Here is a 72,089-nt window from a genome sequence, read left to right as displayed (position 1 = left end):
TGCTGTGTCTATTAAATTGGTTATAATAACCAATTTAATAGAGACCGGCATTGGTGGCCCAACTTCCCATTCAATAAATCAATAAAAGACAACTCTCTCCCTCAACCCACTCTGGAATCTTCTGCAGTCTAATCAGTATGTTTCCCGGGTGTAAATGTCTTCATTGACTTGTAACTGCATCTCTAACTAATGGGAATCAAAGGATAATTGCAAGAGCCCTATCTTTCTTTTATATGAAAACAGTTCACTAAATAAAAACATAGTACTTGTATTCGATCTTTCACTCTTTCTCTCTTTTATACTGGCTTTATATGGTATAATTTTTTTTTACTATTATAAGGTGCGCATAGACAGAATTTTCTGCCTAGCACCTTGAACCCACACTCAAAGACATTCATATGCACACACATTGGGGTACATTTTCAAAAACAGCGCGCGCGCGTACTTTTGTTCGCACACCATGCGCGAACAAAAGTACACTGGATTTTATAAGATACGCGCGTAGCCGCGCGTATCTTATAAAATTCGGGGTCGGCGCTCGCAAGGGGGTGCACATTTGTGCAACCTGCACGCGCCGAGCCCGGCGCGCGCTGCCTGTTCCCTCCGCCTCCCCTCACCTTCCCCTCCCTTCCCCTCCCTAACCCACCCCCCCCCCCGGCCCTATCTAAACCCCCCCTAGCATTATTGGTAGATTTACGCCTGCCAGAGGCAGGCGTAAATCTGCGCGCGCCAGCGGGCAGCTGGCGCACCATCACTCAACCTGGGGGCTGGTCCGGAGGCCTCGACCACGTCCCCGGGCCGGCGTCACGCCCCGACATGCCTCCTGCCCCACCTCGAAATTCACGCCGCCCACCCGACACGCCCCCTTTGCAAAGCCCCGGGACTTATGCGCGTCCCGGGGCTTGCGTGCGCCGCCGAACCTATGCAAAATAGGCCAAAACAGATACTGGGAGGGCCCAGATTGCAAAGGATACCCATCCTGAAGAGCTGACCTGTTTTGGGGAAGAAGTATGACATGCTGAAGAGACACTGGTTTAATTTTTTTTATTGAGTTACTGTTGGAGCACTATTCAGAAGTGTGCCTTATTTGGACTTTGATTTGTCTGCCATCAGTTAGTTAAGATTTTTATTTTGAACAAGACTGCTGATGTGGATGTGATCTTTTTGGAGTGCTTGACTGGTGAGCAGGAAGAATCCCTGAGCAAACAAAACCCTAAAAGGTGAATTTTAAAAGCCCAGTGCGCGCATTAATTAGGGGATGAACGAATTAGTTGGGCTCGCGCGAGCTGAGAAGATTTTAAAAGCTGGAGAGATACAGTGCACATATCTAGAAAGTTTTCAAAAAAAGGCAGGATGTGGGTGTGGTCTGGGTGGGGCATGGGCATTTCCGGGCTTGAACCAGAGATGTGCATGTAAATACTTACGCAATCCGGCATGTGCCGAGGCACCCTGCAGCATAACTTTACTTCCGCTATGGATGCCATGTAAGTTAGAATATAAAGTAAAATAGGCAGATCTGTGGGGTTTTAAAGGTCAGTGCTAACTGGGGCGAGTAAAAGCTATCAAATCAGGGGGTAGGAGGATCTGTCTCTTAACTGGGCGAATTAGGGCAGAACTGGTAAAACTGGGAATAGTGTCTGCATGCGTCTCTTTTAAACGTCTCTTGTTCCAGAGTTGCTGTTCCAGTTCCTGCATTCCTGTACCTGTACCCATCTCCAGTTCATGCTTCTGCTCCAGATTCCCTCGCTCCAGTTCCTGCTTGTTCTCCATCCTCCCTCGGATGGACTATGGCTCTCAACCCAGACTGCTTCCTGACCATGCTCTCTGCTGCCTGCCTCTGACCTCTGGACCGGATCTGACCACACACTCTGCCGCCTACCTTTGACCTCTGGACTGGATCTGAATTCGCCTTCGGCCCTGGCCTCGGGCTTCTCTCTTGGCTGCCTCCGAGCTCTCTTGCCACGTTCCTGGGATCATCTACGCAGGGGTCCACCTATGACCAGCTGGCCCCAGCAGCCAAGGGCTCAACCTACGGGGAATGTGGGCTGGTAGTGGCAAAGCTCCAGCAGGCCTCTGCTTCCCATCTGGCCTCACCACCAGACGGTGCGGACATATGGGGGTTCCCCCACAGGTGGCGCCAACTCCACCTCAGGCCGAGGGTCCAGGATCACAACAAACAGGAGCAGTAAGTATTAGAGATGTGGTTCATTTTTCGCCCTATTTAGGAAATTTAACGAAATTTCCTAATTCGTTTCTGTTTCGGAGTATCCGAACACGACATAAACGCCGTTATTTTGGAGCCCCCGAAACCGGAAACAAAATTTTCCCCGCAATTCGGGGGAAAATTCGTTTTCGGGTTTGCCTGGGGAGAGGGGGCACAAATTTTTTTTTTTATTAAAACCCACCCCAAACATTTAAATTCACTATAATACACCACCCCCCCGATCCCTCCCCAAGACTTACGAAGATCCCTGGTGGTCCAGCGGGGTCCCGGGGTCCATTTTCCCTCCGTGCCCTCCGTGCCCGGTGTGCTGTGCTGCAAGCCGTGCGCCTCAAAATGGTGCCGAATAGCCCGAACTACCATGTCACAGGGGCTTTCGGCGCTATTGGTCAGCCCCTGTCACATGGCCATCGGCGCCATCTTGTGCTCCTATCATGTGACAGGAGCTGACCAATGGCGCCGAAAGCCTCTGTGACATAGTATGGGCAAAGGCTATCGGCGCCATTTTGGTTACTGGCAGCCGAAAACGAAATCGCTTTCGGACCCTTGCTGGACCCCCAGGGATTATTGGCAAGCCTTGGGGGGGTCAGGAGGGGGCTCCTGACCCCCCCAAGGCTTGCCAATAATCCCTGGGGGTCCAGCAAGGGTCCGAAAGCGATTTCGTTTTCGGCTGCCAGTAACCAAAATGGCGCCGATAGCCTTTGCCCATACTATGTCACAGAGGCTTTCGGCGCCATTGGTCAGCTCCTGTCACATGATAGGAGCACAAGATGGCGCCGATGGCCATGTGACAGGGGCTGACCAATAGCGCCGAAAGCCCCTGTGACATGGTAGTTCGGGCTATTCGGCACCATTTTGAGGCGCACGGCTTGCAGCACAGCACACCGGGCACGGAGGGCACGGAGGGAAAATGGACCCCGGGACCCCGCTGGACCACCAGGGATCTTCGTAAGTCTTGGGGAGGGATCGGGATGGGGGGGGGGGGGTTGTTATATATGTACGAAAATGCTTAAAAATGTTTTTAAATGCTTGGGGTGGTTTTTTTTTTTCGCTTCGTTACCGATTCGTTTTTCGGTCCGGTTTTGGGTTTCTCGTTTCGTTTTCGGGCAAACGAACCGAAAACGAAACGAGAAGACCCGAATTATACCACGAAGTATTCGAACCGAAAAACGACCCGGTAGAAAAAAACGAAGCACATCTCTAGTAAGTATGCACTTTCTCACAGGCCCCATGCTGATTGTCTGTTTTCAATTGCTACCACCACCTGAAGATACTTGCACTCATGCCCAGAGGAAGATACTGCCTCTTAATTTGGCCTAGGAGAGGTTGAACCCCCTTCAGTTTGGGACTAGTTGTAGCAGGCTCACAATGGATCCAGTAGCATTGGAGTCCTGCAAAATTACCCTGCTTGCCCCCAATAACACTGGCCTTAACTGAAAGATAAGTCCTTTTTCTTTCCTTGAGAGGTGTGCATTAATAAAAATGGTGGTGCCAAAAATCTTATACCCAGGTACAAGTGTTGCTGTTTTGGATCTTAGCAAAAAATCTTATATCCCTAAAAAAGGCCACTTTAAAATATTTATAGAGATGCAAGAAATCTAGAATTGATTTTGCAAAACTCTTCCTCCCAAATAGTAAGGGGCAAATTGCCTGTCTAGATATTGATCTTCCTTTTACTACTGGCTGGTATACCTCTAGCATGACTCCAGTGAGGAAATTTAATGCATCTTCCTCATAACCTACTCATCTTCTTCTTGGTGTTGGAGCTTGCGTCAGCCTCGAGCTCGGGACGCTCAAGGCTTGGCAATCCTGTTGCGCTGACGATGGGATGAAGCGCAACCGAGGGCTCTCCAGCATGGAACAAGGAGAATGTGTGCCCTTGCGGTGAAGACAGTCCAAGTCTGGGAATCAGGAACCTTGACTCCTCCGCCAACCTGCACACCCATGAGACCACCAATGCAATGGTGGTCTCTGAATGGTCCTCTGACTGTTCCAAGTCAGACAGAGGTCACAGTAGAAGGAGGTCATAAGCATTGGAGCTTGGAGTGAAGACTGGAACTTGGAGTGAAGACTGGAGATTGGGACAAAGACAGGAAACAATAGGGATGAGCAAGACCCTCAGGCACCCTAGACAGCACGTGGAGCTGGTCGCGGATCACACTGTCCCCTTCACGCCCTACACATCCGGATGGCTGGTTGTGGACCACGAGGAGATGAGGACAGGCTCAGGAAGTCTCATAGCGCAGGTTAGTAGAAACTCTGCGGATCCTCCGGAGTTAGGACTTGGGAAACGAGATAAAACTTTGGAGCATGGAAACTCAGATTAAAAGCAGGGAATCTCCAGAGGCATGGGTCCCACTGGACCTGGAGCATTAGGACCAGGAACATGACGGAACATGGGACATCAGGACATTAAGGAACATCAGGACACCAAAGAACATCAGGACATCACGGAACTTGGAAACATCATGAGACATCAAGGAACATTAGGACATCACAGAACTTGGAAACATCACGGAAACTCAGGAACATCAAGGAGACCACAGAGATACGAAGATATAGGATACACAGAAGTCCATGGATGAAATCAGGATGCCAGGAAGGAACTGGAAAGAAGGAGTCCTTGGGAAGACTAGCCCAGGAGGACTAGCTCCTTGCCGAAGCAAGGACTGACTGATGGAGAAGCCCTTTTATAGGGCTGAAGACAAGCAACTCCCTGGGAGGAGTTCAGATGGGCGTGGGCCATCCAGTGCTCCTACCATGTGACAGGGGCCGGCCAATGGCACAGATAACCTGTCACATGCTAAGGGCAAAGGGCCATCGGCGCCATTTCGATTAGTGGCAGCTGACGGCCTGAGAGCGGGAGATCACTCCCGGGACCCCCGCTGGACCACCAGGTACTTTAAAAAAGTTTGGGGAGGATCGGGAGGGTGGGGGATTAGAAAGAATTAAATTTAAAGGGTTGGGGTGGGTTTGGGGATTATTTTTAAGTGCCCTTTCTTCCCGCCCCCCCCCAAAACAATAAGAGAACCCCATGAAAAATTTTATGGGGTTTTCCTATCGGGTTCGGGGGACCCCCGAATTCTGACAAGTTTGAAAATATCTTCCTATATTTTCAATCGTCAGAAAAACGATTCACATCCCTACTGCATATAGCCTTAGAATGAGTCTTATAAATGATCATTATGATAGACTTAAATGTAATTCTTTTATGGATTGTTTTGCTCTTACCAGGATGAGAGTGGAATCCTATTTCCAAACCGTGAACAGTCTCTTCAGCAATGGTGTGGTGAACAATCATGCCCTTTTGTAATACAAGTTTTTCTCTGGTGACTCTCGCATTATTCTTTCTCTTGTTATACTTGAGTTCCTGACTGTCTAGACCTGATGGAAGATCTGTTGCTTTTTAGCATCAACTGGAGAACTCTTCTTAAGGTCAAGTCAAGGATCAGGACATCCACTTCCATATGGTGAATGTTCTTCCTTACAGGACTTTCCTGTCCTTTTTATATTGGGATCATCACTTGCCACTGCCCACTTTAGGTTCTGTAACTATAGATTCCTAAATTAGTCAGTTATGTTAGACCATGGGTGGCTGATTCCAGTCCTCAAGAGCCACAGACAAACCTGGTTTTTAGGATATCTACAAAGAATATGTATAACCCTATCCCAGGAGGCAGGATGCACTCTGATGGGGCCATAGACTTATTTATTGTCTCTTCAGGGCTGGAACCCTGGCTGTCTGTTCCTTCAGTCTTTTTCCCCAGGGTGTGGATTCTTTTTGTGTGTGTGAGGGGGGGGGAGGGGGAGAGTTAACTTTCAGGGCCTCAAATGCTAAGGGTGATTTTCTTTCCATGATCCTTGGGAGAGGGGGTAAGAATCCTTGCTGTGTGCTGTAGGTGTCAAAATAAACACTCCCGAGTCCCTTGTTTAGTGTCCCTAAATAAAGTCTTTACTGTTTAAACACTGGTGAAATATGGCACAACAAATTAATCTTCAGCACCACAGAATTCCTTTTGCCTTGATGTATTTCTTCCCTCTATCTGTGCAGGAGTATTTTGTACCAAACAGGGAAGCATCCATCCTCTAGGGCCTGGAAAAGTGAAGCTCCCAGGTGGGCAGGGCCTCCTTTAGCTGGGTAGAAAACCACTTCCAACTTTGGTAAAAAAAATTATAGCAATGTTCCTTGCACAGAGAGTCAGTTTTCTCTCTCCCCAGATGGTGAAGATGACAGATGGATGTGCTCAGTGACTGTTAATTTCTTTAATTCATAGTTAAGAGATCCTGAGATCTTCTGAAACTCTTGATACTCTCAATTTCTTTCAGATTCTTAATGGGAGGGTTGCCTTGGAAGCAGGCAGCTCTCCCTGCTCCAAACAGGTAAGATGGGGCAGCCAAAGCTTTCCTCCTGGATCTCAAAACTTAAGTTCTTTTTTCCCTTAACCGAATGTAACACTGGAGTTCCTCCTTGTGTTGGGTTACCACCTCCAGCTTCCTCATTGAAAGTATGGATGGACAGTTCTTCCCTAACCTACGCAGGCCCAGAAACTGGGATCCCCATTCAACGAGTGCAGGGTTTCCACAAGGCTCCTACCACTAAAAATTGTAGCCCTGAAAAACAACCCAGAGGGAAAGTTCTGACTAGCCAGGGAGTGGACTGGATAAGGAAAACCATCCCAACCCTGTTCAGTATCCTCAGGCATGGTTGGGATGGGCCAGAAGACAACTCAGAAAAATCTCTTCTCTACCTTCTAACCGCTAGCAAACCACGAATCTGCCTCTCGAGTCTTTGGAGAGGGCCTGCTTAAAAACACCGTCAAAGGCGACGGCTATTCCATACCCATGAAGTGTGTGTGTGTGTGTGGGGGGTGGGGGGGGGGCTGCATTTGTGGAACCTTCCTGTTCAATAACCTATACTCTTACTAACTAAAAAGTAAATTTGAAAAGCCTGGTGCATGCATTAATTAGGGAATGCGTGAATAAAGTGGGCTCGCACGTGCCGAGTGGATTTTAAAAGCAGCAAGATTCGTTCATATCTCCCACAGCGCACACATCTAAAATGTTTTTTAAAAAGGGGAGAGGTATGGGCATGGTCTGAGTGGGGCATGGGCATTTCAGGGCAATCTGGTATGCATTGAGGCCCCCTGTCGCGTAACTTTACTTTTGCTATGGATAAGGTTTATGTTAAAAATAAAGAAAAATAGGCAGATCTGGAGGGTTTTAAGGATCGCTGCTAACTAAGGGGAATAAATGTAATCAAACCAGTGGGGGCTGGAGGACCTATCTCTTAAATGGGCAAACTGGGGACAAGCTGGTAAAATTGGAAATGGCCTCTTTTAAAATTCCTTGATTTACATGGTAGAAGCAGGATTTGTGCGCCTATGCATATACCCACTTCAAATTTGTCGTATATGTGCATGCAGCCAGGCTATTTTATAATATGTGTGCTTATAAGCATGCAAGTTATAAAACAGCCATGTTCCTGGGTGCAGGCCGATGAAAGCACGCCCTTGTGCGTGCACATGCCGGTTTGAAAGTTACCGTCCCTGGGTTCACCCAGACTTTAATGGTAACAGAACTGGGTATCTGTTACATATGCATGAGATATATTTGCATACAGTGGAAGCCAGGCATGCAAATCTATCTCAGGCAAGTTTATTGTGGATTTCATGAAAACCATACTTGTTTGTAGCTGTTGAGAACCAGAATTGGCCATCCCTGTCTTAGACACTCAGCAGATCTTTGACGATTAACTCTACTGTAAATACAACAAACAGCAGCTCAGATATACTGCAAACCTTAAATTAACGTCAGATATATAGCAATTAAAATAAAGAATCCATAACCCCTCTCTTCTCCCAATTAATTATATAATGCCACTACTGACTCCATGAAAGTTACTTTAGCTTACTTTGTCATTGTATTTACCATCACATTTTGCTTTGGTATCTTGTTAAGTTCCTCAATAATTCCATATTGTATCTTCTCTCATATTATCTTGTTCCTATGTTATCTCTTCCTTCACGTTACCCGCACTATGTTCCTTGTATTGCGTTAAGTTTCTTGTAAACCGATATGGTGTACCTACAAATACTGTATATAAAAGCTTTTAAATGAATAAATAAATAAATAAATAAAGGGTTCAATTACATAGACCTTTCAGCTGTTAAGATTATGAGTTACTTACATGCTTAGTGGTTGAATTAAAAAAGTAAGCTCATGATAGATTCCATGTATTGCAGTTAAGGTAAAAACAGTTACAATCTGTTGTGTGACAAGTAATATGAAGTGTTTAGGAGGCAATAATGAATAATGAAACAGCCTGCAGGGCTTGCAGGCCTACATGTACATTTTACCATGGGACTGCAAGCTCATTTTCAAAGGGAAACTTCCTGAGGAGTTTAACTTTGAAAATTTGGACAGCTGCAAAAAAAAAAAAAAGAAAAATAAAATAGGCTGTTTGTACAAAGTATCAGTAGGTCTGCAGTGTTTTCATGGGATTCGATTATTGCTCTTTAAGGGGGTAATTTTCTGACTGCCCACATTCCAGATATTTTATACCAAAGGGAAAGTATGAGTGTACTATTTCTTTGAAAATTATCCCAAGAAAACTACTCCAAATATTTACACCTGATAAGGTGTGCTCTTAGCGGTAGATTTTAAAAGGTGCGCTGCACGTCCATGTGCACGCGCTAACCGGCGCCCGCACATGGATGCACCAGTTTTATAACATGCACGCGCCGGTGCACACAGGTTATAAAATACGTGGACCATTTTATAATCCGTGCATGTATGTGCAGGCGGCCTGCCCAAGGGGGTGGTAAAATTTTGCAAATTTGCACGGCGAAGAGATCGGGGCTCTCCCAGTTCCCTCCCAGTCTGCGGACTGGGAGGGAACTTTCCTATCCCCGACCCTAACCTCCCTTCTCCTTCTCCTCTCCTCCCCATCCTCTAAATCTCCTTTTTTTTTAACCTTTTTTTCTTCAAGTTACTTCAGAGCCTGACCTGAAGTAACCTGCACGCGCTGGCAGCCAATCGGTGAGCGAGGCTCCAGGACAGCGATGAATGGCAAAATAGCGCCGGCCGTATGGCCATATTGCCGTATTGCAAAATGGCGCTGGCCGTATGGCCGGCGCCATTTTGCAATACGGCAATACGATTCGAGTGCAGGAGGTCGCTTCCGGACCCCCGCTGGACTTTTGGCAAGTCTTGTGGGGGTCAGGAGGCCCCCCCAAGCTGGCCAAAAGTCCCTGGGGGTCCAGCGGGGGTCCGGGAGCGATCTCCTGCGCTCATGACGTCGGTGGACAGGAACCAAAATGGCGCCGGCGCTACCTTTGCCCTGTCATATGACAGGGCAAAGGTAGCACCGGCGCCATTTCTATTAACGCACCCATGGCCCGAGAGTGGAAGATCACACCGGGACCCCCCCACTGGACCCCAGGTAATTTAAGACATTTTGGGGGGGTTCGGGAGGGTGGGGGATTTATTTTAAAGGGTCGGGGTGGGTTTTAGGGTTGTTTTAGTGTGCCGGTTTTCCCGCCCTCCCCCTTCCCCCGATTTACGATTTTTGACTATAAACCGGGGGAATTCCTATTGTATATCGCCTCTAACGATTTTTGACGATTTAAAATATATCGGACGATATTTTAAATCGTCAAAAAACGATTCACATCCCTAGTAATCAACATCTATGAAGGTGATTTCATTCATGAGATTTATCTGGGTTCCAAATCAAGCCTCTATAGTGAGGATTTCTTTGTGTGCATGTTTGTGTTCTACGTGCTACTTGTCTTCTCTTTTCCCTTCCTTTTTCCAATTTCAGAGGCTTCAGCTGTCAGGAAAGCAACTGTTTGGCGGGAAACGGACAACGAGGATCTTACATATTGCAATGAAGCTAATAATTATTACATGATCCTGAGCAGAGGTACAGAATAAAAATCCATGTTCAGGGATGGATTTAGTTATGTTTACTGCCTCTAGGCATTTTTGGCATTTCACCCCACCTCCTGTAAGAATCTGTTACAGGGTAGCAGAGGACTATTCTATGCAGAATGAGATTCAACAGAGCTGGAAAGCATCAAATCTTAAATGTTTTTCATCCTAGGCACAGGCATAATGGGGCCAATGCAATAGCGCACTGTATAACCCACAGTTGGACGTGGGTAGAATAGGTGCTAATCAATCCCCTAATGCAATAAGGGGCGGATTTTAAAAGGTCCACGCGCATAAATCCTTCCGGATTTACGCGCGCAGGGCCCTCGCGCGCCTATTTTGAATAGGCCGCCGGCGCGCGTAAAGCCCCGGGACGTGCGTAAGTCCCGGGGCTTTCGAAAAGGGGAGGGAGGGGGTGTGTCCGGGGCGTGCCGCGGCGTTTTGGGGGCGGGCCTGGGGGCATGGCGTCGGCCCGGGGGCGTGGTCGAGGCCTCCGGACCAGCCCCCGGGACCGGAGGACGGAGCAGGGCTGCCGGCCGATGCGCGCAAAGTTACGCCTGCTGAAAGCAGGCGTAACTTTGCCGACAAAGGTGGGGGGGGATTTAGATAGGGCTGGGGGGGTGGGTTAGGTAGGGGATGGGAGGGCAAAGAAATGTTCCCTCCGAGGCCACTCTGAACGCGTGTAAGTCCCAGGGCTTTACTAAAGGGGCGGGGCATGGGTGGGGTGGTCCGAGGGTGGGGCGAGGGCAGGGTCAGAGGCTCCAGGCACAGCGGCCATTTGCTGCTGTGCCAGGGATCACGCGCCGGCTGAAGTAAGTTTTGGAATAAAAAGAAAAAAAAGTAAGAGGTAGGGGGGAAAGGATGGGGAGGTAAAGGAAGGGAAGGTGGATTGGGGGGTAGGGAACAGGGGAAGGCAGCGCGGCTCGGTGCGCGCAAGGTGCATAATTGTGCACCCCCTTGCGTGCACCGACCCCCAATTTTATAACTTGCATGCAAATGTCCAAAACTGGAACTCTACAGCAGCAGGTCACCACTAGCTATCAGCCATGAATTGTTGGATGGGGTGGGCAGTGTCTTCCTTACCCTGGCCACCCTAGAAAAGGGACTTTCCCATAATCCCTTCCTGGGCCAAGAACCAGGGGGTCTCAAAAGAAAATCCAAAAATCATCAAAATCCCCAAAACAGAACTCTGGTGGTATACTCAAAGGGGTTAAGTCTCCCACCTATCCTGGATCGCAGACCATGAGACCTGGTCCCCTGGATCAGGCAAAAACACAATAAAATGCACATACTTTCACACAACTCATCTAGTGATGATCCCAAGGGGTTGTCACATGTGTAATTAGGAAAGGACTATAATAAAAATTAAAAGTTATAACTCATAAGATTAGCTTGGTTAAATAATCAAATTTGCAAGCAATTAGAAGCATATCTTCTCATTTTTGTGTTCAGTCTGGCCAATGAGATCAAGGGTTATTTAAAATCAACATAACTCTTAGTGGTATGCATGCCTCTCCAAACATTAATGAAATATTGCTTTTTGACAAGAGACTTCAGTTCAGCAGCAGACTACATATATGACTCAGGATGATTCGTGTCTATAATAAAACCTGAGTTAGAATCTCTACCCACAAGGATAAGGATCTTTGAATTGCAGTTAAAAAACCAGAATTCATATTCTTAAGAAACAATTTGAATCTTATCAACATTTGGAACTTATGGGCCGGATTTTTAAACATACGCACGCGGGGTACATTTGTGATCGCTCCCCGGCACGCACAAATGTAGGCCCAATTTTATAACATGCGCGGCCTCGGAGGGAACTTTCCTTTGGCCCTCCCACACCTTCCTCTTCCTTCCCCTATCTAACCCGCCCCCCAGCCCTACCTAAATCCCTCCCCACCTTTATTTTGTAAATTACGCCTGCCTCTGGCAAGTGTAACTTGCGCGTGCCGGCTGGCTGCCGGTGCGCGATCCAGAGGCACAGCTGCTGTGCCGGAGGCCTCGGTCCCACCCCTGTCACAAAGCACCGGGATATACGCACGTCCCGGGGCTTTTCGTGCGTAGCCGGGCCTATGCAAAATAGGCTCAGCGTGCGCAAGAGCGGTTACGCGCGTAAATCCTGAGGATTTATGTGCGTAACCCTTTTAAAATCTGCCCCGAAGTATTTAGTAAAAAATTAAGATGGTATTTTCAATTATGGTTTCTGCTTTCACTTGTTATCCATGTACACATTCCTGTAGGTTTACCAAATGGGCTCATTTACTTTAAGAAAATAAGATAGCAAGCCTTGTACCAATATTGGATTAGGCTTAGATTGAACTATGCAATTGTAAAGGAGATACCAATTGCTCTACCACCGTATGCAACAAAATATGAATACTAACCTCAGAGGGACACAGGACAGTTCATCAGAAAAGAGCAGTGACCACCCCCATGGAAAAGGGGGAGGTCAGCGATCTGAAATGCAAAGACGACACTATCTGCCTGCTGCATGACTAGGCATGAATGTTTTGCATATTCATCAGCTGACTGTTGTAAGAGCAAACATGTTAAAAGGAACACTTGATGATGAAGAGGCATCAACCCTATTCTTCCTTGTGTCGGGGAGGTAGAGGAGCGGAAGTGTCTGGGGATGCTAGCGACAGGAAATCCTGCCTGATATCTGGCCACCTGCCATGAAGCCAGAGATATCTCCAGAGCTGGAAGACACCTTCTCAGCGCAGCCAATACCAGGACCAAGGAAACAAGCTCTTTTCCTCAAGATGATCCCTGAGATCTCCAGCCAGAGATTGCTCTAGAGGTAAATAGAAGTATGGAACTAGCCAATTAGCCTCCTTTATTAATACTGTACAAGGCTACGTTTTATGGCACATTTCAATCCACTAATGAAGAAAATCTGTATTTAGTATAAACCAATGCTATGTAGCAAGGACTTTAGAGACATATAGGGCCAGATATTGTAATCTACGCACGGGCGTAGATTTGTGCGCGCAACCCGGCGCACACCAATCTATGCCCGATTTTATAACATGCACGCGCAACTGCGTGCATGTTATAAAATCTGGGGTCGGCGCATGCAAGGGGGTGCACACTTGTGCACATTGTGCGTGCCGAGCCCTAGGGGAGCTCTGATGGCTTTGCCCGTTCCCTCTGAGGCCGTTCTGATTTCGGAGCGGCCTCAGAGGGAACTTTCCTTCCGCCCCTCCACCTTCCCCTCCCTTCCCCTATCTAACCTGCCCCCCAGCCCTATATAAATCCCCCCCTACCTTTGTTGTATTATTTACGCCTGCCTCCGGGCAGGCGTAGATTGCGCACGCTGGCCGAGTGCCGGCACGTGATCCCTGGGCCCAGCGGCAGTGGCGAGGCCTCTGACCTCGCTTCCGCCCTGACTCCGCCCATTTTTTCAAGCCCCGGGACATTCACGCATTCCGGGGCTTGCGCATGTCGCCAAGCCTATGGAAAATAGGCTCGGCGCGCGCAGGAGGGGTTTTAAAGGGTTACGCATGTAATATACCCTTTTAAAATCCGCCCCATACTGTTTATTTTCTTCTAAATGATAATCCTGTAAAGACTGAAAAATAAAAGTCTAATTCGGTTGATAAAACACGTCATCTTTTCTGAACTATTTGGATTGTGGCCCCAATATGTGTGAGGGTGTGGGAAACAAGGTGCACAGCAGCAGACTGGTTCCCCGAACAACTAATATCGCATACACAATCTCACACTTGTTCAGTTTGATTCTCTTTGGTTAATGTATGGCTACCATGAAAAAGCAACACCAAAGCTTGTGCGCTCTAAAAATCTCCAACAGAGCCACTATGTCACTAGCTTCAGAAAAGTTATTTACTTTTAAGGTTCATTAATAATAAGCTGCTCTGGAAAACTGGCAGGAAACAGAGTAATGCAATTACGGCTTTGGAATCCATTTTAGTTCTTAAAATTAAATTGGTAATATTTAATTGCTTTCTCTAATTTGTCAACATGCTTTATTTTTTTTTTCAAATGGTGACATTTTCATTCAAAGCAGAATCATCAGGTTCCACAAGGGCTGTCTGAGTTAAGCTAATATAATTATTTCAATCACACACAACCCGAAAACTCAACACGAATGCTGTATAACAGTAACTTTTTTCTTTTCTGTGTGAAATATGGACTGAAGCCATTAAAAGTATAAGTTTATCTATCTTCTTCGTATTCATTTTTGATACATTTTCTAACTCATCAAGGGTGAGCCCCACAGTGTGATGATTTTATTTTTTTGGGGGGATGGGATGGGACCCCTGTCATCACACATTCCCTTTTTTTTTGTGTGTGTGTGTGTGGGGGGGTCTTATGGAACCCAAATTTTAAATCCAGACCTGCACTGAAGATCTGCTTTGGGGACCTTTAGGGGCTGATGCAATAAAAAGCACGGAAAGCGGGCGCTGAAAAGTCAGTGCCTGCTTTCTTAACGCATGCATGGCACCCGCAAGGGGGGCGCCATGCTATACTCAAATTAGGAGGTTGTGCTAGCAAGGAGGCGCTAGGGTTGCTTGCGCGATCTTAGCGCTTCCTTGCTAACGCGACCCCGCCGTGGCTGCCGGTTACGAGAACCGACGCCAGTAAGCTCGGCATCGGTTTTCATAACCGGCCGACTGCCAGTAATGAAAACCAACGCCGATAAACTGGAAGACGGCCGGTTATGAAAACCGATGCCGAGTTTACTGGCGTCAGTCTTCATAACTTGGCGGTCTGCTGAGGTATTTTTTTTAAAATAAGAAAAAAAAAGAAGTACAGAAAAGCAGTTTTTTCTGCTTTTCTGTACTTCTTTTACATGCGCTTAGCTATTAACGCCTGCTCCAGGCAGGCGTTAATAGCTGAGAGCTAAATGTGCATCTGAGACGCACACTTTTTTTTTTGAATGTGGAGTGAATGAGTAATAGCCTCATTCACATACATTTGCATGTGATGAGCGCTATTGCATTCACTCCGCGTCGGACACACGTTAAATAGGCGCTAATCCTCCTATTGCATTAGGGGGTGGATTAGCGCCTATTTAACCCGCGTCTGAGTGCGGGTTATACAGTGTGCTCAGCTGAGCGCACTGTATTGCATTGGCCTCTTAGAATAATAAGAAGACATTTCAGAGGGGTGGGAGGCTTTGGGAGATGTGTCTTGCTAGTGTTGGGTGAGGAATGCTGATGTGCTATGAGGTTGTTGATGTGACAGGGTGTGTGTTGATGTGCCACAGGGGGGTTCTAATGGTATGTGTGGGTTGTTACTATTTTGTTGGGGGGATGGAGAAGCAAAATTCCCATTGCTAACTCTCCCTTTCACTTTGCACTGAGGATATCGCAAGGCATCATGCATGCCCAAAATGTTACATGAGGAGATAGGAAAGTAGATAAAGGTAAGAAGAAAAAGATGTCACTAGGATTTCTAAAAAAATAGTTGAAACGATAAGGAAGAAAATGTTAGGGTTCAGGGGCGGATTGAGGGAAAATAGTGGCCCGGGGGATTTTTCTCCATACTGGCCCATGGGTACCCAATTACATATACAATATAATTTACATATATAATTTACATATATATGTACACACCCCTATATTTCGGCATGGTCCTCCCGTATCAACACAGTACTATTTGCCAAAACTCAAAGAATAACAACCCCACCTATGAAAAAAATACCACAAATATTATACCAGAATCTAAAATATCAATACACCTCCTATCAGGAAAACAGAACAGGCCAAGCTACTACAGATCCCTACAGAGAAACCACATGCTAAAAGAATGCTTCATCTCAGTCTTTGCATGCAGAACACAAACTCTCACCAAATATAGAATAAAGCCACATAAAGTATAAATAGAAATGTGCAGACAAAAACTAAACTGTAAAACATATCACGCCAGACTCTATACAGTGCAACAATGGAAAAACAAAAATGTTACCATTCCTCATGAAACAATCAATAAAATCAAGATATATAAATCATGAATCATAATTATAAAATCATACTAATAAAATAATTTCAAAACAGCTGATGAATAGAATATCCAATAATTAAAGACTCAAGCAAATTTTGAAACCTTTACCAAACACCAATAAAATATTTCAAACAGCAGACACATCACATACTACCCAATAATTAAAGTTGTAGTCAATCAAGAAAAATGAACTTAAAAAGCCACCTTTACTTACCCTCTCCAGCAGTTCTCCTATTCCTTTCCCTTGCAGACCACACCAGAAGCAGCAGTAGCAGCTGAAGCTGTCCTCACGGTCCTCTTCCTTAGGGACCACAACCAGTCTCTTCTCTCTCTCTCTCATACACACACACCAGTCATACCCTCAAGACCAGTTTCTGTCACTCACACACCAATCATCTCCCCAACCAGTCTCTCTCTCTCTCTCTCTCTCTCTCTCTCTCTCTCACACACACACACAAACACACACACACATACCAGTCATCTCCCTGATCAGTCTCACACATATACATGTCACCTCTCTGGCCAGTCTCTCTCAATCACACAATGCTCTCTCTCCCTCTTACACACAGGATTTCAATCACACACATGCTCTATTTCACTTACACACACACACAAGCTCTCAATCACACATATGTTCTATCTCACTTACAAACAGGCTCAATCACACACATGCCCTCTCTCATAGCCACAAGGCAGCCAAAAACATGCTCCATCTCTCTTGCACACACACATTGATACACACAAGCACCCTCCCTGACTCACATATACACCACACATACATACAGAAGCACCCTTCCTGTCTCACATACACATTACACTCTCACAGAAGCACCTTGCTTTCAGACTTGCAGCATTTTTCACTTTTACTAAAAGTGAAAGTGACGATCCCAACTATTAAATAAGAAAACTACATTCCTATCAGAAGACGAAATGACACCCTTCCTTCAGGTTCTGTCCTCCCAAGGGACAGCCACCCACACCGTACAGCTTCTCTTGCTTTACGCTTTCAGGCAATAAAGCAAGTGTCTTTCTTCAAACTATCAGTCATATGATTATTCATGTGGGAGATATGGAACCGAAAGACATCCTTAGTCAACTTCCCTTTTAAATGGGAAGATTCCAGTCTTAGTCATTTAAAAATATACATTTTCTAAAGGCTTAAAAAAAAATAGCAAAACTGTTTCAGATTGGAACTATTCTAGTCTTCATGCTTAAATTATGCTTCAAAAAAAAAAAAAAAAACAACTCCACCTGGCATCAGTATCTTAAATTTGTGATTTTGCTGAGATGAACATTTTAAATATTTTAATTTTTTTTTGCTTTACTATTTGTCTCTACCCACTTTGCTAAATTTTATTTTCCAGAAGAGGGATGCTTAAAATTCAGTAATTTCATCTTTCATCCAACTTTTCAAAAGTTGCGCTACCAGCACAAAAGTTGAGGTATATGTATTATCACAGTGGTTCTCAACCCTGTCCTGGGGACCCCCCAGCCAGTCGGGTTTTCAGGATATCCACAATGAATATGCATGAGAGAAAATTTGCATAACATGCAAACATGCATAACAAATAGCAAATTTTCTCTCATGCATATTCATTGTGGATATCCTGAAAACCCGACTGGCTGGGGGGGGGGGGGGGGGTCCCCAGGACAGGGTTGAGAACCACTGTATTATCACATTTCTTTTTTTTTTTTTAAACTGGCAGATTCCTTTCTCACATACACACACACACACAACACCCACAGAAGCACCATTCCTTTCTCACATACACACACACAACACGCACACACACACAAACACAACACACACACACACACAACACACACACACAGAAGCACCCTTCCGATCTAAGGCCCCCAGCTGAACAGCTGGTCTCCGGCAGTGGTTAGCAGCACCGGTGTTCACTTCTTCGGCCCCCGCCGGCCTCGATTTTAATTTCTTCGGCTCCCCGGTTTGGTCTCCGGCGGGGGCCAAAGAAATTAAAATCGAGGCTGGCAGCGGAGGCCGAAGAAAAGAAGATGGGCGCCTCCCAGTCAGCCTCAAGCGGGGGCTGGCTGGGCAGTGCCCATCTTCTTTTCTTCGGCCTCCGCTGGCCTTGATTTTAATTTCTTCAGCCCGGGCTGGTTGATCTTCTTTTCTTCGGCCTCGATTTTTAATTCTTCGGCCCCTGCTGGCTTGGTCTCCCATGGGGGCTGGCTGATCTTCTTTTCTTCGGCCTCTGTTGGCCTCAATTTTTATTTCTTCGGCCCGGGCTGGCTGATCTTCTTTTCTTCGGCCTCGATTTTTATTTCTTCGGCCCCCGCTGGCTTGGTCTCAGGCGGGGGCTGTCTGGGAGGCACTGAGGCTGGGCTGAGGAAGAGCCACGCGGTCGAAACCACGTGACCAGCTAGACCGGCCCACCGGGGGAAGCCCAAACCCCAATAGGCCAATCCGCCCCTGTTAGGATTCATAAACTACATGAGATCACAGAAAAAGAAAGACAGATGAAAATATCTGGAAAAGCTAAGAGAAAGTAAGAAAGTAGTCAGGAATGCAAAAATTCAAATGGAAGAAAAAATAAGAAATATGGTAAAATGGGGGGCAAATATATTTAGATATGTTAGTGATAGAAGGAAGTGCAAAAGTGGCATAGGTGAAGGGGAGGAATATATAGAGGCTGATGAAGAAAAAACAAAATTGCTTAACAGTTACTTTTGTTCAGTGTTCACTGTGGAAAGGCAAGGAGCAGAACCATATAATATGAACACACATAAGACTGGAAGTGAGGTAAACTTCAACCAATTTTCACAAATTGTGTTTGTGAGGAAGAGGAACCAGCTATCGTGGTACACGTGGGCACCAACAATTAGGAAAATGTAGGAGAGAGTTTCTGGAAGCCAAATTTAGGATTTTCGGTAGAAAGCGGAAATCCAGAACCTCCAGGGTGGCATTCTCTGAATTGCTCCTTGTTCCACATGCAGGTCTCCAGAGGCAGGCAGAGCTCCAGAGTCTAAATGTGTGGATGAGACAAATGTGCATGGAAGAGGGAATCAGTTTTGTAAGGAACTGGGGAACCTTTTGGGGAAGAGGGAGACTTTTCTGAAAGGATGGACTCCACCTTAATCAGAGTGGAACCAGGCTACTGGCACTAATTTTAAAAAAGGAGATAGAGCAGCTTTTAAAGTAAACAAGGGGGAAAGCCAACAGTCACTCAGCAGTGCATGGTTTGGAGGAGTATATCTTTGAAGGATATTAAAGAAACAGGAGAGTTGTAGCATCCCAACATAGAAGTTCCAATAAAAGCAAATGTAGTCCATGTGCCTATAAGTAAAGAATCACCTGAGCTAAAAAAATTCCAAATTTTCCCTATCAACTGAAAAGCAGGCTGTTAATACAAACAAAAAAATGCACTTTGAAATGTCTGTATATTAATACCAGAAGTCTAAGAAGATGGGAGAGTTAGAGTGTATAGCAGTAAATGTTGAGATAGATATAACTGGCATCTCAGAGACCTGGTGGAAGGAGTATAACCAATGGGGCAGTACTATATCAGGGTACAAATTATATTGCAATGATAGGGAGGAATCAACTTGGTGGGGGTGTGGCTCTTTATGTGCGGGAGGATATAGAGTCCAACGGAGACTAAATGCTCAGTAAAATCTATATGGGTAGAAATCCCATGTGTGTTGGCCAAGAGTATAGTGATAGGAGTATACTACTGTCCACCTGGCCAAAATAGGCAGATGATGAAATACTAAGAGAAATCAGGGAAACTAACCAATTTGGCAGTGCAGTAATAATGGGAGATTTCAATTACCCCATTATTGAATAGGTAGATATAATATCAGGACATCTAGAGACATAAAGTTCCTGGATGGAATAAATGACTGCTCCATGGAGCAATTGGTTCAGGAACCAATGAGAAAGGTAGCTATTTTAAATTTAATTCTTAGTGGAATGCAGGCTTTAGTAAGAGAGGTAATGGTGGAGGGACCACTTGGCAATAGTGATCATGACATGATCAGATTTGAACTAATGACCGGAAGGGGGACAATATGTATATCTACTGCTCTTACACTAAATTTTGAAAAGTGAAACTTTGATAAAATGAGAAATATAGTTAGAAAAAAACTGAAAGGTGCAGCTGCAAAAGTTAAAAGGGTACAACAGGCATGTTTAAAAATACAATCATAGAAGCGCAGTCCAGATGTACTCCATGCATTAAGAACGGTGGAATGAAGGCAAAACGATTACGGGCATGGTTAAAAGGTGAGGTAAAAGAGGCTATTTTAGCCCAAAAAAAATACTTCAAACATTTTAAGAAGGATCCATCTGAAGAAAATAGGAAAAAGCATAAGCATTGTCAAGTTAAGTGTAAAACATTGATAAGGCAGGCTAAGAAAGAATTTGAAATGAAGTTGGCCGTAGAGGCAACAACTCATGATAAAAACTTTTTAAAATATATCCAAAGCAAGAAACCTGTGAGGGAGTCGGTTGGACTGTTAAATAACCAAGGGGTTAAAGGAGCTCTTAGGGAAGATAAGGCTATTGCAGAAAGACTAAATTAATTATTTGCTTCTGTGTTTACTAATGAGAATGTTGGGGAGATACAGGTTCCAGAGATGGTTTTCAAGGGTGATGAGTCAGATGAGCTAGAATCTGCCTCCTTATTTCTCTGGCTGTTTCCAAGCAACTAACACCCAAGTTTCCATAATGTGTAAGAATTGATATTTTTTTCCCTTCATAAGAATATAAGAACATAAGAAATTGCCATGCTGAGTCAGACCAAGGGTCCATCAAGCCCAGCATCCTGTTTCCAACAGAGGCCAAAACCAGGCCACAAGAACCTGGCAATTACCCAAACACTAAGAAGATCCCATGCTACTGATGCAATTAATAGCAGTGGCTATTCCCTAACAAAATTTGATTAATAGCAGTTAATGGACTTCTCCTCCAAGAACTTATCCAAACCTTTTTTGAACCCAGCTACACTAACTGCACTAACCACATCCTCTGGCAACAAATTCCAGAGCTTTATTGTGCGTTGAGTGAAAAAGAATTTTCTCCGATTAGTCTTAAATGTGCTACTTGCTAACTTCATGGAATGCCCCCTAGTCCTTCTATTATTTGAAAGTGAAAATAACCGAGTCACATCTACTCGTTCAAGACCTCTCATGATCTTAAAGACCTCTATCATACCCTCCTCAGCCGTCTTTTCTCCAAGCTGAACAGTCCTAACCTCTTTAGGCTTTCCTCATAGGGGAGCTGTTCCATCCCCTTTATCATTTTGGTTGCCCTTCTCTGTACCTTCTCCATCACAACTATATCTCTTTTGAGATGCGGCGACCAGAATTGTACACAGTATTCAAGGTGTGGTCACACCATGGAGCGATACAGAGGCATTATGACATTTTCCGTTCTGTTAACCATTCCCTTCCTAATAATTCCTAACATTCTGTTTGCTTTTTTGCCTGCTGCAGCACACTGAGCTGACGATTTTAAAGTATTATGCACTATGATGCCTAGATCTTTTTCCTGGCTGGTAGCTCCTAATATGGAACCTAACATTGTGTAACTACAGCAACGGTTATTTTTCCCTATGTGCATCACCTTGCACTTGTCCACATTAAATTTCATCTGCCATTTGGATGCCCAATCTTCAAATCAAAATGAGCCAGGTGAATAAATATAGACAGATTATATAAATAAGGCAGTGTGGAGACAGAAGTGAGCAGGCATTTTTAGCCTTCTGCCATTAGTTTGTGCCAGTGTTACACCTTGCGTATGTTCAGTGGAGTTTCTCCACTTTTTTTCTCTAAGGACTGGTGACCTGATGCACGTCTGAAAAGGGGTACTCAGACTCAGTCATATGGATTTGAGGCAATAATACATTCCTTGGCTCAGAGCTGTGGGGGGACTGCTTCATTATATACTAATTATTACAAAATTTGCCACTATTCATTCCCTTGCATAGCATCCACTCAGGGCCGGAGCATCCCCCAAGCGAACTTCGGCGGTCGCCTAGGGCGCCGAGCCGTAGGGAGCGCCAAAGAGCAGCCACGTGGTGCCGCAAGCGGGGCCTATCCCATTCACGGAAAACAGAAATAGAGACTGTGTGCTGAGAAGCACATAGTGTCACGCCCCCCCCCCCCTACCTGTTTCAGCACTGACTGTTTCTATTTCTCTTTGCTGTGAGTGGGATAGGCCCCGCTGTGGCACCACATGGCTGCTCTTCGGCGCCCCCTACGGCTCGGCGCCCTGAGAAGCACTCAGTCGGCACCAAAACAGGTAGGGGGGACATGACTGGGGAGGGGGGCGTTACCGGGGGGGGGGGGGGCGGCAGCACAAGGCTCGGCTAGGGCACCCAATACCCTTGCACCGCCCCTGTATCCACTTCAACTCTGAATAGAAATGTTCTAAAAATGTGTTGGTCTTCCTGAGTAGCTATTTTTCACTGTATCCTTTCTGACCTCCAGTTGAGCGAATTAAATTTATAGTGCTTTTAAGTGTTGATTGTTTCTAAAGACCTTGTATGGTTTTCTTTTGAAAAATCCCTAAAAGAATTCCTTGGAAGGAGTTATTTTTTAACTTTCTTGTTTGTTTTTTCTGGTTCTTTTTTTTTTTTTAGTTTTGTCCATTGTATTTTGTTTATTCATGTTTTATCTGGAAAAAAATTATGGGCAAATTTTAAATCCCCCGCAAGCGTAAAATCCAGGAGTTACGTGCACAGCCGGGCCTTGCGTGCACTACATGCATTTTAGAAGGGGCCTGTCCACGTGTGTAACTCCTATTACATGCAGAAGTACCGGGCTGAAGGAAAGGGGCAGGGAGGGGCAGTCCAAGGGGCAGGGAGGGGCGGGGCTGGAAGTGGCTGGTATAGCGGCCATTTGCTGCCATATCGGGGAAGAGACTGTCATTGCGTGCAAGTTGCTACTGCTCCAACGGAGCAGTCCAACGCAGCAGTAAGCAACAAAATGAGAAAAACAAATGGTAGGGCAAAGGGTTTAGGGGTGGGGAGGAGAGGAGAGGAGAGGAGAAGGGGAAGAGAGATTAGGTAGGGCATAGGGAAGTTCCCTCCCAGTCCGCTCCTTAATTGGAGTGGACTGGGAGGGATCTTCCTGCATGCAGTGCCCTATCCCTAATGCCAGGAGTGTTGTGATCTTCCTGCACACAGTGCCCTAGCCCTATTAATACCAGGAGTGTTGTGATCTTCCTGCACACAGTGCCCTAACCCTGATACCAGGGGTGTTGTGATCTTCCTGCACACAGTGCCCTATCCCTATTAATACCAGGAGTGTTGTGATCTTCCTGAACACAGTGCCCTAACCCTGACACCAGGGGTGTTGTGATCTTCCTGCATGCAGTGCCCTATCCCGCCTGCATTACTATTGAGAGGCTGGCTTCACAGACAGGGGGGAGCTTCCTGACCCTCACTCCTCCCCTCCCCCATGTCCCAGCCAGTGAATGGTGTGTGGGTGAGGGGGGGGGGGAGGATGGTGAGGCTGAAACAGCTCCTTCCCTGCATTACTAGTGAGAGGCTGGCTTCACAGACAGGGGGGAGCTGCCTGACCCTCACTCCTCCCCTCCCCCATGTCCCAGCCAGTGAATGGTGTGTGGGTGAGTGTGGGGGGGGGGGGGGGGGGAGGATGGTGAAGACGGAGACAGCTCCCTCCCTGTATTACTAGTGAGAGGCTGGCTTCACAGACAGGGGGGAGCTGCCTGACCCTCACTCCTCCCTTCCCCCAAGTCCCAGCAAATGAATGGTGTGTGGGTGAGGGGGGGGGGAGGAGGATGGTGAAGGGTGAGACAGCTCCCTCCCTGCATTACTAGTGAGAGGCTGGCTTCACAGACAGGAGGGAGCTGCCTGACCCTCACTCCTCCCTTCCCCCATGTCCCAGCCAGTGAATGGTGTGTGGGTGACGAGGGGGGGAGGATGGTGAAGGCTGAGACAGCTCCCTCCCTGCATTACTAGTGAGAGGCTGGCTTCACAGACAGGGGGGAGCTGCCTGACCCTCACTCCTCCCTTCCCCCAAGTCCCAGCAAGTGAATGGTGTGTGGGTGAGGGGGGGGGGAGGATGGTGAAAGCTGAGACAGCTCCCTCCCTGCATTACTAGTGAGAGGCTGGCTTCACAGACAGGGGGGAGCTGCCTGACCCTCACTCCTCCGGGGTGTTGTGATCTTCCTGCACACAGTGCCCTATCCCTGATACCAGGGGTATTGTGATCTTCCTGCACACAGTGCCCTATTCCTGATACCGGGGGTGTTGTGATCTTCCTGCACTCCATGCCATATCCCTGATACCGGGGGTGTTGTGATCTTCCTGCATGCAGTGCCATATCCCTGATACCGGGAGTGTTGTGATCTTCCTGCACTCCATGCCATATCCCTGATACCGGGGGTGTTGTGATCTTCCTGCATGCAGTGCCCTATCCCGGTTACCGGGGGTGTTGTGATCTTCCTGCATACAGTGCCCTATCCCTAATACCAGGGGTGTTATGATCTTCTTGCACACATCCCGGTATCAGGGATAGGGTACTGCGTGCAGGAAGATCACAACACTCCTGGTATCAGGAATAGGGCACTGTGTGCAGGAATATCACAACACCCCTGGTATTAGGGATAGAGCACTGTGTGCAGGAAGATCACAACACTCCTGGTATTAATAGAGATAGGGCACTGCATGCAGGAAGATCTCAACACCCCTGGTATCGGGGATAGGGCACTGTGTGCAGGAAGATCACAACACCCCAGAGGAGTGAGGGTCAGGCAGCCCCCCCCCTGTCTGTGAAGCCAGCCTCTCACTAGTAATGCAGGGAAGGAGCTGTTTCATCCTCACCATCCTCCCCCCCCCTCACCCACACACCATTCACTGGCTGGGACATGGGGGAGGGGAGGAGTGAGGGTCAGGAAGCTCCCCCCCTGTCTGTGAAGCCAGCCTCTCACTAGTAATGCAGGGAGGGAGCTGTCTCAGACTTCACCATCCTCCCCCCCCCCTCACCCACACACCATTCACTGGCTGGGACATGGGGGAAGTCAGGAGTGAGGGTCAGGCAGCTCCCCCCTGTCTGTGAAGCCAGCCTCTCACTAGTTATGCAGGCGGGATAGGGCACTGCATGCAGGAAGATCACCACACCCCTGGTATCAGGGTTAGGGCACTGTGTGCAGGAAGATCACAACACCCCTGGTATCAGGGTTAGGGCACTGTGTGCAGGAAGATCACAACACTCCTGGTATTAATAGGGATAGGGCACTGTGTGCAGGAAGATCACAACACCCCTGGTGTCAGGGTTAGGGCACTGTGTGCAGGAAGATCACAACACCCCTGGTATCAGGAATAGGGCACAAGTTCTAGTCATATTGACTGATCACATTACTTTTTTTGTCAACTACCAACAGTTTCCATTTCCCATCCCCCCAACCATCACCTCAGTTGGAACCTTGGTAACATCAATGGATAAGAGGGCAGCCAGCCAATAGGAATACATATTCATTCCTATCTGACCTTGAAAGTGTCAATAATTTGTATCATTTTCTGTTAGTGTTCCTGAGTTTCCATTTCCATTTCCCATCCCCCCAACCATCACCTCAGTTGGAACCTTGGTAACATCAATAGATAAGAGGGCAGCCAGCCAATAGGAATACATATTCATTCCTAACTGACCTTTACTGACCTGGAAAGTGTCAATTTGTATCATTTTCTGTTAGTGCGCACTAACTGGAGGTAGTGCGCACTAACTGGGAGTTAGTGTGCACTAACTCCCGTTAGTGCGCACTAACACGATTTAACGATTTTTAACGATAAATCGTTAGAATTTCTATTGTATTGTGTTCTATAACGATTTAAGACGATATTAAAATTATCGGATGATAATTTTAATAGTTGAAAAACGATTCACATCCCTACCACACGTATGTTTGTAATATTAGGTCCTCCTGTGCGTGTCGCCCGCACATGTGCATGTGGGTTATAAAATCCAGCGCACATGTGTGCATGGCTCCCAATTTTATAACATGCATGCGCCAGCGCTTCTTTTAAAATCTACCCCATAATTTTTTTATTCTGTGAAATGCCTTATGTGTCTCTATTATTTTTCAACTGAATTGTTTATCAAAAAATGACCTATTATTTGTTTAAGAAGGATTGCGCAAAGGTAAGTCACAGAAACATTTTAAAACAAAGTAGCAACAATTTTTCATAAGTTGAGAAGGACAAGTTAGGTGCAACTGCAATATTGAGTTTGATTATCTACATGACTGATATATATGCATGTGTACACTATTGGGGCAGATTTTAAAAGACTTATGTGCATAAATCCAGATGGATTTATGTGCGTAGGGGGATTATGCGCGCCGGGCCTATTTTCAAAAGGCCCGGTGGTGCGCATAAAACCCCGGGATGCGTGTAAGTCCCGGGGCTTGAAAAAATGGGTGGGGCGGGGGCGTGGCCAGAGGCCTCTGCAGGGCCGCTGGGCCAGGTGATCGCGTGCCGGCAGTCGGCCAGTGCGCACAAGTTACGTCTGCCTCTGGCAGGCGTAACTTCTACAACAAAGGTACGGGGGGTTTCTTTAGGGCTGGGGGGGTGGGACAGGTAGGGGAAGGTGGAGGGGGAATGGGGAAAGCCAGCTGGTCTCCCCAATGGCTCGGCATGTGCAAGTTGCACTAGTGTGCACCCCCTTGCGCGTGCCGACCCCTGATTATATAACATGCACAAGGCTGCGTGCACATGTTATAAAATCGGGAGTACATTTGTGCGCGCCAGGTAGCGCGCACAAATGTAGGCTAAGCATGTAGGTTTTAAAATCTGCCCCTTGGTTTTTTGAAGTGAACAAGAATTATTTGGACATTATTACCAGAAATATTTTTATATTTGCAATATAAAAATTTTAAAAATATATTTTTTCAACTGCAAATACAAGAACTGAGAAGATCATTCAGTCATTCAGGGACAGTTGCAAGATTGGGAAATGATGATAAATTGACTGTTCCAACCTTTGAGATTCAACCACTGTTTAGCTTATGAGCTCATCTTGCCATTTATTATTGTGATTTGCATGTTCCAGAGCAGATTTATAATGATATAGATTCTGCCTTTTTGTATCGACTTGCTTTTCAATTGCCATACATAGACATGTATAGAAGTAATTTTCAATTTACATGCTTAATTTCCAGCTTACACACCTTATTTTTATGGCACCAGAGTTTGAGAGATGACTTCATAACTGGGAGTTATGCACATAAGTTGAAAAGGAACATGGACAAAGATAGCACACAACATTTTGGAAATGAGTGCTCTATGTAAAGAACGCCTTTGGAAATTGTATGCTTCATAGAGTACACTTGAAAATAGTTTTTGGTACTTGCTTATTTTCCTCATGGATTTTTTCTCTACTTATTTTTTGTTTGGCCATTTCTTTGTTTATTTTTTTGTCCTCTTCATATGTCATCATGGCTATTGAACCTTGCTGCCCAAGGTTTCTCTCAGGCTTATGGAAGACTGATTTGATTTGGTGACAACGTCCTGCCTCAGGTAATGCAGCAACAGATCTTTCTATTTCTTCCTCTTTTGTTGCTTTGTGCACACTGTAGCAAGGTATCTGAAATGGCCACAAATTTTAATGCCAACATCCATCATCTCCCATGTACTGTCATTTTTTATAAAAGAATGACTAACTATATAACACAGAGAATGTTCACAAAATATCCTATTATGTGCTAAAACCAACACCTCAATAGTTGTATATCACCTACATCTCTCTAATTATGTACTTCTAAGCTCTGGTAACCCTCCCCAAAGGTTACCTTCCCCATTAGTACTACAAATACCCAACCTAATTGTACTACAAATGTATCCTTACATCTGCAAATGCTATCCAACTTTATAAACTTAGGGGCCGATGCAATAAAATTTGTGGAAAGTGGGCGCTGACTTTTCAGGCGGGCAGCATGCAATAAACAAATTAGGGTGTCATGCTAGCAAGGAGGAGCTAGGGTCGCTAGCGTGACCTTAGTGCCTCCTTGCTAACTCGACCCCGCGGTTACCGGCGGTCTGCCGGTTATGAACACCGATACCGATAAATTCGGCGTCGGTTTTCATTACTGCAGCCGACAGGTTATGAAAACCGACGCCGAGCATATCGGCGTCGGTTTTCAAAGCGGCCGACAGAGGTTTTTTTTTTCTTTTTTTTAACTTTAAAAATGTACAGAAAAGTAGTTTTTTCTGCTTCTCTGTGCTTTTTTTTCAGTGCGCTCAGCTACTAACGCATGCTCCAGGCAGGCGTTAATATCTGAGCGATAAATGTGCGTCTGAGATGCACATTTATTTTTTTGCATTTGGAGTGAATGAGTAATGGCCTCCATGTCGGACATGCGTTAAATAGGCACTTATCCCCCTATTGATTTAGAGATAGGAAAATATATAATACATTAAAAATGATGATGGTGATTTATCTGGGTAAACTGGCCTGCCAAACTTATTTGTAAGCTCTGCAAGGTTAACAGGAAGTATATTATTTCTACTTCATCAACTACAACTCCACCTATTATTCCCAAGCTCTCTAATTATTTTAAGAACACGGCATCAGAAGTTGCTTTTAGGTGCTAATATGTTATCCATCCTCCATTTCTCACCATTCAGTGGGCCACAAGCAGTATCATGTGAAAAGCACTCAAATCTCATTCATTGGCGGCCAGCCCGGCGTGCGCAAGTTACGCCTGCCTCAGGCAGGCGTAACTTGTGCAACAAAGGTGGGGGGGTTAGGTAGGGCTGGGGGGGTGGGTTAGGTAGGGGAGGGAACACAGTTAGGCTGTACGGCTCAGCGCGCGCAGGCTGCCAATTTTGCACAGCCTTGCGCGCGCCGATCCCAGATTTTAACAGATACACGCTGCTACGTGCGTATCTATTAAAATCTCACATACTGTTTGTGCGCGAACAAAAGTATGCGTGTGCGCAAATTTGTAAAATCTACTCCAGTGTGTTTAGAGTGTAACTGCATCCCATGGAGTGTTACTGGGACAAATCAACAGGACCAGGCTTGGGGTGTTAAAGTAAAGTTTACTGATTTGATGATAATAATTAAATAAAAGTCCATTTGTCCATAAATAGTGAAGTTACACCTGACTGTTGACACATTTATTTTATTTATTTATTTAACAATTTTTATATACCGGCATTCGTAGGACACATCATGTCGGTTCACAATTAACTGAGAAAGGAAATTACAATGAACGAGGATAGAGAGAGTTAACGATATTACAATGAATGATTTTTTCTGTAGGTAGGTGTCCTTTGTTTCAGACCTCTGGTTAAAGCACCCATGGTGATTTTACTTGTGAAAAGCTCACCCAGTGGATAACCAGCAATCCTATTGGAGAGATCCCCACTTCACAGCAAAAACAGTCCTACCTTAATCCATCTCCTTTCTGGACATTCAGTGCATCCTGTCCCAAGGGTGGAAATCTGGTTGGGATCTCCTGATCTTGTTCTTTCATCCTTAGTTGATATTTCTGAAGACTTTTCTTGGAGAAAAGTCAAATGGAATCAGGCTATACCAGCACCGCATCCTAGTGGGGATGGGGGTATCCAAAAACCTCCCCACATTGTTCATGTGCAGAAAATACTTTTAAAGTTAAAGCTGGATACATATTCAGTGTCTCTTGTAGCAGGATCATTCACTGGTGCTTGTCCACCTAGGGTTTAGAGTGGACTCACAGGTCTTCGGTCCTCTAGGTAAGAGCCCTTTCACCCTAAAAGGAATCAGGCATAAAATCTAACTCTCTGTAAGTTAGTAAAAGACCCTCTGGCAGGAGGTGGATGATGAGGTATCACTTCCAACTGAAACTCCAGGATGAAAATGGGAAGCCTCACCAGAGTGTAAAACCAAACCATCTTTACTGTCACAAGGCTTCCTAAGACTGATCCCAAAGAGTCCTAAAATGCCTGGGTTAGTAGGGTTGAGACATCCAGTCCAGACCTTCTAAACTGGGAGGGACTGTGAGGGATGGAAAGCTCATTGATAGTGACATCTAGTGGCCAACCCGTAGGGTTGCCACACTTAGATCTATGATAGCATTTTATAACTCATGCATATTGTATGTGCGTGTATAATAAAATATGCATATCTTTACCTTTGGAACTCAATGCACAATAAAGCTCTGGAATTTGTTGGCAGATGATGTGGTTAGTGCAGTTAGTGTAGCTGGGTTCAAAAAAGGTTTGGATAAGTTCTTGGAGGAGAAGTCCATTAATGGCTATTAATCAAGTTTACTTAGGGAATAGCCACTGCTATTAATTATTAGTAGTATGGGATCTTCTTAGTGTTTGGGTAATTGCCAGGTTCTTGTGGCCTGGTTTGGCCTCTGTTGGAAACAGGATGCTGGGCTTGATGGACCCTTGGTCTGACCCAGCATGGCAATTTCTTACATGTGTTAGTTTTCATACTCAATACATGCGCATGTAATTGAAATTAACCAGTTTACCAATTACTCCATCAGTTCATTCAGTCCTTCTCCAGGTCATCAAGACCCTGATAGCTCTCCAGCTTGAACTTCCCTCATTTCATCCAGACCTCCCACCCAGCCACTAGGACACAATAAATGTCATATCAATTACGCAAGATTATTAACAGGTGTAAAATTTCATAAGTAAGTTGCCAAATGTATGCATATTGGGGCGGATTTTAAAACCCCTGCGCGCGTAAATCCGGCCGGATTTACGCGTGCAGGGCCCTCCCGCGCCGGCATGCCTATTTTGCATAGGCCGCCGGCGCGCGCAGAGCCCCGGGACTCGCGTAAGTCCCGGGGATTTCGAAAAGGGGCGTGCCTGGGCGTGTCGTGGGCGTGTCTATAATGACGTGCCGTTTCGGGGGCGTGACACGTTGTTTGGGGGGAGGGCCCGGGGGTGTGGCGCCGGCCCGGGGGTGTGGTCAAGGCCTCCGGACCAGCCCCTGGGTCGGATGATGGCGCGCCAGCAGTCCGCTGGCGCACGTTGATTTACGTCTGCTTTGGGCAGGCGTAAATCACGAAATAAAGGTAGGGGGGGGTTTAGATAGGGCCGGGGGGGTGGGTTAGGCAGGGGAAGGGAGGGGAAGGGGAGGGCAGGCGAAAAGAAAGTTCCCTCCGAGGCCGCTCCGATTTCAGAGCAGCCTCGGAGGGAACAGAGGCAGGCTGCGCGGCTCGGAGCGCGCAGGCTGCCCAAAATCGGCAGCCTTGCGCGCGCCAATCCCGGATTTTATAGGATACGCGTGGCTACACGCGTATCTTATGAAATCCAGCGTACTTTTGTTGGCGCCTGGTGCGCCAACAAAAGTACGCGATCGCGTATGTTTTAAAGATCTACCTCCCTGTGTCTTTTAAAATAGCAACTTATGTGAGTAAGTTTTGGCTCCGAGCTCAGAATGCCCCTAGACTGCCTTTTTTCATGAGCATTTGTGCAACAAAATGTAAAGTATGCGTGTACTTTAGACTTTTATTAAATAGCGATTGTGTGAGTGTAGGCTACTTACGCGCATATATATACTAATTTTTACACGCGTAAGTATTTGAAAATTATCTCCTTAATATTTAGTTCATTTTTCCTCGTCATTCAGTCTTGGGAAAGACTATAAAGGGTCATAAACAACGGTTTGTGCAAGATGTTCTTTGCACTCTGCTTCTTTCTAAAGCCATCAATATAAAAGGCAGCCTGTTTTCATAAGACCTCTGAAGTCCCAGTAGTGCTATTGGTGCTACAGGATTTTGAGAACAGTGATGAGGCTGCAACTAAAGCTAAACCTTGGCCATTAGTCTTTTCCAGGCTTTGAATGCTCCGTTCTGTTTGTTCACATATCAGTCATTAAAAGTAGGGTTGGCACAGCACTCTGCCTCAGGGCCTTGATCATACTCCGATGCAAGCTGGAATAGAGGTATGGCATTTGTTCAAGTGTCAAAAAAATCTTTCAGGTTTGCTGCTCTTGTAGGAGTGAGATTTTGCTTTCTTTTTTTTTTTTTTAACCATAACAAGGAGTCAACAAAATACTGGGCAAGAGCAGAAATATCTGATGGCACAAATAGCAATCCCATCCTCAGGGCAGGGTGATGGTGGTGGGAGAGATTTACACTGACATGAAGAACATAGCAAATTTATCTTTTGTGTGCCACGAGTTGTTGGGATGACACTAGCAAATTAATCTTTTTTGATAAGGGCAACCCAAGTAGATTTCTGAACATAGTTATTTGGGGTGGGATCAGTGCAGAAAAAAAATCTCCAGTATTCAAAAGAAAGCATTTCAGTTTTATTTTTTTTCCCCTGTCATTTCTACTGTTGGGCATTCAAGTTTAACCTCCTCACCACTATACCTGAGCGGTTGGACAAGCTGTGCAATATCTACCATCACCAGCACCAGCAACAACTAGAAAATAATAATAAGAAGAGAGTAGTGTAACCCCTCCCCTCCCCCTTTTTTGCAGGGGGTCACCTTTGGGCATTGCAGAGGTGGAAGAGCTGGTCTGCTGCTCCGAATCAGTGGGAGGCAGCAAAAACTATAAGGCCCAAGTGCTGTCATACACCAGACAAAAACAAAAAAAAAAACCAAAACAGCTGTCCACACCCAAGCTGTGTTCCAAAAACAAAGAAGAAACAATTTAGTTAAAATCCAAGAATAAAAATCCAATTAGTCAGAAAAATCAGCAAATGGTTCGAATACAAAACAGAACTTCTTAGTTCAAAATTTCAAGGCAGTCACTCACTTTCCTTTCATGCAGCTTGAGTTATCACATTGAAGAATTGTCCCAAATCCTCACCAGGACCCCTTTCTTCCTCAGGCCCAATGACAAATAGGAAACCTTTTTCCAAAACACTTTCACAAACGTCTCCAGAGCAAGGAATGATGCTCCCAAGACTAGGGGAAAGATTCTTCCAGATGGTCTAGGCTTGGTGCCAGAGAGTAGATAATCAAAACTCCAAAGATTAACACCACACTGGCGAGGCCCTTCTTCAGCTCCACACAAAACATCTTATTCTCATAAAATCTCTCGCAGAATCCCAAAAGCTCCTTCCATTGCCTCTAGGAAAGCACTTATAATCCTTCACCAAACCTATTCCCTTTGTGGGAAGAAACCTTCTAACCAACATTCCTTTATTCACATGTCCTGGTACCTGCATTGCAGCAAATAGCACAGAATCTAGTAGACCAATAGGGGACACAGTAGCTTTCTAATTTCCATATCCTAAATTTCTAACTTCTTTCTATGTTTTCTCCTCCTTCAAGTTCTCTTTAAAGGCAAACACTATATTTAGTCCTGGTCTTAAGAGAACTCTCCTTTTCCTTAACCATTTCCTTTCTTTCTCTGCTGCCGCCTCTATAAGCCATACGTTTTTTGTATGCCCCCCCCCCCCTTCTGAGCCTGGATCCACTTGGTGAGGGATTAGGATGTATAGATTCTATGATTGGGGCAGGATCACTCTTAACAAAATAGTCCGCATTCATGGTGTTGGGTTCCAATCAAAAATTGTGTTTACTTATCAAAATCAAAGTTCAGCATACAAAAATGGAGACACTGGAGACAGGAAAACAATTTCTTAAGTTCTAAAAGTCAAAATATGAGAACACAGTTTGCTATGCATCTTTAATCACTTTCCAAACACTAGGATCCTAGTGTCTTTGTAATATGTCTTTTCAGCCCCAAAAAGGACAAGAAACTACAGAATCTCCTTTTTTTTTTTCATTCTGAATTACTCAATGGTATCAGGTTTCTAAAAGGTGGTACTCTCCCCAGTTCCTGGGTTAGATGTCTCCTTATTCACTCTTTACCAATCTTATAGGACAACACCCTCTTCTGCAGAACCAAAGAGACTCCAGTGCACATTTCTCAAGTCAGCTCTGACCTGACTCCTCAGATTTTCCTTTGAAAACTCCCTGTGACTCATGGCATCATCGTTTATAGTGATAACCTAATGACCCACTCTTTAAGTGATGGGCCCTCATGTTAATCAATATCACTCCTAAGTGACTACTACTCCTCTCCCGAACAACTTGTCTCTTTGTCATCTATGAAGGAAACCTAACCCTCTCTACATTTTTTAATACAATATTTGCTTTTTAAATGAGCAGACCTTCATGCATTCACTCCTTACCCAAACAATCCTTTCTTTTTTACTCCTATCTATTTTTTTTAACTTATTTTGATATTTTCCACACACCAACCACCCCCCACCTTCGGCTCTTAAAATTAAACCCTCACTAACAGAATTTCCTTTGTGAAATATGCATTCCTATTAGGTTATGCATTTCATTACTTTTAATCTCCAGTCTCTAACTTTATTCATTTCCTTTCACTGCTTTCCCTCCTCTACACATATGCCCTTCCAGGAAGACCCTAAAGGTAAGAGAGAGAGTTGTTCTCACTCCAAACTCCGCCCAACCAACCCTTCCACCAGTGCCAAACATTTACCCCACTCCCTCTTGACAGCATTCTTCCCTAGTTGCCGTTATTACATCTCTCCATTCCTATAGGCTTCTGCTCTTCCACATTTGCTTCCCCACAGGTTGTTCTTCCTAACCCTTCATCTATCGCCGCTAAGTCTCTGCTGAATTTGATTTCTCTTCTAACTTGCAGGTCTTCATCTTTCTTCTGTCATTTTTGCACTTCCTCTCTCCACAGGCCTTCTCTCTCTTGCACATAAACACACATATTATCAGTCAATCATCCACTCCTCCATCCCTCCAGCTCATGTTTCCTAATCCCAAAAGGACTTTATTCCTGTGTACCACCTAACTGCTGGTCACCAACCCCCTTCCCCTTCACACTTTATGCTTTCCAAAAACACGTAGCTCTCTAGGAGTGGATTGTGGCAAAGTAATTGGTACAGGAATGGTAAGAGGAGGGACAAAGAAGATGCCAGAAGGGTGGAATTTTTCTCTCTCTCATCTTTCTCACCCTTCACCCAAAAGTGTCTCAGTTTCCCTTCCTCACTTCACTGCTGGATCTGTAGCTCATGTTAACTAAAGCCTTTTGCACAACAGGCTCTTCTACCCACATACCTGGCTGGCCCACTCACCCACTTTCTAAACCCATTTCACTGCTTAGTTTCTCACTAGTTTTCTCTGTTTTTGCCCCATGTCCAACATGACTTGTCAGCTGAATACTTCTCCTTCACAGTTGATTAGTTTTCTATAGGAGTGTGCATTCATTTCTAACACACGCCAAAAATGCAACAAATGAGACCATTTTTAGTTCACCGTGAATAAAAAGAACCAAAAACAGGCATCTTCAAAAATATCCCAAAATGTTCAAGTATTTCCGTATTTGTGTAATTTAAAAAAGATAAAAATAAAAAAAAACAAGCTTCCAGTAGCTCTAGCTGGGCCTTCCCAGGCCAAAAAGCTGCCTGGGCTCAGCAGTGGGGCTTAACACCAAGCTTGGTTTGGTGCCGGAGCCTAGCACTGAGCCATGCTGCTTGGTACCTAGGCTCAAGTTGGGGCTGCTGCTGAGGACTAAGCCCAAACTGGGGCTGGGGCCGGGGGCCTCCACCTGCTGAGGGAGCTCCCATCCCAGCCCTTACTTACCCCCTTCTCTGTTCCTGCTTTTAAAAGGGTCTTTATTCAAACACTTTAACAATGGCATAGTTCATGTGGAGGATGGCACCAAAGTGATGTCATTTTGGCACCTTCCTCTGACGTGGCTGGTGCTGTTTGATATAAGGCCTATCCCTGCCTTGGAAAGTACCAAACTGTTGTTACTTTATCTCCATTTTCCAGGCTCATGGTTCAAGAGCCAGAACCTAGGAAAGAGCAATTGGGAATCCTTCCTGCCCTTTTGTAGACAGTTCCCAGGAAGGGGGTAAGCGGCCTGGGGTGGGAGCTCCCCGCTCCCTGTAATTTTGGAGAGGGGGAGGGTGCCTGGCTCAGGCCTAGGCCCTGGTTCTGGGTTGGACAATTTTTTGATCTGGGAAGGCCAAACAGTGTCACGAGAGGCCCAGTTTGTTTTTATTAATTTTTGTAATTGTTTTTTTTTCTTGTTTTATTCAGTCTAGCAAATATATTGAACAGAAAAAGCATTAAATAAACTGAATAAAAAATGACAACCCCCCTCCTCACCACTACCACCACCTGTCACAATATGAAAAACAAACTGAACTGAAAATTTGGAGACTGCTTAACCCTAATTTCTTAACCTAATTTTTGTTTTCTTTTCTTTTTACTTTTATGAATGGGATCAGCACTTATACCACTCCCCAGGACACTGCAAGGCCTAGTTAAATATGCTTTGAGTTTTTCAAATTATTGAAAAACAGCTGCTAGGTTTATTTCTCAAGTTTCTAACCAAGCTCATATTACTCCTGTACTTTATAACTTTCATTAGCTACCAATTTCCTGACATATAAAATGAAAATTATTAATATTCATTTTCTGGGGGGGCACTCTCGCGTGGAATCCAAGATGGCCGCCTAACGCTGAGCTCCGGGAGATCTCGCTCCTTATTGAAGGGAATTTTGCACTTCTGGGAATCCTTTTTGCACTGTGGACCCCGCGACATTCTTATTAAAGATGTCTACAGCGAAGCCAGGCAAAATTGAAGCGGCGTTTGCGGCCGGAGCGGGCACGAAACGAGCTAAATCTGACCCACTCTCGCCTGACAAGGCCGTTCCTCCTAAGCAAATGGCGTCGGCGGACCTGGTTTTGCAAGAGCTTAAAACTCTAAAAGCCATGCTGCAAACTAACACTGATAACACCCTTGCGATCCGAGCGGACTTACAAACTCTCACTGGCAGGTTTGATCAGCTTACACACCGCCTGGATGATACTGAAACGCAAGTTTCCTCCTTGCTAGTCACTACAGCGTCACTCCCTAAAATGGAGAAAGAGCTAAAAACACTACGCAGGGACTTTGAGGACCTTTCCAACCGAAATAGGAGAAACAATGTCCGTATACTGGGAATTCCTGAAGGTATGGAAGGCACGGATATTTTCTCCTTTCTTTCACACTTAATCCCGGAGGACCTCCAACTTACTTTCAATCCCCCATTGGAAATTGAAAGGGCGCATCGCGTCCTCTCCGGTCCTCAACCCTCCCTCGACCCATTATATTTAAACTTTTGCGCTACCCACAAGTCCTACAGATTTTCTCTGCGGCCAAATCCAAATCTCCTCTCCAGTTCCAAGGGTCCCAGATTTTATTTGTGCCGGATTTGGAGAAAACAACCGCGGCCAAGCGCAAAGCTTTTTTGATGATGAGGCCCCGTCTCCATGCCATTGGAGCTAAATTTGGACTTCTCTACCCTGCCATGATGCGGGTCACTCACTGGAACGCCACGCAGCTTTTTCACGCTCCGGATGACCTGGGTGCCTATCTACAGTCCGTTGAGGGTTCACAAGACATGGTCACCTGATTACATTTTGGATTAAACCTCTGGTTTTTGTATTTTTTCCTCCTGCAAGTTCCCGTGGACGTACCTTACTTACCTGTCCCATGAAGCTCTAGGCGGCCCTTGGCCCCCTTGAGGCCCCATTATTGCTTTGAGCGACAGGCACCGAATGTTAGTGTCTGTCTGGTGCTCTTTTTTTGTGCCCTTTGTCTGCATGCTGAATGCTAGTGCTTGGACACTGAATTTTTTCACCTTTTTTTCTATCATTTTTGACTTCTCTTCTTCTACCTTGGCGCATCCTTGGATTTCTACATATCATCGGTCCTTGGACCGCAATCTCGGCAGTTTCAATTTGCTTGACATTTTTCACCGGATACGATGGCGACCACCATAGACTCCATCACGATGGTATCGCTCAATGTCAATGGGTTTACCCACCCGATCAAGCGCAGGAAAATATTGACCTATCTGCAGACGCTTAACACTGACATTGCCTTACTACAGGAAACTCATCTTACGGCCGCTGAATCCCTCAAACTTAAACAACAGTGGGTTGGCCAGGTTTTTTTTAGTCCGGCTCACAAGAAGAAACGGGGCACGGCGATCTTAATCCACAAACGCTTGGATGTTTCAGTTCTGCACCAGGAAATGGATCTAGAGGGGCGATGGAACATTTTACAACTTACACTACAGAATAGCTCTTACAACATTCTTAATCTTTATGCTCCGAATGCGGATGACCCTAATTTCTTCCATGATGTTTTTGCGAGACTACTATCCCTGGATCCTCACCCATCTATTATTGGTGGAGATTTCAACCAGCCGCTGGACCCTCTCCTGGACAAAAAAACAGAGGTCAGATACACGACGTCTAAAGCCACTACTGCTCTTATCTCTCTCATTTCTCGACTTGGCCTCGTTGATCCATGGCGACTTATGCATCCAACGGATAAGGACTTCACATTCTACTCTGCCCCACACTCATCTCACTCTAGACTGGACTACTTTCTCGCCTCCAGCTCTCTTCTGCCACAAATCCTTAGCACCACCATCTGCTCCATCCTGGTCTCAGACCACGCTGCGGTTGTTTTTCAGCTTCGTCTTGCCTCCCCAATCCGTTTGGATAGACAATGGAGATTCAATGCATCTCTTCTTTCGGACTCTGAATTTCACACCTTCCTCAATGACAAGACTTCCCAATACTTTGCTACCAATTCTGCTACCGCTCCTTCCTCTGCTATATTGTGGGAAGCCTACAAGGCCACTATCCGGGGCGACGTGATTAGTTATTCCGCTTACAAGAAACGCACTCAAAGACAAGTGCTCCAGCGATTACAATCTATCACCGAACACTTGGAGCGTCTACATCTCCAATCCCCCTCAGCTCAAACCTTAACTCAGCTACTGAAAGTGCGATATGACTATAACAAGCAACTCAGTGCGCAGGTACACCTTCACCTTTTCCACTCTAAGACGCAGTACTATGCGGAGAATAATAAATGTGGACGACTGTTAGCTTCCTACCTTAAGAAGAAATCAGAGAGGTCACGCGTCGCTAAGATTATTACTAAAGCTGGAACTACGGTCACAACTGACAAGGAGATATTACAGTCTTTTCGAGACTTTTATGCTCAGCTTTATCAATCTGAAATTACTCCTCCCCCAGCAGCCTTCGACTCCTTCTTTGCCTCTTTGGACCATCCCTACCTCACGGATGCACAGCGTCACCTATTAGACTCACCGATCACCCACGAAGAAATATCCACTGCCATCATGTCTCTACCTCTGAGTAAAGCACCAGGCCCAGATGGCTTTAGTACTGACTTTTACCATGCTTTCAAAAAGACTCTATCCCCTCACCTTTTAACTTTTTACTCCTCCCTTTCCTCTGTGAGTGCTGTCTCTTCTAATTTCACAGACGCTAGGGTAGTGGTAATTCCAAAGCCAGGTCGAGATCCTTCTTCTCCCGCTAACTATCGGCCCATCTCACTTCTCAATGTTGACTATAAAATTTTTACGAAAATACTTGCTACCCGCCTTTCTAAGGTACTTGGCTCCCTCATTCATGTTGATCAGTCGGGGTTCCTCAAGAACAGACTCATTGCTAATAACACTCGGATGTTTCTATACATCCAAGACTCGTTATTCACCACCCATGAACTGGCCATTGCGGTCTCGCTCGACGCTGTAAAGGCGTTTGATCGTATCGAATGGCCTTTTCTTTTTGAAACCATGTCGAGGTTTGGCTTTGGAGATGTTTTTACTAAGTGGATTCGTCTAATTTATAGCTCCCCCATTGCTTCCCTTTTTGTTAATAATCAGGTCTCCCCGCCATTCTCACTACACAGAGGAACCCGTCAGGGATGTCCTATATCTCCCCTTTTATTTGACCTGGCTTTGGAACCATTACTTATTGCTATTCGACAGTCTCCTGTGATTTCCGGTGTTATTATTGGTGATGAGGAATATAAGCTTTCTGCATATGCGGACGATGTCTTACTCTTTTTGACTCGCCCAGAACAATCCTTAACTCAACTATTCTCGCTTATCGAATCCTACTCTGCTCTGTCTGGCTATAAGGTGAATTGGAGCAAGACTGAATTCCTACCCTTAAATAACCTTTCTCGCACGCTGGACTTCTCTTCCTTTCCCATACAAAAAGCGAAACCAGGCTTGCAATATTTGGGCATCCGATTCTATTCGGATCCTCAACAAACTCTACTTATGTGTGAACAGTCCATCTTGAAACACATTAAGGAGATCACTCTCCGTTGGTCTCCTCTGCACCTATCCTGGTGGGGTAGACTAGATACTATTAAAATGACCCTTGCCCCGCAAATTACCTTTAAGTTAGCTATGCTCCCTGTCTTCTTCTCCCCTGATTTTTATAAACACCTTGACCGGGCTTTGCTCAAATTTCTTTGGAATGACAAAGTCCCCAGGATTGCACTACGTAAACTAAAAGCCTCAAAGGCCAATGTTGGGGTAAATTTTCCTGATTTTCGCAGGTATCATATGGCTTTCATTTTGCACCAAAGCTCCCACTTATTCAACTCCGGGGCTCCAGATCCAGACTCGCCTCATTGGCTCAATATTGAGCGCTCCCTCATATGTCCTACTCCCACCCTGGCATTCCCCGGAGTGCATTTCTCTTCGCATCACACACACAATAAGATACTATTATCTCTGCATCAAGCCTTACATGAATTTGATCAGCTATGCCCCAAGGACAAACCTACCTGGTTAAACTCTAACTCCTTTCCCATCTGGAACACGTTCAAGATTCGTGTAGCTGGACGCCCCATCAATTGGCCCATCTGGTATGAGAAAGGTATTTGGTTCCTTTCCTCCATCGTCTCCCATGGTCACTTGCTCCCCTTTTCTTCTTTGCAATCTTTATTTCACCTTCCCTCTAGCCAGTTCTATGCTTGGCTGCAACTTCGGGACGCCCTCAAAGGATTGCACCTTCCCACTTTGAAATTGGACCAACCACCCTACTTGCTTTCCTTTTTTGCAAAAGTTGGCACTCATCGTCATCTTGCCTCCAAACTATATAAATTGATTTGCACCCTCACTCTCCCCAACCTGGCCATCGCTCTCCAACACACGTGGTCTGATGAGCTCGGTGTTCATCCCTCCACTGCGGCATGGAACCATGTCTGGTCTCACTCAGTACGTATCTCCTTATCCACTAGCCTATCTCAGACTTCCTTCTTTATTATGCACAGAGCCCTCTGGACCCCTTGGAAACTTCACAGAGCAGCACTCCTATCCTCCCACTGCTGTTGGTCATGCCATGGTGTCAAAGCGTCTTTAGAACACATGCTTTTCACCTGTCCATTTGTCTCCACTTTTTGGACGCAAGTTTGGTCCAGAATATCGTCCATCCTTTCTATATCAATGTCACTAACCTATGATTTGGTAATCCTTAAAGGGGCACACCCGGCGGTTGCCCTTCCGCTTCCCCATAGGAAGCTCCTCGATTTCCTCTTTCTTGTAGGACTGCACACCATTACCTCTAATTGGAAACGCAGTGACTTCCTATCGGAAGCATTGTGGTGGAATACCGTCTGCCTATACAGCAAATATGAAAGGGCTATGGCTGTAAAATATAACAGATTGGCTACATGGGATCGCATGTGGAAACCCCTTGACAACTACAACTCCTAATCCGTTCTTGTGCTATCTTGTTTACTGCCATTTCCCTCACGCTGTCACTGTTGACACACACGGATGTCGCCTTCTTTTTCTTTCTTACTCTTCTTCTCTACTCTCTGTCTAATTATTTTATATTTTTCTTCTGTTTCCTTTTGATGAATATTGGTCTAGGTGTCCTGCTTTTCTTAATGGTTTTCTTATTGCATTGCGAATTATTAATGCTATAAATCTGTTGATATGTTCCTCTTTGTTACAGTTGGACACGCTATTTTCTGAATGCCTCCCGTGTTCATGTATTTGGATGTTTTGTAAGCAGTGTCTATACTTTGTCAATAAAAATATTTCAACAAAAAAAAAATATTCATTTTCTGAATAATTTAGTACCTTGGTCCTGAATACTTTTCTTCAGTATATATGCTCCTTCTAGAACTCTTTATTTTTGAGGCAAAAATGAGACCATGTTCTACTGCTAGTTATACTTGTCTAAGTACTACTAGGCCCATGTTTTTTCAGTAGCTAGTTCCATTCTTTGGAACACACTTCCCACAGATTTCCAACTGGAAGAAGACTATCTTTACTTCAAGAAAAAAGTAAAGGCTTATCTTTTTCATTTACCTTTCAATGACTGTTAGTAATAAACTATAGACCCAAAATAACGCAGCTTGATATAACATGAAATCACTTATAATGCAAATGTTGGCTCCCAAGTTCACATCTTTCATATTTGATGTATATTCATTGTCACTTATCCAAATAAGTACAGACTACTCCGGCTAAGTGGTGCTGAATATTAACTCGATATAATGCAGGCTCACTTATAATGTGGACCAAATTTTTGGATCCCATTGCCCACATTATGTCGGGTCTACAGTGTAAAAATAACCATAATAATGTTTATTAAATTTAATATGGCACTTGTAATCTATTAAGAAACTAAGCTATTCACAGCATAAAAACATCCATAATAATATCATGTATATAAACATCAACAATAAACAACAAAGACAAAATTAAAATTAAAACATTTTGTAGAATATATGATAAAACCCATCCTAATGGGACATTTCCATCTGCAGCAACTATGCTCAGACATATAACTATCAAAATATCAAAAACATTCAAAACTATCTCCAGAGATCCAAACATGGCAATAGTTATTAAACGCCTTATTATATAATCCTGTCTTTTAATAATTTCCTAAATTCATGAAGAATTTCAAGCGACAAGGAGTTCCATAGCAAGGCAGCAGGATAATAAGGAGCCTAACTTTCAAACATGTCCACAATACAGCATTTACACATATAAGTGGATTTGCACAGATTTAAGCTAGTATTTTATAAACTTTCTGCTCCAAAAGCATGGGCCTATGTTTCTGTATGTGAAAATATTTCCAATGTAAGAAAACATATATATTCTCTATCTATTTTATAAACATATGCACAATAGGGCTAAATGTTCAAAAGAGTTTTCCATGCATAAATGGCTTTTGAAAATTGCTACTTTTATGTGCGTAAATCCTTTGAAAATTCACTCCATAGGACTGAATTTTCAAAAGGTTTTACTTGTATAAATGGACTTTATGGGCCTGATTTTCAAAAGCATTTTTACACTTAAAAATTGGTTTTACACAAGTAAATGCACTTTACCCATGTAAGTGGGCTTTTGAAAATTTATACAATAGTAGTTACATTTGCACGTGTAAATATTTTTCAAAATTACCCCAATGTGCGTAAATTGGCTTTTGAAAATTGCTATGATATATGCTACTTTAACACATGTAATGAAAATTAACTCAATTTATTCTTGGAGCATAAAAAATATAGGGCCGGATATTTAAAAGGCTACACACGTAACCGGTCCTGTGCAAGCCGGGCCTATTTTAAAAAGGCCTAGCGATGCGTGTAAAGCCCTGGGACGCATGTAAGTCCCGGGGCTTTAGAAAAGGGGCGGTCTGGGGGCGGGGTTGGAGGATCATGGGCCGGCAGGCTGCCGGTAGGCGCAAAAGGTAAGATAAGAGTCAGCGGGGGTTAGAGTAAGGCTGGGGGGGGGGGGGGGGAAGGTTATGGGAAGGGGTGGGAAGGTTAGGTTAGGGGGAAGGGAAGTTCTCTTCCAGGCCGATCCGATTTCGTAATGGTCTGGGAGGGAACGGAGGAAGGCAGCGCGGCTCGGCATGCGCAAGGTGCACAATTGTGCACCCCCTTGCGCGCGCCGACTCCGGATTTTATAACATGAGCGCACCTGCATGGACATGTTATAAAATCAGGCGTACATGTGCGTGCGCCGGTAGCACGCATATGTAGGCCGCGCACGCTTCTTTTAAAATCTACCCCATAATGTACAGGTAATAACCTCAATTTTAACATAGAGGCAGGAATTTTAGAAAGTGTGCACATTTACCATTATGAAAATACAGATTTGAAATCACTATAAGAACATAATAATATAAGTCTTGCCATACTGGGTCAGACCAAAGGTCCATCAAGCCCAGGATCCTGTTTCTAACAATGGCCAATCCAGGTCAAAAGTACCTGGCAGGATCCCAAGGGGTAGATAGATTCCAAGCTGCTTATCCCAAGATTAAGCAGTGGATATCTGCAACTCCAGGAACTTGTCCAAACTGTTTTTAAATGCAGCTACACTAATAGCAATCACATCCTCTGGCAATGAATTGCAGAGCTTATTTATGCATTGAGTTAAAAAATAGTTTCTCTTATTAGTTTTAAATGTGTTACCTAGTAACTTCATTGTGTGTCCCCTAGTCTTTGTATTTTTTGAAAGAGTAAACAACTGATTAATGTTTACTCATTCCATTCCACTTATTATTTTATAGACCTCTATCATTTCTCCCCTCAGTCGTCTCTTCTCCAAACTGAAGAGTCCTAACCTCTTTAGCTTTTCCTCATAAGGGAATTGTTCCATCCCCTTTATTATTTTAGTTGCCCTTCTCTGTACTTTTTTAATTCTGCTATATCTTTTTTGAGATGTGGTGACCAAAACTATACATAGTACTCAAGATCAGGTCACACCATGGAGTGGTACAGAGTAGAGACATGAATCGGAACCGGAATCGGTTCGGATTCCGGTTCTGATTCACATCATGGTTTGTTTTTTTTTCGTCCGGCCCAATCGTGGTTTTGTTTATCGGCTGTGCCCGATCCGATAAACAAAAAACCCACCCCGACCCTTTAAAACTAATCCCTTAGCTTCCCCCACCCTCCTGACCCCCCCAAAAACATTTTACAGGTATCTGGTGATCCAGTGGGGGTCCCGGGAGCGATTTCCCGCTCTCAGGCCGTCGGCTGCCACTAATAAAAATGGCACCGATGGCCTTTGCCCTTACCATGTGACAGGGTATCCGTGCCATTGGCCGGCCCCTGTCACATGGAGGGAGCACTGGATGGCCGGCGCCATCTATAAAAATGGCGCGGGCCACTCTGTTACAATACATTAAGTCTGAAATGATTCCACGTGGTCTCCGGTGGAATTTAGAACCATCAATTTATGGAGATGATGAGGAGTTCGTACAGAAGTGGATCGTGATCCTAAACAAATGTTCTCTCGATATCATGTTGTTGATCGTGGAAACTACCAACAAGATCTCTCAATCTTTAAAGACCACATGTGATGAGATCAGAGGTGCCCTACAGTCTTCTGAAAACTTAGAGGACTACGATAAAAAAAATTGCATGAATTCAACCAATCTATGGATAAATTCCGGGCAGAAATCTGGCAGGCTAAAATTTTGAAGTTCAAGAGGGACGAGAAAGACTACGCAGCAGGTACCATTTTCTCATGGCAACACCGCCAAATTCCAAAACCGAGAAAGGTAGCCTTTGCTAAATCGTCCTCTGGTTCTGATGAGGACAATACAGAAACTCAACAATTGACAACATCAGATATGAGATACAACAACTATCGTTCCTCTAATAGGCGTTTTGGCCGGTGTTTTTTTCGCCTACGTGGGACCAATTGGCCAGACACGGGCGGCCGCCCGCAGACCCACTCGCAGAGCAGTCGCAATCCACCGTAGTCAAAATTTCTTCACAGCAGCTTTCAACTTCACAATTGTCTCTACTTGAAAAGGGCCTGTCTTTCATGCCATTTTACAAATATGATGCTTTTCTCACTAGACGTGACCTTTATCAATTCTTTCGCAAATTACAGTTGAAGTTATTTTTCGCATTACAACCCCCCACCATTGATGGTTCTGTCGTTTTCCCGAAATCTCTTTGGCTCCCCCCGGGCCCTGTTGATCCCCACATAAAAACTTTCATTGATTTGGTTTTGAGCAATTTGGGGCACATTGAACAGTGCAAAGAACACTCCCAGTTTAACCTTTCTCAAGATCAACATATGGCACTCATGGAATTAAAAAAATCCACCTCATTAGTTATAAAACAGGCAGACAAAGGTGGTGCCATTGTAATTATGGACAAATCCTTTTTCATAGCTTCGGTTCAAGAGCATGTATCTGATGTCAACAATTATACAGTGCTACCTCAAGACCCTGGCCCTTCACTGCTGCAACAGATTGAGGATATTGTAGAAGATGGCTTTGTAACGGGGTTCATTTCTAAGAAGGAACATTCTTTTTTAGTTAACAAAGTTTACAGGTCCCCCATCATCTATATGTTGCCTAAAATTCATAAGCACATTACTAAACCGCCGTGTAGACCCATTGTTAGCACGATAGGGTCCCTCTTGGAACCCCTGTCCATTTTTGTCGACAAATTTCTTCAGCCGCTAATTCCACACATGGCTTCCTTTGTAAAAGACACCAAAACTATGCTATCTCGTTTGGATTCAATACAGATAGCTTCTCCATGTATCATGGTAATGCTAGATATTAAAGCTCTGTAGACTAGCATACCCCAGGATGTGGCTCTTGTAATCCTTGAACAAGCTCTTGATACTCACCCCCATCCACATCGAGTACCTACAGTGTTTCTAGTGGCATTGGCAAAGATCGCCCTCTGTGAGAATTATTTTTTGTTCAATGACCAGTTCTACAATCAAGTACATGGAACAGCAATGGGGGCCACCATGGCCCCCAGCCTCGTGAATTTGTACATGGCAAATTTTGAAGAACAATTTTTATATCCTGCTCCTATTTTTGCACATATTTCTCACTGGACCCGTTACATCGACGATATTTTCTTTTTATGGCACGGTGATGTTCCGATGCTAGAGAATTTCTTGCAGTGGTTAAATGCCTTGGATTCTAACCTTACTTTTTCAATGCAATATCATTGTTCTCAGATTCCATTTTTGGACATTCTTATCACGCAAGTTGATGATCATTTTGTTACCACCCTATACAAAAAAGCCTACTGACAGAAACACCCTCTTGCATTTCTCTAGTTTTCATGCCTACAGCTTGAAGAAGAGCTTACCTATTGGCCAGTTTTTATGCCTCCGGCATCTATGTTCCGAAAAACCTGAATTTGCGATACAGGCTCAACGTCTAGCGTCTAGACTATTACATCGGGGCTACCCCCCTTCAGTGATCAAAAGGGCTTTAAAAAGAGCATCTAATGCACAGCGGGAATGGCTGCTTTTGGAACCCCCAGATGAACGGCAAGACCCTCTGTTAGTATGCACCATCCGTTTTTCCACCAAATCCCAGGTCATCGCTGACACTATACGCAAATATTGGTATGTACTCCATACCCATGAGATTTTCCAAGACGTTCCATTGATTGCCTATAGTAGAGGTAGGAACCTACGGGACTCACTTACTCAGTCATGGATTCAAACAGATATGACTGCACAACCTGAAGAACCGCTTGGACATGGGGCCTGTGGCAAATGCACTATGTGTTCTCAATCCCTGGATGGACTGACGTGGACTGACAACGCCGGCCTGATTCACACGGCCTGTTTCCATTCTAATTGTGCTACCTCCCATGTTGTATACATCATTGTGTGCCCATGCACTAAGTTTTACGTGGGGAGGACGAAACGCACCATTCGAACAAGGTTGATTGAACATCGTAGTTGTTTAAACACAGGTAAAACTAATGCTCCCATTGTCCAGCATTTTTTAGATATGAAGCATCTTTTTGTGGATCTGAGGTGGCGGGTCATTGATCGGATACATCTGACAAAAAGAGGGGGTGATCCACAGAAGTTACTCAACTTCCGCGAACAACGTTGGATTTTCCAGCTAAACAGTATGCATCCAGATGGTCTGAATGCAGCTATAGAATGGTATTCATTGTTATGAATCTCCTAGCAACGGTTGTCGTCATTTCCTGTTTGCACATCGTATCTGATTGGCTAATGCCTCTTTGAAAAATAGCGCGGAAGCGGCCCCTCTGGTAGAGGAGAAATATTACTGCTTCAGTATGCTGCTATTGCATGTTCACGTTAGTACTCATGTTGGTTACAACGCTTGTATATTTAACTGTTGGAATTATTTTGCGCTAAACATTTTTTTTTTAGAATCTGCAGATATCATTGGCCCTTGATGAAGGCTTTTGAAGCCGAAACGCGGTCCGTGCCGGGCTTGGCGCTACAATTGATCTCACGACTATGTCTTAGGCGTTTCTTCGAGCACATTAAAGCTAAGTGCAATTTTGAAAATTTCAATAAGTGTCTAAAATGGGCCATGTAAATTCTTCACTTGAGCATAAAGAAAATCCAAAAAAAAGTAAAGCATGATATCACAAGACCTATGATTATACTGTTGGTATACTGTGTGCTAATTAGCAGTGTAAACGTATGCCCCGTATGAGGTCTTCTGCCAATATAACTCTAACACTATGTCATGTACTTACACTGTTGAAATTGACTAATTATTTGGGTTAATAGCATTTTTTTTATCTGGACCTTAGGTGTTGCTGTTCCCTTTCCTGTATAGGGTGCTATAGGATAGATTTTTTCATATTCTATTTTATTCTCCATTTCTTTACTAATAATCTCTATCATTCTATTTGCTTTTTTGGCCACTGCTGCACATGGAACAGAAAATGTCAACGTATTATCCATGATGACACCTAGATCCTTTTCCTGAATGGTGCATGCATAATTTGGGCTACTGTTCCCTATGACAGGTTGTTTCATATAGGGGCAGATTTTTAATCTTACGCGCGCTGGGAACATTTGTGCGCGCTACTCGGCGTGCACAAATGTACACCCGATTTTATACCATGCGTGCGCTGCCATGCACATGTTATAAAATCAGGGGTCAGCGTGTGCAAGGGGGTGCACACTTGTGCACCTTGCGCGCCGAGCTCTAGGGGAGGCCCGATGGCTTTTCCCGTTCCTTCCGAGGCCGCTCCGAAATCGGAAGCGGCCTCAGAAGGAACTTTCCTTTCCTTCTCCTCGTTTCCCCTATCTAACCCACCCCCCTGCCCTATCTAAATCCCCCCCTACCTTTATTGCAGGAGTTACACCTCTGGCATAGCCGCTGTGCTGGAGGACTCGGCAACGCCACCGGACCGCCCCCTGGACTGCCGCCCTGCCCTCGGACTGCCCCTTTTTCAAAGCCCCAGGACATACACACATCCTGGGGTTTGCATGTGCTACCGAGCCCAGTTAAGGGATAGGACTTCCAAACTCACCTAGTTTACTAGCCTTCCTTCCCCCCTATTAGCCTGACCTTTAAAACCCCTCTGATCTGCCTGCCTAGTATTTTTTGTTTCATTACTTACATGTCCTCCATAGCAGAAGTAAAGCTATGTGGCAGAGTACCTCTGTGAGCACCAGTGTGCATAAGTATTTACACTCAAATTTCCTGTTAAAAAGCTGGAATGCCCATGCCCCGACAAGACCACACACACACACACACACACACACACACACCTGCCCCTTTATGGAAAGTTTTCATTTTTATGCGTAGTGAAATGCACACTCGTTTCCTGGTGGTTTTTAAATTTCACTCAGTATGCACAGGCCCAACATATTCACACATCCCCTAAGGGATGCATGCATTGGGCTTTTAAAACTCACCTTTTAGGTCATCACTTTACACTTGTCCACATTAAATTTAATTTACCATTTTCATGCTCAGTCTCCAAGTGTTGCAAGGTCCTCTTACAATTTCTCACAATCCTCTTATGTTTTAACAACTTTGAATAATTTTGTGTCATCAGCAAATCTGATTACCTCACTTGTTGTTCCCATTTCCAGGTCATATCACCACCAGTTCTTATGGGCCATTTCCAGTTCACCAAGAACCTCAAGCACTTAACCTTAAACTCCCACCAGTTCATGAAAACCTCCAATCCAAAAACAACAGCTAACAGACAAGTCAGATTTTACTTGCAACAGTCAATTAGCAGATGTAAGAGTATGCAAATAAATTTGGTAAAGTATTTGTGTATATCTCTTATAAAATAGTGACCATTGCATGTATTCTGAATACAAGAATATAAGAAGTTGACACATTGCGTTTGACCAAGGGTCCCTGAAGCCCTTCATGCTATTTCCAACAGTGGCCAATCCAGGATAAAAGTACCTGGCAAGTACCCAAATATTAAATAGAACTGATGTTACTAATGTCAGTAATAAGCAGTGGCTATTTCCTAAGTCAACTTGACTAATATCGGTTAATGGACTTTTCCAGGAAATTGTCCATTCCTTTTTTAAACCCAGATAAACTATCTTAACCACATCCTCTGGAAATGAATTCCAGAGCTTTATTGTGCATTGAGTGAAAATAATTTTCTCTGATAATTCATGGAGTGTCCCCCTTGTCTTTGTACAACTGATTTACATTAACCCATTCTAATCCTCTTATGATTTTATAGACCTCCATCATATCCCCACTCAGCTGACTCTTCTCAAAGCTGAACAGCCCTAACCTCTTTAGCCTTTCCATCCCATTTATCATTTTGGTCGCCCTACTCTGTACCTTCCCCAGTGCATCTATATCTTTTCTGAGATGTGGCAACCAGAATTGAACACAATACTTAAGGTGCGGTCTCACAATGGAGCGATACAGAGGCATTATGACATTCTCCATTTTATTTACCATTCCCTTCCTAATAATTCCTAAAATTCTGTTTGCTTTTTTGACTGCACAGCATACTGAGCTGATAATATCAGTGTTTTGCCCACTATAATGCCTAGATTGTTTTGCTGGGTGTTAAAACTGCTAACATGAAACCTAACATTGTATAACTACAACATGGGTTATTTTTCCCTATATGCATCACCTTGCACTTGTCCACATTAAATTTTGTCTGCCATTTGAACGTCCAATCTTCTAGTCTCATAAGGTCATCCTGCAATTTATCACTATCTGCTTGTGATTTAATTACTCTGAATAATTTTGTGTCTTCTCCAAATTTGATCACTTCACTCATCATTCCTTTTTCATATCATTTATAAATATATTAAAAAGCACTCCATTATTCACCTCTCTCCACTGAGAAAATTGACCATTTACTCCTACTCTATGTTTTCTGTCTTTTAAACAGTTTGCAATCCACAAAAGTACATGGCTTCCTATCCCATTAGTTTTTAATTTTGTTAGAAGCCTCTCATGAAGGACTTTGTCAAATGTCTTCTAAAAGTCCAAATATACCACATCTACTGGTTCACCTTTAGCCACTTGTTTATTAACCCTTTCAAAAAAAGTAGCAGATTTGTGAGGCAAGACTTCCCTTGGGTAAATCCATTCTGACTTTGTCCCATTAAACCATGTCTAAGTATATGTTCTGTAACTTTGTTCTTTAGAATAGTTTCCATTATTTTTTCCAACAATGAAGACAGGCTCACTGGTCTATAGTTTCCCAGATCACCCTTGAGTAATTTTTAAATATGGGGGTTGGCCATGGCCACCTTCTAGTCTTCAGGTACAATGGATGATTTTAATGATAGGTTACAAATTAATAGTAATAGATCTGAAATTTCATTTTTAAGCTCTTTCTAAACCCTGGGGCGTATACTATTTGCCTCGGAATACTCTTTTTATCCACACAAATTGGAAAATATGTGTATACTCTTGATGCTTACAAAATAGCATATCCAAGAATACATGTTACTTATATGTGAAACTCCTTTGAAAATTTAATCCTATATCAAGAGCAATGAGTCATCTCCAGTTCCATGACTTTCTGTGGGGGCATATGAAGCAAGTGAAGTTGAGAGGACTGTAAAAGTTTTCTGTAATGTATAGAACTAACATCACTGAAAGATATTGCAGTTCTCCTTTATGGATATTTTGGAACATAACACAATCACAAAAGGTCAGGAAATAAATCTTAGAGTCCACCATAAAAAAATTAAATTATCAGTCAGGTAAAACTAACAGTTCTCCGATACGGGCCGTGTTTCCAGGAACTACATCGGGACTGATTAAATCTACAAATAGAGCATAAATAAACAATCAATATGTGGACTATTAGAGGCAGAGAAAGACATAACAGCATAGGAAACAAGAATATGGTTAGATCAATGCTCAAAACAATTAAAACAAAAGCAGATTTTTCACCTTCATTTCAGAATATCCATACATGAATTGAAAAGTTTAACAACAAACACTGTCAGTGAAAGGATTAAATAGCTATTCACAAATGGTGCCAAAAACTAGTCACCTGACAGGAGCTGTCAATCTGAAACATGTCAGTGCCATGTTAGAAAAGGGCTGTGTTATATTAGAAAAGGAACACAACAGAAACTGTAAACTTAGCAAATGGACCAAACAAATTATAAAAAGACTGTCCAATCCATGTCTAAGTTGAGTCCATGTGGGGATACAGTGTTTAATGTAAGAATCCACTTCACCTCGGTTGGAGGAGAACCTGGAAAAAATTTCCTCCATGCATGGAGGGGGAAATCACATCAATAACAAAAAAAAAAAAACAAAGCTCATCTGAACATGACATAAAACTTTGAACTTAAAGTGACACTGGAGTGGGAGAAAATGCGACTTCTGCAGACCTAGGGAAACAAGTCCAAATTTTCAGAGACTGAAGATAACCGTAGCTGCGGCATGCCACAAACAGTGAATGCTTCATATGAGTTAAAGGCACACCAAATACAGGCTGTTGCAATAATCAATCCTTGAATGGACAAAAAGCATGAACAAGAAGTTGCAAATCATTGTCATTCTATTAATTACAGACTTCAGCATCTTTGTGTTTAGTTAAAGGGCTGCTATTATTTTTAATATCTATTTCTGTTTATTTTTATAATTATGTTGTGATGACTTTTAGTCTTACAATTACAGTATGTTTATGTATGTTATGTTTTGTTAACATAGATGTTATGCTGTACTTCACAGAGAGTAAACTTTTCAGATCTGCAGGTTAAAAATGAACTCAAATAAATAAGTAAATAAATAAATAGATGCATTTCCAGAACACCGTATTTGTAAATAGTCTTAAATAGCAAACCCTCCCTCCAATAAAATTTTTCCCACCAAACCACCTCTCTGCAAATGCCATACCTGAGAACTTTTGAGTCACACTAACATTTGATGTAAATTGAAGGGGAGATGGGGTACGTGCATCATCTTTCTCATTTCTATTCCCTCTGCCCCCTCATGCATCCATTCTCGCTTTCTATCTAACCCTCCATCCCCACCATAAGGATAACCTCTGCACTGTCCCCTCTATTTCCAAGCCCTACCCCAGCACTTTCCCCTTCTCTGGCCCCCTGACCACCCCCAGCAACCTCCCCTTCCCTAGACAAAGGCAGTCAAGTCTTATGCAATGAATCTCACTTAGCAGAGAACAATCTTCTGCTTCTGCCCCAGTCACTTCCCTTTCCAGGCAGCCTGCAGCTAATGGCAGGAAAGGAGTGAAGCAGAGGCTAGAGCAGACACAACCGTTCCTTAATCCATCCCTTCCCCTCTATCTTGCAAAGAACAGGAAGGGAGAGGGTGATCTACCTTATAAATGGCCTGTGACCGACGGCCCGCAAATGCGCAGTAGAGCGCACTGCGCATGTGCGGGCAAGGACGTCGGTCAGAAAAAAAAATGGCGGTGGGGCCGCAGGAGCGGGAGGAGAAGCAGCGGCGCCGCGCGCGCGCGGTGCCGCTACTTCTCCTCCCCAGATCTGCCGGCAGATCTCGGGGGGGGGGGGGTGTCACTCCCGCAGATCTCGGGGGGGGGGGGTGTCACTCCCGCGCCCCCCCCCCCCCCCGAGATCTGCCGGCAGGAGCGGGAGGAGTTAATGGAGCTGGGTGAGGGTTGCGGGAAGTCGCGCTTACGGCGCTGGGAGGAAATGGAGGTGGGTGTGGGCTGCGAGGAGTTGCGAGTACGGCGTCGGAAGGAAATGGAGGCGGGTGAAGGGAGGGACTGAGTGAGTGGGAGGGAGGGACTGAGTGAGTGGGAGGGAGGGAGAGGGGGGACTGAGTGAGTGGGAGGGAGAGGGGGGACTGAGTGAGTGGGAGGGAGAGAGAGGGGGGGACTGAGTGGGAGGGAGTGAGGGAGAGGAGGGAGGGAGGGACTGAGTGAGAGGAGAGGGAGGGTGGAGAGGAGTGGGTGGGGGAGGGGGGTGGTGAAGAGTGAGGGGAGAGAGAATGAGGGGGAGGTGAGAGACAGAGGGATGTAGCCCGTTTTAACGGGCTTAACGGCTTGTATTGGAATAAGCAGAACAGAGAAGACTTAAGAAGAGCTACTCTGCTACCTAATCCAGCCCCTCCCCTCCTGTGTTTGTCCCCCCTGCCAGGCAGCCTGCAGACAGCACAGATCGGTACTGAAACAGTCCAGCAGACTACTCTGTACCTGCCCCCCCCCCCCCCTCCATATACACATACATACTCTAATATCTGCTATCAATTTCTCCACATTCCTGCCTTTGCTGCTCTAAAATGTATCACATATGTGGGAGCTCTTGGACTGGTTGATTCACCCTTACTTATAGATTTAATCAAACAATTTTTTTTTCAAAATGACAATATGCAGCATCCAAAGTTTCTCCTCTTGCCATCTGTCAGAATTTATATCATAATTTCATTAAGCAGTAACACATGACAGCGTGTACTTTAAAAGATTCTGATGGATGCCTGAGGTATGGTGAAATATTATACTAAAATCAGCATGCCTTCAACACCCAGGAAATGTGTTGAGATCCTTTAGCATGTACCCAGGAGTGTGTTTTGCCACTTATAGAATTGTCTGAGACCAAAAGAAAATCACAGACTTTGGTTTTTTTTTTTTTAATGAATTTCACATTTAGTCATGTGATTGCTGTATAATGGAGTCAGCTATAGTTTCAGTGAGATGCTGTCATTAGTTACTGTTAAACCTATCTTGGAACTGGTCAATGGCAGTGCCTCATTCAGTGGTAAAAATTATAAGATTCGAGCTGAAAATCCATAATGCTTGAGTTTTGTCATCCATTTTATAAAAGAATGCAATAAAATGATCTGGCAAGTTTACTGCATGAGCCATGTTGGCTATCATTTATCCTTGTACTGTTTTCCTTATTTGCTTTTGATACCACACAGAGACTTGCATGAAGTTTGGGTAATGTTGAACAGCCTATCATGTCCATCAGTTGTGCCACATTATTTTTAAGAACAGTGTGCACAATCCAGTGGGAGGAGCACGATTCAATGGGAGTACTGAGGGGAGAGGATCATCTTGTTGGTGGCTGAAAGTTTTGCTTGGGAATTTTTTACTTTTTTTTGTTAAGTATTGGGGCAAAGTTAACTATTGGGGAATATTATTTAGTGTGTTTGTGTTTTTGTGCTTTTAATAGTAAGGCAGGAAATAAACAGAAGTTAGACTGTTTGTGTTTCCCAACCCTCCCACCCCTCACCCACTCACCCCTAGCTCATCCTTTAATTTATAGGCAGGTGCCACTTTCACACTAAAAAAACTGCCTTTTAACTTCACTTCACAAATTCCTCACCCCTTATTGAGAGTTTGATCATTCCCCTGTAGGCCACTACCAGACACATAGGGGCGGATTTTAAAAGGGCCGCGCGCGTAAATCCTTCCAGATTTACGCGCGCAGGGCCCTCGTGCACCGGCGCGCCTATTTTGCATAGGCCGCCGGCGCGCGTAAAGCCCCGGGACGCGCATAAGTCCCGGGGCTTTCCAAAAGGGGCGGGAGGGGGCGTGTCCGGGGGCGTGCCACAGCATTTTGGGGGCAGGCCCGGGGGCGTGGTGCCAGCCCGGGGGCGTGGTCAAGGCCTCCGGACCAGCCCCCGGGACCAGAGGACGGAGCGGGGCTGCCGGCGACACGCGCAAAGTTACGCCTGCTTTCAGCAGGCGTAACTTTGCTGACAAAGGTAAGGGGGGGTGGGTTAGGTAGGGGAAGGGAGGGGAAGGTGGGGGGAGGGCGAAGAAAAGTTCCCTCTGAGGCCGCTCCGAAATCTAACCACTAGGCTATTCCTCCTCCATTGTTGCTATAGTAATTCCTCCTCCCTTGTTCTCCTTCCCGTGGTCTCCTAGGGCGTGTGTGTGCACTTGCCTATGCTTAAGTATACATCATGGCAGGAACCTCGTGGGCATCCCCACAGCATGACGTCAATTTTGAAACATCAATCATGTCTCTTATTCAACTATACTGTAACTTGTTGTAGGAACAATACTGCCGCAATTTATCTAATCTTAATTGATGCCGGTCTTCATAGCCCAAAATTACCATGAAATATTTAATACAAACCTATAGAGCTGTTTCTTAATAACCTATAGAGCTGTTTCTAAAAAAAACAACAAAAAAACAACTTACTTAAATGCCGATATAGACTTGCACGGTCTCCGCTCAGGTGCAACAAACTTTAAAACACTGAGACAGTATTGTTCCTACGACAAGTTACAGTATAGTTGAATAAGAGATATGATTGATGTTTCAAAATTCAGATATCATAATAGCGTGGCACACAAATTATTTGGGTGTTTCGGTATTTTATACCAATTGGTAAATAATGCATATTTATAAAGTGCACAAATAATGAATGTAGGGGGTTTGTCTTGGCATTAGCTAAATACAGCAATAATGGGCTATATAATTTCATTTTTAGCCATAGTCTTGTCCTTTTACTCAAAAAAAAAAATACGCCGGCTTAAAATACCAATTGATGTCCTTACTATAATTCACTTTTGGCAGTCATTATGTGGTCCCAGTACATTACAGTTTGTTTACAACTGAGCAGAGAACATGCGTAGTAACATCAGATTTTGTGAATTTTTGTGTCTACCAGTGATCATGAATCTAAGGTTTCGCTGCGATACATTGTTATTTTAAACAAGACAAACTAGCATTAAATCTATACCGCGGCTGTATTAAGTCACAAGTTAGTCTAATCCAGATTTTAGATTCAAATTACTATAGCAACATGGTACATACATTCAAAGTTGGTTTATTTGATATGATAAGATGTTTATTGGTTTATTTGATATGAAAAGATGTATAATTTCAATACCTTAATTAAAAAGGAGCGAATTATTTGGTATTTGTAAGCCTTTATTGGGAGTTCAGAAAGGCTATTAAATCTTTTGTTAATAATTTCTAATAGTCCGGTTATACGTAGGCTTGGACCAAGTGACATTAAAAGTAAAAAATGTTGTTTTTGCCTTTTTAGTTGCTAAAACTAGTGTTTTAGTGTGCGCATTGTTACTCTTTGACCATCTCCGTTGAGTTTGGGAATTGTGTATTAAAAACAGTGTTTAGTCACATGTATTCAATGTCTTATGTGTTGCCCATAAATTATAGACATACTGCCTTTGTTCATCATTTCATGTATTGTATTTGTATGTCATAATATTTTGTTCATTTAATTCCAGACTATCAAAAATGTGAAGCTTAACATAAGAATATCTTTTTTATTAAAAAGAGAACACCTCCACACAGGTACAAACATCTTTGTTATAACATATTATACAATTTAAAGTATATAATTTTTCCATCAAGTGTCTTTAATTAATTTTTGTTATTTTCTGTGGTACCCTTATATGATTTTTCGATTTTAATTTGTATTTCAATTATTTGTGTATGTATGTGTATTTACATGTTGTATTTGTTATTCTAGCCCCTGAGGCAGCCCCAAGTGGGGCGAAACTCGGCCCGAGTCGGGCATTTGTATGAATTCCTGTCTCCACTCAAATAAAGATACGTTTGGACTATTCTTGGTGTCTAATCCATATTTTTCCCTAAGTGCAAGGTGATGCAGATAAGGAAAAATAACCCATGCTATAGTTACATGATGTTAGGTTCCATATTAAGAGCTACAACCCAAGAAAGAGATTTAGGCATCATAGTGGATAACATTGAAATCATCGGTTCAATGTGCTGCGGCAGACAAAAAAGCAAACTGAATGTTGGGAATCATTAGAAAGGAAATGGTGAATAAAACGGAAATGTCATAATGCCTTTGTATCGCTCCATGGTGAGACCGTACCTTGAATACTGTGTACAATTCTGGTCGCCGCATCTTAAAAAAGATATAGTTGTGATGGAGAAGGTACAGAGAAGGGTGACCAAAATGATAAAGGGGATGGAACAGCTCCCCTATGAGGAAAGACTAAAGAGGTTAGGACTTTTCAGCTTGGAGAAGAGACGGCTGAGGGGGATATAATAGAGGTGTTTAAAATCATGAGAGGTCTAGAATGGGTAAATGTGAATTGGTTATTCACTCTTTCGGATAATGGAAGGACTTGGGGACACTCCATGAAGTCAATATGTGGCACATTTAAAACTAATCAGAGAAAGTTCTTTTTCACTCAACGCACATTTAAACTCTGGAATTTGTTGCCAGAGGATGTGGTTAGTGCAGTTAGTGTAGCTGGGTTTAAAAAAGGATTGGATAAGTTCTTGGAGGAGAAGTCCATTACCTGCTATTAATTAATTTGTTTTAGAAAATAGCCACTGCTATTACTAGCAACAGAAACATGGGATAGACTTAGTTTTTGGGTACTTGCCAGGTTCTTATGGCTTGGATTGGCCACTGTTGGAGACAGGATGCTGGGCTTGATGGATCCTTGGTCTGACCCAGTATAGCATGTTCTTATGTTTGTTTTTTGCCTGATTTGTCAACAGAACTGGTCTGTCTCTAATGTTTCTATCTAAAAGATACTAAAGGAGCCATTTCTTTCTTTATTTGATAACGTTTATTACCTGCCCCTCCAAAAATAGTCCGGGGTGCGGTAGAAGAGAAACATTTATAAAATTAAGTGACAATCAACATCCATAAAGTTAAAACTATTAATAATATAATAAAAATGCATCTAAGTATATAATACATAGATTCAGAGCAATTGTTTACCAAGATGGATTACTAGAATGTCTCAGAAAAAGATGGGTTTTTAATTGTTTTCTAAACTGTTTGGTATCCTGCAACAATTGCAGTGGTAGTGGAAGAGCATTCCAAAGTGAAGGACCGGAGATAGAAAAATAGCGTTCACATGCTTTGGTGAGGCGGTAACCCTTGGAGAAGGGATATCTAGAAGGAATTGGCTTGAAGATTGAAGAGTGATGGCTGGAGTGTATATCCGAAGCGTAGAAGTTAATGAGATTGAATTGACATAATGAAAAAGATTAAGGATAATAATATACTTAGTAGTTTGCAGAGGTGCAAGGTCAATGAGTATGTTTGTACCCATGGACCTGGTAGTTAATTTTTAAAAGCCTATAAGATATATGCACACAAAAGTACCTGAATGTTTCGCACTGGCTATTTCCATTCGGGGTCAAAGCAGTGTGCGTACATTTGAAAATCAAAGTGCGTAATTTGGTTTTTCTTTCTGACCTGAAGAGTTCCCCATTAATGCCTCTTTTTTTTGCGGCATAAAATACATAGTCTCTCAAAGCTCATGCGTACTTTCAGTCACAGGGGTACAATTTTCATCCATAGCAATCTACCTAAGAATTTCTGTTTACCCATGATAATCACTCTGAACATTGTCCTCTCCATAGACTATGCTAAGTTCTCACTACATTGGACTTTTTCATATGATATTTTAGTTTCATCTACCTATAATACTGTACTGGCATGTGACTGTAATCTTCTCTGTCTGCACATTTTTGCATTTCCTCACCTACAATAATGTTTAGCATCTGGAAAGAGTTTAGGAATTTTCTAGAACTGTTATTATTATTATTATTAGTGCTACTAGTTCTCCCCTTTGAGAAAGTGTGCATGGATGTTAAGGAAACGCACAAAAAAAGAGAAAGTGGTAATTGCATGGCAACATCAAAAAAGCAGGTTTTATGACGCTATTAGCAGGATGCATACAATATCAGTGCCTTGTACTTGCTCTGTTGGGGGTGGAGGAATGAGGTGACTGTGTGTGTGTTGGGGGGGGTGTAGATAAGAAGGTGTGTGAAGGAGGTGAAGGGAGCAAGTGATGGTGGTAGAGTACATGGTGATGAGTGAGGTGCATCTCTGTATCTGGTGGTGTATGTAACATATGTTGTTGGATTGGTGTGGTGATGTGAGTGGTGGTGGTGGTGTGTGTGTGTGTGTGGGGGGGTGTTAGTAGTAATGGACTGTGTGTGCGTGCACTTTTCACTCTTGCACTCTCCACATCCCCGCCTTCCCCTATTCTCCTTACCTGTGTGGGAGTGGTATGCATGTGTTGCAGCTGTGAGTGGTAGATATGTAAGAGGTATTAGAAGGTGAGTAGAGGTGGGAGCCTACCTCCATTTTCCACCCACCCTCCCTCCTTCACCTTCTCTGTGTGAATGTGGGGATGTGGGTGTGTGTGTGTACATGTGCACTTTCACCTACTCCCCCTCTGCATTCCTCATTCCTCCCCTCCTCCTCCATTTGAGTGTGTGTGCAGAGGGTGAGGATATGTTTATGTTGTGGGAAGGCAAGAGTGAGAGTGTGTTTGTGTTGCAGGATGGACTCTTTCCCCTTGCAATCTCACCCCTGTATGTGTGTGTGTGGTGGGTGAGAAGATGTGTGTGTTTGTTTGTTATGGGGTTGGTGTAAGAAATATTAGGGATGGATTGTGTGTACGCATGTTTGGGGGGAGTGAGCTGGGTGTGTGTGTGTGTGCACTCTTTCCCCTCACACTCTCTACTTGACTCCTCTCCTCCCCCCACCTGTATGTGTGTGTGTGTGGGGGGGAGGTTAGTATGAGTGATTGATGTGTATCAGGGAATAACTGTAGGTGAGCGTGTGGGGAGTGATTGGGGGTGGAAGCTGGTGTGTGACATTCTCTGTGTGTGTGGGAGTGTTGGTATGTGGGGGAGTGTGTGTGTGTGGGCAGGGAGGGCATGCATGTGTGTGTGGTGTGTGTGGTAGGGGAGAGGTCATGTGTGGGTTTGTGTAGGCAGAGGAAGACATGTGTGGGTGTGGGGGGATACATAGCTGTGGAGGTGCATGTGACTGTGGGGGTATGTGTGTGGGGGACATGCATGTATATATGAGGGAACGTGTGCATGGAGGGATGTGTGTGGGGGTGCATGTGTGGGGTGCATGTGTGTGCATTTGTGTGTGGGGTGTGTGTGTGTGTTGGGGTGTGTGTATTGAGGTGTGTGGGGGGGACATAGGTGTGTGTTTAGGGCTGTGTGGGGGGTTACATGTGTGTGTGTGTGGGTGGAAGAGTGCATATGGGCGGGTGCTTACAGCTGCAGGGATGGGAGAATAAGGTTTTGTGCATGGGGGATAGTGGGGTGTGGAGGTGTCAGGATGTGCACTCTCCCCCCTTCAGCCCCTCTTCTCCTGCTTTCCTTGCCCTTCTGCTGTCTGCGGTGGCTTCTCTATCTCCTGGGTTAGTGTGGCCTGGGATACTCTACCAGCTCTTCTTCTGCCAGTAAGTCGATCATTCTTTTTTTGTTGTTGTTTCCTTTTGCTGGGGGGGGTGGGCAGGAATCCCCCTCCCCCCAACTCTTCTGCTGCTTGCGCCACTGCTCCTCTTTTTCATTGTTGTGCTGGAGGGACCTGGGAAATCCCCACCAGCCTTTCAGGTGCCAGCACCACTGCTGTATTCCCTGGCCCCCGCGGTGCAAATGTCCCCACTCCTCCCAGCTGCGTGCGAGGTAATTGCAGGATACATGCGGAGATGCGACTTAATGATTATCCGGAACCCCTAAGAATTTTAGAATATAGAGAGAGAGGACAGTGTTAAAGTGTATCTTGTACATATAATTATTAATAATAAAGCACAATCACAAATATTCCGTAGATAATAACTCACAAGAATAAAAAGGAAAAGCGAGAGTGTGAGTGACTGGTAACGGTGGTTGGACCACTTGGGAATAGTGATTATAACATATCCAAATTTGACTTAAAGACTGGAAGAGGGACAATTAGTAAATCTACAGTTCTAGCACTAAACATTCAAAAGGAGATTGAAAAAATGAGGAAAATAGTTAGAAAACAACTGAAAGGTCCATCTACAATGGTTAAGAGCTTTCAATGGGCACAGACATTGTTTAAAGGTACCATTTTAGATGCACAGTTCACATGTATTCCACATATTGAAAAACATGGAAGGAAGGCCAAATAACTGCCAGCATGGTTAAAAGATAAGGCACAATAGGCTATTTTAGCCAAAAGAACTTCCTTCAAAAATTGGAAGGATCCATCTGAAGAAAACAGAAAAAAGAATAAGCATTGGCAAGTTAAATGTAAAATATTGATAAGACAGGCTAAGAGAGAATTTGAAAAGAAACTAGCTAAAGAGGCAAAAGCTCATAATAAAAACATCTTTAAATATATCTGAAGCTGGAAGCCTGCCAGGGTGTTGGATGATTGAAGGATTAAATGGGCATTTAGGGAAGATAAGGGAGCAAAGAGATCAAGAGAACATTTATATCAGCAAACAGTAAACAAATCATTATTAGCAACAGTAATCTCATATATGGATCTAGTCCTCCTACATCAGCGAATTCTAAGAAGGGTTTCCAGATCTTTGTCACATCTGGGTAAGAATCACTCACCCGCTATGTCAACAATTCCATCAAATAAATGTGCCACAGGTTTTGGAACCAATGGGGTCATTTAGTATGCTGTGATATTTTATCACAGAAGGGAACAAATGCCACGGGCCACATTAAAATATTGTGGTGGGTTCCTCGTGGTATATTTTCTCATGAAAAAATTAAATGAGAAAAAATACCACGAGGAAATGGGGAAAATACACTAGATGGCAGCCACATTTACCCACGGCTGCCACTAACGACCCAAAAGCAATCCCCCATGTATCAAATCTCCCTGGGGATCTGGCTACATCCCTGTGCCCCGTCCCACTGCCTATCGAAGTGGCCCAGCAGTGGAAAAAGTCTAAAACTCAAAATCGATCATTGTGCAGAGACACCCTGCTATTCGAGAACATCCAAGATAACTTGAAAGGTTTGAGGAGGGTTGGTAACATATAAAAAGACATCATCAGTGAATCATTGCAGGAAGATTATCAGGGGTTCTATTGCCAATACAAACAACAATGGTAATAATAGACAACCCTTTCTTAAACCTCTAGATACAGAAAATTTCTAAGAAACCAAACCATTCACCCTTATTCGGGCCTCAGGGTTAAAGATTTTGGACCTCTCTAAAACATTCTCACCAAAACTGAATTAGCAGAGTGTGCACAGGAACCCTAACAAACTGTTAGGAGGTCCTCTCTTGCTGGTGTCAGGGGGGTACTCTCCGGACACTCTGTAAGCCCTTTTAGAACATAGGCAGTGATAGGGACCCCTGTGTGATGAGGCGGCAAGAAGGACCACTGATGAGCCTGACCATAGGTGGAAGTGCCAAAGAGGGACCTGGGGAGGCTTCACCCATACGAACCATCGTTTCTTCGGGTTGAGCTCTTGTTGTGGATGACAAGGAGGATTCCAAGATACAATCAGACACAGGCAGAAGCTAGGAGGCAGTCCAGGTCAAGGTAGGCAGTGGACAAGCAGAATCCAGTAACCAGTTCAGAGTTGAGGCAGGCAGCAAGGAGGTAAGAGCAGCATCCGGAACCATGCACAAAGCAAGAAAGGCAGGAATGAGGAACAGGCCAAGGAAGAACCTATTACTAAGGCAAGGAGTTCAGGGGATGGGTCCGGGAGCAGAGGGCCCCTCTGGGTGCTCTCGACTACCAGGGAGGATATGGTAAGTTCGGGAGGCGGGTGGGGAGGCCGGCTCTAGGGGAGGGGCTTTGTTTTAACACAGTGGAGAGTTTGGGATTTGAGGATAGGTCCGGTGACCATTTTTTAAAATTAGTTTTTAAATAAATAATGCATTTTCTGAGGAAACATCAACCTCCAGGATCGGTGGGAGAGGGAGGGGCATACACATGGGGGTCTCTGGAGACACTCCAGTTTTGAGATTCAAAGTTTTTCCTTTTTCCTCCCCTATTTTTTAGGTTTTGGAAAATAGTACGCACTAATTACATTGAGTGTATTCTATTTTTTAATAGTGAGAACTACTTGCAAATAGCATATCCTATTTTCCGAAACTAAAACAAATTGAAAAAAAAAGAGAAATGAAACTTCAAAAACTTTCAAAAAAGAACATTGCTAACTGACTTAATAAAATGGGAAATAAAATGATAATTTTTTCCCTGCACACCCTTAGTAATCTCATCCTCATTAGCAACAAATTTGGAAGCAGAGAGAATCTGAAAGCTTCACAAATTTCCCCGGCATCACAGGTAGATGTACTTGGAAGAGTCTTATTAGAAGTGACAAGACTGGAAGAAGTAAAAGCCTTTAGCTTATGGGCTAACAATTTGTCAACTTTATACCACTTATCATAAAATAAGAGTTGTTAAATCATAAGCAGATTATGATTAATTGCAGGAAGACCTTGCAAGGCTGGAAGACTGGGCATCCAAATGGCAGATGAAATTTAATATGGACAAGTGCAAAGTGATGCACATAAGGAAAAGTAGCCCACTCTCAGGTCGATACCGTAAAGTGTGCTCCGTCGGAGCGCACTGTCAGCCTGCTCTGGATGCGAGTTTTCCCTTACCCCTTATTCAGTAAGGGGAGGAAAACATGCAGCCCACCCACGGCACCAAATAGCGCCCTCAACATGCAAATGCATGTTGATGGCCCTATTAGGTATGCGCGCGGGATACAGAAAGTAAAATGTGCAGCCAAGCCGCACATTTTACTCTAAGAAATTAGCGCCTACCCAAAGGTCGGCGCTAATTTCTTCCGGCACCGGGAAAGTGCACAGAAAAGCAGTAAAAACTGCTTTTCTGTGCACCCTCCGACTTAATATCATGGCGATATTAAGTCGGAGGTCCCCAAAGTAAAAAAAAGTAAAAAAAAAAAAAACTCGCCAGCCCCATGGCTCAGGAAGACATCATCTATCAGGTGAAAGAGGTGTTAGATGTGCGATTTCATCATAGACAATGGGAATATATTCTCTCCTGGGAGGGCTATGGCCCTGAAGAAAATACTTGGGAGCCTGCCTCCAATATTTTGGATAAGTCTCTTCTCCACCAGTTTCATCTACGCCACCCTGCTAAGCCAAAACCCCCGGGAAGGGGGCATAGAATGGGGGGTACTGTTATGCTCCCAACCCGCGGAGGTCCGCGGGCCGGCCCCCCACCTACCGCAGGATACCCCAATGCAGCGGCGGCATCCTTAAGGCCTGTTCGGGCCTGGCTGGCTCCTCTGCGTGGCGCTCCCTCCGTGAGGGAGACACCGCCGACATCCTCTGCTGGCTCCGCCCATCGAGGCACGTGCGCTGCGGCACTGTATTTAAAGGGACCAGCACGGGAACCTGCAGCTCTGCCCCTGAAGGACGTCAGACGCTGGCAGGGATATTCCTTGCCTTACAATGAGGTTCTCTCTGCTTCAGAGGTTGCTAGTTGCTTTTCACTTGTTCCTGGCTTCTGACTTCGGCTTCGGTTCCTGGCTTCTGTCTTCAGATTCCGTTACTGGCTTCTGACTTCGGCTTCAGTTCTTGGCGTCTGACTTCAGCTCGCTCCCCGGAATCCTGCTCTGCTCCGTCCAGGAGGCCTCACCTAATTTCAAGTGGCTCAGGTTCTCATGGGCTCCTCCTGGGTTGACCTCGGGCTTCCAGTGGTGAAGTTCCAGTTGGCCTCCTGGCTCCAGCACTTCTCTCCTTGGTACTCTGGGATTCCTCTTCAGATACTCACCCACAGGAGACCGCACGTAAGTCCAAGCGGCACCAATACTCAAGGGCTCCTCCCGGGGGGATCTTGGGCTTCCAGTGGTGAAGATTCATCTGGTCTCCTGTCCTGTGCCGCCTCCCGGCTTTGACCTCCACCGTAGGCCTTCCCACGGTGCTCCGTCATCTGTCCTAGCCGGCTCATGGGTTCACGAATCCAACAGTTTGCAAGGCCATAGACCCGGCGGACCTGGCTGGCCTACAGGCCATTCCCGGAATTGCCTAGCGGCTGCAACAGCACCAACACTGCCTAGATGTCCTGATGGCGACAGTAGAGAGGCTGGCTAACGTTTGGACGCCATGCCTTTGGCAGCACCTCCTGCACTGGTTTCCATGCCCAGTCCCGGTCCCGCGACCTCCACTCAACTGCCAGTGCCGCCCAAGTACTCAGGGGAAGCAAAGCAGTGCCACAGATTTCTCAACCAGTGCTACATACGTTTCTCCTTACTGCCTTCCCAGTTTCCGACTGACCTGGTGAAAACCAGCTACATTGTGCCTTTGTTAGATGGGAAGCCTCTGGCATGGACCTCCCCATTATGGGGAATGTAATGATCCCATTCGGGGAAACCTGCAACAGTTCGTCTCCGCGTTCTGACACGTTTTTGATGAGCCTGCCTGCAAATTCACAGCGGTTGCCGAGTTACTCCAATTGCGCCAGGGCTCTCGTTCCCTTGCAGATTATGTGGTTGAGTTCCACACGTTGGCCACCGAACTGGACTGTAGGAACTACAGTCTACATGGCATATTCTTGGAGGGAATGTCCTCACGTCTCAAAGACGAGTTAGCGGCAAGGGACCTTCTGGATGATCTAGATAGTATGATCGACCTGGTAGGTAGTGTCAACCGCCGAATCCAACAACGGTCCCATGAAGTGAAATCTGGTTATAGATTCGGTTACTCAGGTTCTATGTTTCCTCAACCTGTGCCCTCTTCGTCTCCTTCCACCAGCGTCCAAGGGTTAGAACCCATGCAGTTGGGGCATGGCCCGATTTCACAAGAGGAAAGAAGACGTCGCCGCTCACAAGGCCTGTGTCTATACTGCAGCAACAAGGAGCACTTCCTAGCTCAATGTGGTGAGCGGCTTGGAAATTCCAGAACCTAGGTATCATCAGGGCGCTGATGATACCTCCCCATGTCCCGTACCAGTTACCCTCATCTATCCTGGAGGTACTTTCAATACGCTGGCTTTGGTTGACTCCGGAGCAGGAGGGAATTTCATTCTCGCTGATCTCGTTCGGCAGCTACAGCTTGCTGTCCAACCCCGATTTCCTCCACTCCGAGTTTCTTCGATCCATGGAACTCCCCTCCCGGGAAGCATCTCCACCTCTACCAAACCCTTGATTCTACGTACTGGTCTCCTACACTCTGAAGAGATCTCATTTCTCATACTGGAGAGATCCATTCACCCTATCATCTTGGGCTTGCCTTGGCTTCAGAAGCACTCCCCAGTTATCCACTGGGATACCCTCCAGATCGCATCTTGGAGCCAATCTTGTTTCACCTCCTGTCTGGTGATGATTCCTCGGCCCAGTGTGCCACTTCTGACCACACCCGTGGTGGTTCCGCCACAATATCTGGATTCCTTGGATGTCTTCTCGAAGGAGAAGGCCGAACCTCTCCCCGAACATCGGCCCTTTGATTGTGCCATAAACTTGATTCCCGGTACTACACCTCCCAAGGGGCGGGTATAACCCTTGTCGCTCCCAGAGACTCGAGCCATGTCTTCTTACATCCAGGAGAATTTAGACAGGGGCTTCATTCGGCCCTCTACTTCCCCTGCCGGAGCCGGATTCTTCTTTGTTGCGAAGAAGGACGGGTCACTCCGACCTTGTATAGACTACCTTGGCCTCAATGCCATCACACAATGCGACAGATATCCTTTGCCATTGATACCCAAACTACTAGACCGGCTGCAAGGAGCCAAGGTCTTCACCAAGCTGGACCTCCGGGGTGCGTACAACCTGGTAAGGATACGACCAGGCGACGAATGGAAGACCGCGTTCAATACGAGAGATGGACATTATGAGTATCTGGTCATGCCCTTCGGCCTATGCAACACCCCTGCGGTTTTCCAAAACCTAATGAACGAGGTGTTAAGGGATATGTTGCACACCTCCATTATAGTATATCTTGATGATGTACTGATTTATTCTAAGGACTTGGCTATGCACCGCATACACGTTTGACAAGTGCTACAGAAGCTTTGAGACAATCGTCTCTTCAGCAAGATGGAGAAGTATCAGTTCAAACAAGAATCTCTGCCCTTCCTCGCATATATTATCTCTTTCACGGGCTTCTACATGGACCCAGATAAAGTTACAGCCATCAAGGATTGGCCTCAACCAGTAGGGGTCAAGGCACTTCAATGCTTCCTTGACTTCGCCAACTTTTACCACCAGTTCATACCCCATTACTCCAGGATGGTGACCCGGCTTACTGCCCTTACCAGGAAGGGGGCGGATGCTAAGAACTGGTCTCCAGCAGCACTAAGTGCCTTCCAGGAGCTGAAGAGAGCCTTTCTTCAAGATGTCTGTCTCCATCACCCAGACCCTCAGCGTCACTTTATTGTGGAGGTAGACGCATCCGACCTCGCGGTGGGAGCCATCCTGAGCCAAATATCCCCTAAGGGCAAATCCATGCCATGTTCCTACTTCTCTCAGAAGTTCTCACCCGCTGAGAAGAATTACAGTATAGGAGACAAGGAGCTATTGGCCATTAAACTCGCATTTGAAGAATGGCGCCAGTGGCTGGAAGGGGCCCAACATCCCATGATTGTTTATACAGACCACAAGAACCTGGAATTCCTGTGCCGAGCCCAATGCCTCAACCCTCGACAAGCTCGATGGTCACTATTTTTTAGCCGGTTCAATTTCCTCCCCCGATACAGACCAGCTTCCAAGAACATCCAGGCGGATGCCCTCTCTCACACTGCAGAGACGGAGGATAACGCCAATCTGCCTCAATATATCCTTGATCCAGCCAAGGTCCTTCTTGCAGCATCAGAGGTGGTCCCTACGGGAAAGACGGTGGTACCTGCTCACCTGCGCAGGAAAGTTTTGTCATGGGCTCACGACTCTTTGACCGCAGGTCATTCGGGAGTCACTCGTACCTTGGACCTGTTGACCAAATACTACTGGTGGCCTCAGGTCAAGAAAGGTGTCCGTCTTTACGTCAGTTCCTGTCCTACCTGTGCTCGAAAGAAACCTCTGACTGGCCATCCCTGGGGACTTCTTCAACTGTTACCCATTCCCACCGAGCCATGGACCCATTTGTCTACCATCTTCATAGTGGATTTACCACCCTCAGAAGAGAAGACTGTGATTATGGGTCACGGTCGATAGATTTCGAACATGATAGAAGGCGCCTAGGGAGCTTAATACTCTTGCACCGGCCCTGCTAATGCAGATGAAATGCTTTCCATTCTTTTCATGCTAGTATAATGGCTGAAATGAAGCAAGATATGCAGGATCATGTTTCCTCCTGTGTAATCTGTGCCTTATAACATAGTAATATAGTTCATGCAGAAGGAAACCTGAAAAGACAAGAAGGCAGCTAATAAGAGGCTTACACATGGCCTGTTGGAAAGTCTATAGATCGATCTTGTGGGAAGAAAAAATAGGTGTTTACTCACTTGTTTTGATTCCTTCTCATATTGAGTACAAGCGTTCTCTGAACCAGATCAGACTGCAAGGACTACAGCTGAGGTCCTAACTATGTAATTGTTTAATACTGGGGAATCCCCAAGACCATTGATTCTGATCAAGGAATTGTTTGATTTTTTTGTGAATAGAGCAACAATAGCAAATTCCTCACCATCCACAGGTAGCAAGGCAAGTAGAAAGGATGAACCAAACAATTAAGGCATCTCAGACTTATCTGACTGGGGAAAACTGGGATCATTTACTTCCATTGGTCCTCATGCGTAATACAGCTAATGTCTGTAAATCCACAGGTTTCGCTCCTGTAAACACCAGGCTTGTGTCCTCCCACTGTACCCCAAGGACCACACCTCAAAACATTCTTAGATGCTACATGTCTCATTTTATTGGTAGATTTACTCTGAGTGTCCAGAACTCCCTGGGGGTGGGGGGTAGGGGAGGTTATTCTTCTAGACTCTATGCATTGCTTAGGTCTCAAACACACATTCAAGTCAATGGTAAACAGCACTAATGGTCGTGCTGGAAGCACTAGTTAGTTTGCAACTTAAGCTTTTACTGATTAAGAATGAAATTTGATAAATGTGGTTAAACAATTATTAAATTATGCAGATTTCAGAACCGTATTGCAGACACTAATTTTCTCAAATATTGATTACTATAATTCTCTTTTATTGGGTCTTCCAGCTAGTACTCTGAGATCACTACAGATGTTACACAACTCAGCAGCATGGGTATTGACTGGCCAGAAAAAATATGATCACATCATATCCATCCTATCCTCTTTACATTGCCTCCCAATTCAATATCAAATTCAGTACAAAATATTGACATTAATTCATTAGATTTTTATAAACTCTGCCACTGTTTGGCTAGATACGTCTCTTCATTTGTATGTCCCTCAAAGGAATTTAAGATCTGTGGACAAAGGTCTACTAGAAGTTTCCTCAGTATATCGTGCCAGTTTGTGGGAAGTAAGAGACAGAGAAATACCCATTACTAGCCTAAGACTTTGAAATTTAATGCCAGAAAAATTAAGAATTATGACCAATTTCAAGATGTTCAAAACAACCTTGAAATCTTGGTTTTTCAAAGCTGCTTTTGGTACCAAATGACTCTGTGCTCACTCTCATATGCTCCTGAGTGCTCAAAATGTTCTGTTTTTATGTTTTTTGTAATAACACATAATGATGTTTTAATTGTAACTAGCTAAAGCAAAACAGTCATATTTCAAAATTCAAAACTCAAAATGGGAGACAAGCTGATTAATAATATGGGTGTCAGCAAGCCAGAATTACTGCTAGTCCTCCTATGCCACAAAACATAGAGGATCCTCGAACCTCTCAATCATCTGTCAGGATCTCTGTGATGGAGATACATTGCCTGAGGAGCAGTATAGGACAGCAAAGCAGGAAGCAAGGCAGGACTAGGGCCAGTCTTCTATCTAACCAGTCCCCTCCCCCACAGGTTGAACCCTTTGATTCTGGGATCCAATAGGTCTCTGCTGCAGCAGTACATCATGGTGAGTCTGTACTGTGGAGCAATACAGAAGCAAGGCTTGGATATGGACTGTAGGCAGGGCTTGAACACTGAGTGTAGACAAGGCTTGGATACTGATCAAGTGCTGGGGCTGAAAAAGAAAGAGACAAAGAAAGGTAATGTGGGCAGCCAGGGAATAATACAATCAAGGCAGGGTGCTGGGCAGGATCAGGGTAGGAGCTATGGACAGAATACTGGAACAGATAGGGGGCTGGACTGGACACTGGAATAGGATTGGCAGGGCATGACAAGACCAGCCAGGGACAAGACCAAAAAAGGCAGACTAGGGCAGGATTTTGACCAGGAAGACAAGGCTAACACAGAACAAAGAACATATAAGCCTGAAGGCAACAAGGCAGGAGGTCCATAGGCCACTAGGAGAAGGGAGAGATCTAGATAGCTCACAAGGTGAGGTAAGGTCTAGTGCAGTCCACAAAGCCAGATACTAGGAGTTCTTAAGAGTATTTCTAATGTGAAATAACTGTTGAGGGAGTGCTAGGGAGCGCTCCCGATTCTGGGGAGATGTGTGCCCTTGGAACATGACGTGACTGCAGAGAGAAGCTCCGTGGAAGCACCGCGGCAGGCAAGACATGTCTAAGCATGGGAGGAGCAGGCTGGCCACCGAGCCCTAACCACTGCCGAACCTGCATGCACCGGTAGAGACCCAACAACACAATGCTTGTATCTGGGGTAGCTCTCCGGCCACTCGATAGCCCTTTCGGACCTGCCACTGGGGAGTGGCAGATGCGGCAGGATGGACAGAGGTCGAGGACAGGTGATGGTACTGGAACTTGGAATAAGATGGGACCTCAGCCTTGGACTAGGCTTGAAGATGTGAACAAGACAAGGAAGCTTGGAGGCTCAGATGAGATGAAGACATGTGGAGCTTGGGACTCAGACAAGACAAGGACACTTGAAAACTCAGACGAGATGAGGATGCTTGGTACTTGGAAGCTCAGAAAAGATGAGGACGTGTGAAGCTTGGCTCTCAGACAAGACGAGGACACTTGAAAATTCAGGCGAGATGAGGATGCTTGGTACTTGGAAGCTCAGACAAGACGAGGATGCTTGGTACTTGGGAACTCAGATGAGACGAGGACAAGAGGTAACTTGGAGCTCAGACGAGACAAAGAACTTGGAACTTGGATGAGACAAGGACATGAGGAGAATTGGAACTTGGAACTCGGAACTTAGAACTCAGATGAGACAAGGACATAAGCTAGCTTGGAACTCAGATGATATGAGGACATGAGGTGGCTTAGAACTCAGACACAAGATTCTCAGATGCAGATGAAGATCAGAAG

Source organism: Rhinatrema bivittatum, chromosome 1 (genome assembly GCF_901001135.1).
Source record: "Rhinatrema bivittatum chromosome 1, aRhiBiv1.1, whole genome shotgun sequence".
Classification (NCBI taxonomy): Eukaryota; Metazoa; Chordata; class Amphibia; order Gymnophiona; family Rhinatrematidae; genus Rhinatrema; species Rhinatrema bivittatum.
Note: the sequence above shows the minus strand (reverse complement) of the source record.